This window comes from Nicotiana attenuata, chromosome 11 (assembly GCF_001879085.1).
Source record: "Nicotiana attenuata strain UT chromosome 11, NIATTr2, whole genome shotgun sequence".
NCBI lineage: Eukaryota > Viridiplantae > Streptophyta > Magnoliopsida > Solanales > Solanaceae > Nicotiana > Nicotiana attenuata.
In genome coordinates this window covers 27,870,514-27,942,602 of record NC_031999.1, presented here as the reverse complement: position 1 = coordinate 27,942,602, position 72,089 = coordinate 27,870,514, and the positions used below count along the sequence as shown (strand labels likewise).

General features: G+C 40.3%; 1 protein-coding gene and 1 pseudogene across 1 annotated transcript; both read left to right on the top strand.

The window, feature by feature from the left end:
• On the top strand, positions 27,885-30,068 carry LOC109235017. Its single transcript, XM_019401034.1, has 3 exons — positions 27,885-28,446; positions 28,835-29,170; positions 29,425-30,068. Exons 1-3 carry the CDS (start codon positions 28,147-28,149, stop codon positions 29,914-29,916), a joined length of 1,128 nt encoding a protein of 375 aa, XP_019256579.1. The 5' UTR covers positions 27,885-28,146; the 3' UTR covers positions 29,917-30,068.
• Positions 60,336-64,337, top strand: LOC109234779 (annotated as a pseudogene).

The window sequence follows — 72,089 nt, the reverse complement described above, 5'->3', positions numbered from 1 at the left end:
AATTGGGGGAAGAAATTCTTAACTTTTTGAAGCCCTAACAAGTTCCTTTTGATGAAATTCCAAGGATTGATCAAAGTAGAGTACTGAAATCCTTAGTCCTCCCTTTCCTCTCTCTAGAATAGCTCCCTCCTCTCTCTAAAATGTCAAGTAATCCCCCAAAAATGAACCCTTAGGCTAGATAAACGAAATGGGGGTCGGGTTATAAAATTGGAAAAATAACTATGTTAAATTTTCGAGCGGAGTTGGGAATTGTTATAAATTATTAAATTACGAGCATTTGAGTACATTTTGATTGGTTTGCACGTTGTTTGATTAGTTTAGGATCGTTTGGCATTGGTTTGAGGAGTTAGAGGCGTTGGAGCCGGTTATCGAATTTCGGAGTGAGGTAAGTCTCCTGTATAACATTGTGAAGGAGAATTTACCCCATAGGTGTTATATTTATTATGTGCCACATGTTATGGGATCTACACACGTATGAGGTGATGAGTATCCGTGCGTATGCTAGAATTTCTTATTATGTCCGGGTAGACTTCGACTCATGCCATGCTTTAATTGTACTATTTGAGTTATTCTTGCCTGTTTAAATACTTTAATTTACATTTTGCCTAAGACTAGACTCGCGTAGAGTATCGGACTTGCTATTTTAGATACTTGACGAGCTACTTGATTAGCCGTGGAAATTGTACTTCCCTTTACGGATTTCTTCAGCATTGTGCGTATTCGTCCGATAGTTTTTCATGAATTATATAACTCACACCTATATTCATGAGTGGGGTCAGTNGATGGTTACCTAACAACCTTCCCCACACGTCTCTATTACGCTCATGCATATGAATAATACCTACCTCATCCACCATACGTTAACCAACCCGAAATTGAAGAATTGGGGAAGAAATTCTTAACTTTTTGAAGCCCTAACAAGTTCCTTTTGATGAAATTCCAAGGATTGATCAAAGTAGAGTACTGAAATCCTTAGTCCTCCCTTTCCTCTCTCTAGAATAGCTCCCTCCTCTCTCTAAAATGTCAAGTAATCCCCCAAAAATGAACCCTTAGGCTAGATAAACGAAATGGGGGTCGGGTTATAAAATTGGAAAAATGAAGCCCCGATGCAGGTCTATTACATATGCGACCGCATTATAATTTTGCGATCCGCAAAATGGACCGCATAATGGACCTCCAGAACTAGGCGTTTCTGCTTCACTCTGTGACAGGTCTATGGTCTGTAGACCATGCGGTCGCATAATGTACCGCAGAACCTCCTTCCAAAATTTCTCATGCTAGTTCTGCGATGGGATCTGCGGCCCACAAAAACGGTTCTGCAGACGCATAATGGGCCGCTTAATGGTCCTCAAAATTGGAAAATCTTTTTGCTTCATTCTGCAGCAGATCCGCCCGCAAACTGGTTCGGCGGTCGCATAGTGGACCGCAGAACTGCCATGTTCTGTAAACCTTTTCAAATTTCTACATTCCTCAAACACATTAGCTTACCTCGACAACACAAAACCTCGGGTTCTAGGTGAAATTTAACAGGGCCTTACATATACAGGAGGTCATTCTAAGAACCATTAGCTTGGTGTTTAGGGACATCGGAGGCTGACTACGTGATGAGGGAAGTTCATGAAGGAGTGAACGGGAACCACTTTGGTGCAGACTCATTGGTTCTTAAGTTAGTTAGAGCTGGCTACTATTGGCCCTGAATGGATAAAGACGCAAGGACATTTATACAAAAGTGCGATAAATGTCAACGCCATGCATAATTAGTGCATCAACTGGCGGAACTTTTGCATTTGATAGTGTCATCGTGGCCATTCATGAAATGGGGGATGGACATAGTCGGGTCCTTTACCACAAGGACCCAATAAGGTAAAATTTCTTTTGGTTTTAACTGATTATTTCATTAAATGGGTTGAAGTAGGTGCTTACTAAAAGATCGGAAAAAAGTGATCGATTTCATATGGGATCACATTGTCTGTCGATTCAGAATACCGAAAGAAATTGCTTGTGATAATGGGCCACAATTTATAGGTTCCAAAGTCACAAAATTCTTAGAATGATTAAAGATCAAACAGATTACATCTTCATCATAACACTTGAGTACTAATGGACATGCATACTCGACCAACAAGGTAATTATTCAAAATCTTAAAAGAAGTTAGAAGATGCTAGAGGCAAGTGTCCAGATGAGCTACCTGGTGTGTTATGGGCATACCGAACCACGACGAAGTCGAGCACGGGTGAAACTCCCTTTTCACTTGTATACAGTTCATAGGCTTTGATACCAGTGGAAGTGGAGAAATTGACCTTAAGGTTTTCCCAAGCAAACGAAGAAGCAACAATGAAGCATTGTTGGTTAAACTAGATTTGCTTGAAGATCACCGAATCCGGCATATGTGAGGGTGGTGGCACAAAATCAAAGAATGGAAAGATATTACAACCGTAGTGAAAATCTCTGATATTTCAAAGTTAGGAATTTGGTTCTAAGAAAGGTAACTAAAAATACTCGGGAACTTAAGGTCGGGATGCTGGGACCAATATGGGAAGGACCTTAACAGGTTTCAGCTATAACTGGTAAATGTTTGTATGAATTTGAAGATCAAGATGAAGCTAAATTGCCAAGCAATTGGAACGTGACTCACCTCAAAAGGTATTATTGCTAAAGATCCTTGTTGGTATTGAAAGTATGCACTGTGTTCTTTTTCCTTTTGTCTAGTTTTTGTCCCAATTGGGTTTTTTCTAGAAAGATTTTTAGTGAGGCAGTAATGTAAAGCATACTACGAAGGAAGGATCATTGAAAAGTATGTTTTCACTGGTGAATCAACAACTAAAAGATCTATTGCCTTCACTTTAGCATAAGTATAAACAGTTTTGTGTAGATCAACTCGTGTGGCAATCAGCCTCTGGATGGTTAAATAACATTTGGCTCGATAGCATATCTCATCTCCCAAGACTCTCATTGTTTCCATTGGCCTCTAGGAATAGATTATTTACCCATCCAAAAGTTGTTCCCGTTAATGAGAAAGCAATGCAAAGCATACTACGAAGGAAGGGTCATCGGTGAATGCAAGACTTCTAGTGTTCGAATTCTCATACTTAGGATTTGAACACTGGGGAGGAAATTATACATGACAAGGTAGTAAAAGTGTTACGAAGACTGGTGACTGTTAGAACCCGAATCAATGTCTTTTCAGGACCAGGGACAACATGATCAGCCCTGTAGAAATAAGTTGTACAAGAATGTTTATGTAAATGTAATTTTAAAGATAGAGTGAATAAATCAAAGTCCTTTTATTTTTATCTTATTTCTTGTCTGAATGATAAGTTAATATGTTTTATCGTTTCAAAGTTAACAAAAACTTCAAATGTTTGTGCTGTAATGGGAGACGTCCTCTTCAAGAGCACCATAAGCATAAGGGCCCTCTCTTATGAAACCATCATAGTAAAGGGTAGATTCCGAAAGTATTTATGCCCGGAATCAAAAGCTATCGGATGCAAAATGATTCTCGAAGCTTTATCAATTAAATAAAAAAGAATATTTTTTGCATAATACTTAAGCAAAAGGTTTCTTTTATTAATTAAAATTCCAAACTTAGTAAAAGGTTATGGCATAATTACAAAAAGTAAAGAGAAATATATACCTCAGTTCTTGCTGCCAGAACCCGAAAGGAGAGAAGAGTGTTCGTTTTCTCTATTGGGAGAAAGATTTTTCGCTTCCGGTTCGAGGCCCTCATCTCCTTCAGTTTCTCCTTCGGTTCCCGAATACTCAGAATTAGTATTCAAAGAATCAGAAGCAACGGTCCGAGCAGGGAGGTTCTCATGAGCAGTTGTCTCCAGCTCCCGGGCCTTGGCAATGCATTGGCCAATGTTTGCAATGCCTTCTTTGGCCTCCTCCAAAGTCTTCCTCTTCGTATGGTACATGGCGTAAGTCTTCTCTAAGAGAATAGAATCTTCTTGATCTTGGAGTTTGGCTCTGAGTTTTTCAATCTTCGCTTGAAGTTTTTCATTTTCAGCTTTAACAATGATGATTCTGGAATCAAGATCAACATTTGTTGTGGCGTGAATTTGATTCTGCTCCATGACTCTCTTGAGTCTTTCCTCCATCCTTGCTCTTTGATCCACGAAAGCATTGGCCTCCTCATTTTTGGAACGTAAGTTAGCTTCCAAGTTATTAACTTGATCCATAAAGCAGAATCGCGCTCGACAGCAGCAATCACGATATCATGCAATTCAACCCACTTAGCCTTTGCTTCCTTAAGGTTTTCATGTAGCTGGTCAGCTTCCTAGTTGTGAGGCATTCTATCTTGCTTGGGCTACTACAGCCGAGCCTCGAGGTCATCCATTTGAGTGATTGTTGACTCTAACACCGGGAGACACTCGACAAGCTGATTTTGTTCGGCTAAAAGCTGATCTCGTTCTGAAGTAAGCTATTGCTTGTCCAGAATCAATATTTGCAGGCCCTCATATGCAAGAAGATTGGCCTGAAAAAGGCTAGAACTAAAGTTATTAATTCAAATTGTAAATTGAAAGAAGATGGAAGGAAGTCAGATTGTTACCTACGCCGAGCAATGCATGCTATTATTTATTAGACACTACGCAGAAAGGGAGTCCATTTTTCTCTAGTCTTTTTTTGAGGCCAGCGACTTTAGATAATCGGCAAGCTCCATCGGCTTGGAAAGTATATGGCATTAATTCAAAACCAAAATAATGACACTTCGTTTTCTACAAGGTCCTGAGTGGGTGTCGAGTAAGTACTTCCCAAATTTCCATGGTCAGGTGGAGAAGGAGCACTTTTCATTTGTTCAACCTAGGCCAATGGAGAAGAAGCAGTTGGTGTATATAGAGAGGTAATTATTATCGGCTCAGAAGTTGATTGTGGAGGAAGGTCAGGAATTGAACTCCTTTGACCAGAAGCAACTGTGGGAATTTGAAAATGAGGTGAAGCGTTTTCAGCCATTTCCATTTCCCCTAGAGTTCTTGAACTTCTTCTGGTGGTCGAGTTTGAAGCTCTCTGGATGAGCATTCGGCTGAGCTGATAAAGATCTTTTTCTTCTTTAAAGGGGAGCCTCTTCATCATCAACCCCTTCTTCATCATCAAGGACCACTATGGTCGGTCCGATTGGTGTTTCTTTTATTCTCTTCTCTTGAGTCCCAGCCAAGGAGATACATTTCCTTTTTGGTTTCTTGTTTTTAGGCTGAGGACTCCGGGAGGAGGCACCTTCACGAAGGCACGAGTAGATTCACGAGCCCTCCTCCGGTTAAGGGTATTCTATAGTACTCGTTCAGCTTCCACCGGGTCATCGAGAGCCTCGATGTCGGGGCAAATGACGGATCCCTTCGAAAGTTCTATGTGATACAAGAAGATAGTTAAATTGTTTCCCGGATAAATTGAAAGATTGAAAGAAAGAAGAATTTTTGTTTATGGTTGGATTTCCATCCATATTTGGGAGCTATTTCATTCCACCATCGGGATTCCTAAGTAGTAATATATAAAATTTTCTGTATCCATTGGGCCAAATCTTGAACCCGTGGTGGTTTCCAATGAGTAGCTGGAAAGAGGTAAATATAAAGTTAGTAGAGAAGGAAGGTCTTTTTGAGCAATAAAAGAAAGAGGTATTCGAAGACTTACGAAGAAGATTCCATGACTAAGGGAAAGCAGGTACTGTGGTCGGGATGATGCCCCTGGTAGCGATGATACCTTTCCATTCATCCACGGTCGGATTGTCGTCATCAACGCTGGTAAGAAGGACATGATGACCCTGTTTGCTAAGATTTAGCACCCCCCACAGAAAATCTTTGGGGAGTAAAGATTCATCATATGTGCGAGAGTTAGGGTTTCCCTAATCTCCGAGCAGGATTCGGAGGCAAGCTACAGTATGCCACACGGAAGGCCTAGTTGTGCCAAACATATTTGGTACCGGTGGAAAAATTCTAAGATTATTAGGTCAATTCCGTCACCCGCTCTCAAAATAAAAGGGTATGTATAAACATACATGAATCCTGGTTTGGAGAAGGTGACTCTTTCTACCTTGCTAGGGGTGAGGATTTCAATGTTGTTCCAGTTATAATCCTCCTTCACGACAGGAATGCTAGGAGGATGAACGGAAGATAGATACCTATGAACATGCCAGAATCTGTCACTTTTGGGATTCACAGGTTCTCTTTGTTCTCGAAGGTCAGATTTCGTGCTAAGATGAAGAGGTATGATGGTGTTTATGGTAGGAGGTTCCGACTCAACATCGGTCTCATTTATTTTGCTCTTCTTTGGGCCTCCATCGAAGAGAATGCCAGAATTTCTGAAGCCAGCAGTGTTAGAAGACATGGTGGTAACAAATCTTAAGAAATTTTACTAAGAAAGTTGAAGTCTGCAAATAGGGTTCTAAAGTAAGTTGGAGAAGAAGAGGAAGTTGTAAAAGTAAAGGTAAAAATAGGGAGTAGTAGGGAAGTTATAGACGGCAAAATAGTGGTTATGATTACCTCAAAAACTAACAGAAATATTTGTTGAATTACAGAATAACACATGTTTGGGTCATTAATACGGGAAGACGTGCGACCTTTCAAGTGTTAGAGGCCGTTCAGGAACTTTTTCGCCAAGAAAAGAACTCTTATCTACTTCCGGATAACACTAAGTTGCGTCACCAGAAAGTAAGAAAACTATCTGTATGAGGTAAAATTGGTTAGTGACAGTTGGGCGATTGATGGAGTGATATGTGGAACTAAAGACGGGTGGGACGTGAGTTAGCAAACAGCTGGTACCGGATGTAGGCATGCGACTGGTGCTGAATGAATCCCAAAGATAGAGTAACCGATAACAAAGGTTCAAAATATTGACACCGTATAACATTCAATGAGCAACCATTACAAAGAATATCTGCATTTATAGCCAACCGTTATGGGGCCATCAATGACGATTTTATTCACATTCAAGAGGAGCTTGATTTGGATATCTTGTCTTCCAAAATAAAGCTATAAATAGGGAATTAGCATCATTTGTAGAAAAAAATATATTGTACACAAAAAGGCTATATTCTGCTCTCAATTTATATCATTATTCTCAGTCTTTGTTCTTGAATATTGTTCTCACTTTGCCACCGGAAAGGCTAAGTTCATAGCCAAACTCGTATTTTCTTTATTTCATTTCATAATCCTATTTTTGTTCTTATTATTTGCTATTTTTGGGTCAACTCGATTCATTTGTCTACAAACCATGTTATAAATTCAACTATACCCTTTTATGAGTAAACAAAGAGGATCACAATGAGATACTCCATTATATGGTTCGGAGGCTATTCAGGTGGGTGAGTTAGAGGGTAAATGGTTAGGCGATTTAAAATGGTGCCACGTGTCCTTAAGGATGAATCTGCTAGATATAGGGATAGAAATATTAAAATGGATAGCGATAGGGTAAAAAGCAAAAAAATTGTATAACAGAGGGTACCTATAACTAATTTTCGATAGTACTAGAGGGCATGTAGAGCTTGTTTGGTTAAGCTGGTCGAAAGTAGAGCATTGAGTGTTGAAAAGCACTTTAAAAGTGTTTAAGCTGATTTTGTAAATGAACAGTTACGGGTTTGGATAAAATTGTTGAAACTAATAATAAGAGAAAAGTATTGATATGAAATTTTTTCTGTTAAAAAGACTTAAATGCCCTTATAATTGTTACACAAATAAAGAACTAATTATTGCAACATATTTGATTCTAAATTGCTTCAAATACAAATTATTTCATGTTTCAGTTTATTATTTAGTTCTAAATTATATATATATATATATATATATATATATATATATATATATATATATATATATATATATATATATCATAATACTTATTGTATGATAAACTAACATACAATAACTAAAAGTTTGACTAAAGCTTGTTAGCAAAAACACGTGTACAAATATTCGCGTAGAATAAATAAGTATTCAAGTTCTTTTTGTTTTTAATTAAAAACAAACTTTAAGTACCAATATAAATTCAATAACTGCAACGATTTTGTAATAACAATTTTTTTCTTATTCTTTTCTCCAAAAAACAAAAAGAAACAAAATATAATGTAAAACTTGAAAGAAATATTTTTCTCCATCAAGAAGGAAAGAGAGCGATGAAAGGTTCAAGAATCAACAAAATATACCTGTTTTTGGCTATTAGGATATAATGAATACTTCATTACTTTACTCATGGCAATCACCAACAATGATATTTGTTTCAATAGTTAAAGATTTAGGAACTCACCAATTTCTTTTTTCTCTGGCACACAAAATTTTTCATTATACAACATCGTGCAAAAGAATTGTTAACAAATAAAGTAAATTTCCTGTTAATGGCAAGAAAATCCATATTACTGTTAATGGTCGAGGAGGTGACAAAAGTATTCCTGGGTCTCGAAAAATCGGTGACGGAATAGAATCAAGGTCATGGATATGAAGAGAGGGACGCCGAAGTTTTGTGGTTAGGAATGGTGTTTTAGAGATAAAATAATAAAAATATTGATTAAACCAAAAGTGCTTATAAGCTGAAAAATTATAAGTTAGGGGTGATCAACTTACGACTTTTGACTTATTTTGGCTTATAAGCACTTTTTTTGTTTGCCTAGCCCGTTTGGATTAGCTGAAAAGCTTTAAGTGCTGAAACTGATTTTTTAAATAAGCATTTAAGTGTTTGGATAAATGTGATGAAGCTGATAATAATCATTTGACGTGTTTGGTAGAAAACTACTCATAAGTTGTTCTTTTATTAAAATGACTACAATATCCTTAAAAAATTTACAAAAAATTATAAATTAAAAAGTTTCTTTGTAAAGAAAAGGATGAACAACGAATATGAAATGAAAAGAAAGTTAGAAAATTTATTTAGGAAAAATATTTTGTGAATTAAAAAATATTATTAAGGATAAAATAGTAAAATTCTTGGTCAAACTGAAAGTGTTTATAAGCTAAAGAGCTATAAATTGGGGGTGACCAACTTATGACTTATGACCGATTTTAGCTTCTAAGCACTTGGCTTATAAACACTTTAGGTATTTGCCAAACACGTAGATAAACCAAAAGGTGCTTATAAGCCAGTTTGACCAACTTATAAGTGTTTGACCAAAAAGTATAGTACTCTTTGTTAAACTAATTAAAAGATAACTTAGGTGAAAGGTGAATTCTAGTCAAGCATTATAATTCTTAGATCTAGCTAAGAGTTTAAGTGCTACCGTTTACTTAGTGCTCAAAGTCGTATATTCAATCATTAAATGAGCACTTTGGATAATAAATGAAGAATGAATGATGAGCAATAAATATGGAAAGTGGCAATAAATGTAAATAGGAAGAACAATTCACCCAAATATCAAATAATGTGGAAGATTCTTCCTTCTGACAACGAAATATGACAGTAAACAAGAAAATGAACACTGCTTTCTTGGATCATGTGAGTGGAAGGGAAGAATAATCGATAAAATCAATCATTTTGGAAAGGTGAACTTTGTATTTTCTCTCAAGGGTCAACTTCTTACAATAGTTTTTTTAGAATGAATCTCACGTGCCTCTTTCCTCTCTCTCATTTTCTATTTATATGTGATGTTCTCTAAAAACCCTAAAAAGTACAACAAAGGGAATATTCAAGAGAATATTCCCATCTTTAGTCCCGAGACTATACTAACGTTATTCCTGCTTCTTGCTATTCGAGCTCAGCTTCAACGACTTGCTCAGCGACTGCTCGTTGTTGGGTTTCAGTCGACCTCAGCTTTGCCTCCCAAATCGAAACACAGTCTTCTCACTTAACGACCTTCTCACGCCACGTGGTTTCCTAAGTTTGATTTTGACCCATACAGTTAGTCTCCCCGCTTATCGAGGTCTCCTTCTGGTCGGCCCTGATGAGCGGACTTTATCAGTTGGCAACTTAGGAAAAGTTTTTTGGTGTAGTGATCGAGTAGGGGTGTTCGCAGCCGAAGCGATGATGTGTCGTTCTGAGAGTCGTTGGTCACGAGGCTGGTGCAAGGTGATGTCACGACACATGCATCATCATTGCGCATCTTCCCGATACGTTGCCTCGTTCTTCGAGCTCATGTCGTTTCAATTCTGGGGCCACTGGCGGTTGCTTGCATCGATTCAAACGCCTCTGATGTCTATAAATATAGAGGGGAAAACTTCTCAAATGAACTTTTGCATTCTTCTAATTTCTTCAGCCCCGCACTTGCTTCCCTTTCTCCTTCTTGTGTTCTTGCTCCCTGCAACCGTTGTCGTTGCCACCATTTCTTATTTATCTGTCCCCTCGCATACACATCATCGGAAAATGGCTACTGTGACCCCCAACGCTGAGATAATCTCTGACCCTACTCCATTATCGGTGACCATGCCCTCTGGTGGCGGAGAATCAGCGGTGATAGAGGATGAGAGCTTTCCCATTGTGGAGGAGATCATTCCTCGTAACCCTACCTCTAGGTATGACTTCTCTAAGGAACCTACCCTTGAATCAGAGTCTGTGAAGTTAGAGATGGAGTCGAAACACCTTGCTGCCCTTAGGACCAAATACGACATTCCAGCCCACGTTGACCTGGTTCCGGCCGGAGATGACGTGGTTCAAGTTCACAGGCCTGGGTATTGTGCGTTTTACGCCTACCCGTTCCAGATAGGCTATTCTCTTCCTCTTTCTCCGTTGGCGGAGGAGTTCTGCTGCTACTACCACATCTACCCGTCACAGCTCTCTCTCTACCTTTACAAGATCTTCCTTATGTTGGCGAAGTTTGCGGAGCTCGCCGGCTGCGAAGTCTCTATCCACCATCTACTGCATCTCTTCGGGCCGAGCTTCCATAGGGGCACGATGATTCACTTTCACCATCGCGGAACAAAAGGGTTGGTGGCGGGGATGGATAATAGGATGAACCGCCGGTTTTGGGCCCATTATTTCTTCATTAAAACCGAGCACGTGGTGGCGAACCCTAGCAACTTTCCTGATTGGGTGGCCCGTGTCTTGCCTCACGCCGTAGGGATCTGTGACTGGGCGCCCTTCAACAAGAGATTCAGGCTCAAGCCCTCGACCGGTAAGTCGGGTTTTGCCCTTATAACTATTTTGCTTTTGATGTGGTGCATTTCTTTTTGCCGTTTATGATTTTCCTTTGATACTAGATTGGAGAATTTCTAAGAAGCTGAAGGCCATGTCCCCGTATTTCGCTAGGTGATTGCTTCGGCTAGGATGCAGTTTGTATTGGCCGAGTCTATGCGAAATACTTCTTCTTAGACTCCGATATTGAGCGAGCCTGGTCGTCAGACGGCCACTCCATCAGTGGAGATCCCGGCCTGCTCGGTGGTTCATTTAGTGGATGAATCTTCCACTGGCGAGGAGGAAACGACGCCATTGAAGAGGCGACGAGTAGAGGCCATGGTCGCACCTAAATGGGCCATGATCGTGGATGTGGAGACGACGTGCACTTCAGCTACGGGGACTGCTCCCCCCACCGGAGATTGTCGCGGAAGATAGGACGTTGGAGATGTCGGAGGCTGCTGCGAAAATGAAAACACCAAGGGCAGCCGAGGTTGGCTCATCGTCTGCTGGTGATAGAGGAAAAAAGGTCAATGTGGAGGATGACGGGTCCGGTTCTGATATCGACCCCGAGGAGGTACGTACTTTCGAGGAGATATTTACTCGAGTGGAGGTGAGGACCGAGGGGTCCACTCGAAATATTGTCATCCCCTTGGATTTCAACTTGTTGGTCAACTCGGAGAGCGTGGTTCCAGCTTTGGTCCCTTATGCACGGAGCCCGAGAACAGGACCTTGCAGACGCTGAAGGATGCATGCCTATAGTTAGGCATTTCCAAGATGCCCTTGTGAGTAATTCCTCTCTTAGCGTTTAAAATTTTTCCTTCCTTTTACGTTATTTGTCTTTGCTGACCCTTTTTCCTCTGTTTATCATACTCTCATCTTGGAGATAGAGAGTGCCCGTCGGGAGGAGAAGAGGACGAGGCTCTATAAGAAGATGGAGTCAAAATACAGAGAGTATTGTACCAAGCACAAAGCCCTGGTCCGCATGCTTGGTGAGGATGCTTTGTTCCCAACTCTCCGTGACGATTTGAGATAGAAGAATAAGGAGTTGAGGGCGAAGGATGGCGAGTTGAAGGAGAAGGATGATGAGCTCATGAGGATTATTGGTAGGTGCAGCGAGCTCGAAGAGACGTTAAGGACTAGGAACGATGAGCTCGAGGTGAGTAGGGGGGTTATGGCTGAGTGCGTTGACCTCCAAGATCAGGTGACGTCTTTATGGGACGAGCTTGAGCAGAGCGAAACTATATTTAACGATTTAAGGGATGAGCTGGCTGCCAAAGCTACAGAGTTGGAGCTAGTTGAGAGAGCTAGATCGGCTGTTGTGGCGGCAGCGACGCTAGCGGGCACTCTCCGCGTCCTCAGATCAGAGCGAGCTAGTGAAGCAGAGACTTTTACTCCTAAAGAGGCAAGGCTCGAAGAGTGCATATGCGGGTTGAAAGGGGAAGTCCTGGACTTGAACGAGCAGATAACCATCCTCAAGGCCGAGAAAGCGCAGTAGTAGGCTCAGCCGTCTACCTCTCATGCTTCCACTTATCCCGACGTCCCACTGTGAGCACGTGATTTTTGCCCTATATTAATTACTCCCAAAGATTCAAACAAAATGATTTCTTTCTTTATTCTGCAATTTTGTGAATTTTTGTGTTATTTTTTGTTAATTGTTTGCATTTATTTGTGCATTTTAATTCATACGAAAATATAAAAAATATACATTTGGCATGTGCATTTAGGGTTTAATTTTACATTTTAGGATTAATTAGTAGCCAAATTGCGTTTAAAACAAAATGTAAAGAAAATGACAAAAATGATCCTTTTTGCATTTTTAGTTTTAATTTGTCTTAGTTTGCATTTAAATAGGGAATTTGTGTAATTGAAAATTGGGAAGTATAATTTTAGAGTCAATTTGAGTTTTGGGTTTTTTATTTTAGCATTTAACAAATCAGAAAATACAAAAATACAAAATAATTAAAAGAAAAAAAAAAGAAGAAGAAAAGAAATACAAAAGGGGGCTGCCGAATTGGGCCTCGTTATTACTTATTTTGCCAGCCCAAACCATTTGTCACCCACGCCCAGGCCCAGCCCCCATTTACCCGGTTCATCCTCACCCCCACCAAACGACGCCGTTTTGGCGTCACCCAATCTGAGCCCTTCATTCCTTTTAATCCAACGGCTCACGGCTTTTCTTGATTAATAATAAAAGTGTCCGAATAATTAAGACCTAAACAAAACAATTATCGTCTTCCTCGTACTCTCTCATCTGTAACTCCGCCGGAGCCGCCGCCGGCGGACGCCACCACCACCAATTCGTCCAAAAATAACACCATGAGTCCCCCTTCTCCTCCTCTACTCGAATCCACTGTCCTTCTCTCTCGAATCTTGCCGGAGCTCGTCGAATCTTCGTTAGAAAATTTTCCGGCCACGACGACACCTCGTCCAAATTACATCAAACTAACACCATAGAACCGCCTAAGCCTCCCCTATCCAACCCCCTTAACCGTGTATCTCAAATATGGCCGGAATTGTTCGAAAACATCTTCCGGCCAAAACCCTAACTGCTCCAATTCCTACCAAATCAATGCCATATGGTTCCTGGTGGTCCCTCGTAACGAATTCAAGATCAATGGCGTTCAAATCTCATTGAATGGTGCTTAATTTTGAATCCGAATCAGTGAGCTTCTCTTTTATTATCTTTTGGTTTTTCATTTAATTTTGCTTCTTAATGGTTTGATTCGTGTTTTATTTATTTAATCGAATCGCTGCATGATTGATAATCCAATTCGATAACAATTTGAGTCTGTTTATATTTTTGGTTCAATGTTTGTTTCTTTTATTCAATTGTTTTAGCTTAATGATTCTGTTTAAGAGTTGCTTGATTTTTTTTTTATTTAATGTTTGATTGATTAGTTTTAGTTAGCTTAAGTTGGTCTAGTTTGGTTTAATCAATGTTCTGGGTAATTCATTAGTGCATTTAGTTCTTAGGATTAGTTTAATTGATTGGTTATAGCCGTGTGAATGGTGTTGGTGGTTTGAGGAAGGATCTTCTAGGAGTTCCTAGATGGGGTTGAAAGTGTTAATTCAAAGGAAATAAGTGTGATAACTTGACGCCTAAGTTAATAACTAGGGGGTTAATTGAAAACTCATTAGGGACTGAAATGAAAAGCTTGGAAAAGAAGTCATAACTTCAGGGACTAAAAAGAAAATTGAAATCTGAAAAAATCTAGACCCTTTGCCTATAAAAGGCAGTGAAGTTGCCTTGTGAGGCAGGTTTCTTAATCTCACAATTTCCCTAAAAACTAGGCTATAGTTTTCCAGAATCCAAATTTGAATTCCCAGATTCAAATTCTAGATCTGAAATTTTGAAGTCTCTTGTCTATCCTAAAATCTCAAAAAAAAAAAAAAATACAAAAGCTACAGAAAATTCAGAAAAAAAAATGTACAGTTCCATTCATTTCTTAGGTTGATTTCAAGTTTAGTGGTTGATGTGCATTTCTTAGCTCAAATTCTGATAGCTGAGGTTCAGAATCATTTCTGGTTTGATTTCGATTGAGCTTTGAATTCAAACAAGTCAGTTTTGGGTCAGTTTAGTGGGTTTTTGATTGCTGAAATGTTCCTGGGTGTTTGAGAAGTTATTTTGATCCGAAATTGCTCTTGATGTTGCTGCGTTGATTGGTCCACTACTGGATTTCTGAAATTGTTCCTGAATTGCTGTTGAGTCCTGCTATTGCTGCTGACTTCTCTCATTTCCTATTCCTTTCTAATTCCAGGTACACTTCCTGTGTCCTTGAGGTGTAGAGTTGAGAGAGTGAAATGAAATGGAAGCTGAATTGAGCTTAAGTGTCGTTTGTTATCCGTTCAACTGCATTACTATAAATGGTATAATTTAGACTGATTCTGGATTGTACATTTGAAACGTTGGACTCTTATTTGGACTTGTGTGATTGTGTTGATAATTAGAGATAAATTGAAGCAGTATTAGCTTCGTTCATAAATCACGTCGGAACTCAGCATAATTGAGATTATTACACTTTGTATGTGGATGAAACAGTTTCTTAGCCTACATTCATGCTTATTAGTCAAGTGTTGTAGTTGAATTAGGAATTTGGCAGTTAATTGTCCTTGTGTAGTTTGGCTACTGGAAGTAGAGATATAGCTGAAACAGGAAATAATTGCATCCGTTCACTTTATAAGCATTAACCTGTTAGCAAATAAACTAGGAGTCCTGTTCACGTTAAATCTCTTTGCTAATTGCAGTATTTCAGTTTTAAGCTCTGAGGATGGATTTAGGAATGTAGGCTTGAATTAAATCAGACTAATTAGAATACTTTAGGCATCACGTTTCCAGCCAGTGTTCTATTTGAGAATTCATCAGGGACGAGTAAATGAAACAATTTGGGCATGAAGCTGAAACTCAATTGGATAACACTGCGTTAATTTGACTGGGTGCATATTGAATGCCTCTGTTACAAGTGCAGAGCCCACCCATGAGAAGCTTGAGACAATTCAGTAGGCAAATGTTTAAACTAATGGGTGGATTGCCAACTCCGGATTCGATTAGCCGTTCCCTACGCGTTTGTTTAGCTTATCTGATTTGGGCTGTTTCCGGCCCAATGTCTATGGCATAACTTGGGCTCTCTGGCCCAGGACTGGAGTTTCCCTTTTGTTTGAATTCGGGTTTGAACTCGAGGCCTGAAATTTACAACAATAATTAATTAGGATCTTTTCTTTATTTATATAAACAAAAACAAAAAATAGAACATCATAGTTGCTTTTAGACTTGCCCTTTCAAAATAAAATGAGACGAGCCTCGTCAAACCGAATACAAAATAGCGGGGCCCTCAATAAATGCTATAAAATGCTTAGAATTCGGGTGAACCGTTTAGCAAATTTCACGGTTTTCCCCAAAGATAATAAAAGCGTAGTTGCTTTAGGCGCGTATTTTAATATTACCTTCCTGAATGCGGGTGCACATTTATGTGACCCAAATCTAAATCTCAATGAAGTCGAAATGCACATTTACGGGTGCACTGGTGTGACGCAGTTCGAGATACATTTTCACGATGTTGCAATTCCTATTAAGAAGACATAAAATAAAAGCGGTTAAAATAAAAGGCACATAGGTTAGAATATGTTTTAAAATCAGATAAAAGCAAATACAACAGTTGAGCGACGTTGCAATCCGGAAATGCCTAACACCTTCTCCCGGGTTAACAGAATTCCTTACTCGGAGTTCTGGTTCGCGGACTGTTAACAGAGTCATAATTTCCTCGGATCGGGATTCAACCGGTGACTTGGGACACCATTAATCTCCCAAGTGGCGACTCTGAATAATAATAATAAATCCCGTTCCGACTGTCCTTTAATTGGAAAAACTCCTTTGCACCCTCACAGGCGTAGGAAAAAGGAGGTGTGACACCCACAAGATTTGTATGAGAAGTGGGTCCACGCTGAGTCTTATCTTGACATATACAGGGGTTTGATGGCGGCCGGAAAAGATTCTGAGGCGGAGTTTGAGGACGCACGTGTTAAGGCACGTGCAGCTCGTACCGCTTGTGGCTATGACCCCGGCACGCCCGGGGTGGATGATGATGAAGAGGATTTGGACGGGATTGAGCCAGATTCTTGGTACGATGACGAGTATCCAAATGGTGGGGGCGTCGGTGGTGATGGTGACGGGGATTTGCAGCCGAGTAGTATGCTATTCTCTATACTTTTATTCCCTTTTTTTATGTCTTGTGGGAACTTGTTTGGACCTTGTAAGATGATATTTTGTAATGATAATACTTTGGTTTTCTGCTCTTGAACTTCTCCCTTTTCTTCGCATGTTTTTTCCTTCGTAAGAGTTCCTGACTTAGTTGAATCGAATGAGGTCGAATGCTAATTAATTTGAGCGAGGTCGGACGCTGGTTGATTCGACAAGGTCGAATGTTAATGAATTCGACCGAAGTTGAATGGTAAATAATTCAAACGAAGTCGAATGTTAATGAATTTGAACAAAGTCGAATGTTAAATAATTCGAACGAAGTCGAATGTTAATGAATTCGAAAGAAGTCGAAAATAATTCAAACAAAGTCGAATGTTAATGAACTCGAGCGAAGTCGAACGTAAATAAATTTGAGCGAGGTCAAATGTGAGTTGATTCGAGCGAGGTTGAATATTTGACTCTTAAGTGATTCGAACGAGGTCGAATGTAAATAAATTCGAGCGAAGTCGAATGTGAGTCGATTCGAGCGAGGTCGAATGTTTGACTCTTAAGTGATTCGAGTGAGGTCGAATGTAAATAGATTCGAGCGAAGTCGAATGTGAGTCAATTCGAGCGAGGTCGAATGTTTGACTCTTAAGTGATTCGAGCGAGGTCGAATGTAAATAGGTTCGAGCGAAGTCGAATGTGAGTCGATTCGAGCAAGGTCGAATGTTTGACTCTTAAGTGATTCGAGCGAGGTCTAATGTAAATAGATTCGAGCAAAGTCGAATGTGAGTCGATTCGAGCGAGGTCGAATGTTCGATTCTTAGGTGATTCGAGCGAGGTCGAATGTAAATAAATTCGAGCAAAGTCGAATGTGAGTCGATTCGAGCGAGGTCGAATGTTTGACTCTTAGCGTAATGTATGAACTTGGAGGAGATGAAAAACTCGTGTGTTTGCGCATTTCGCTTTGTTTATACATTCATTGGAGAAGTTTACATGTCTTTGCTATTTTCATGCATACATTGGGGAAGTCCCAGTTTATCTAGTCCCTTCATTGATCGACCTAGAAAAGCAATTTGAGAGGTCGAGCGATGAACTTATACTCAAACTTCGAGACGCTCTCTTCATCGCCTCGTTAAAAACCTCCTCGAGAAAAACCAATTGGGACAAAACTCGGGTGAGGGAAAAAAGAGTACGACTCAGGAGGCGTCTATCCTAGAAGTTGAAGTATTTGAGGTGGGCGGCGTTCCAATTGTTTGGTAGTAATTTTCCTAACATTGTTTCCAGCTGGAATGAACCTTTGCTTACTGCCGTCGTGATTTTGTATGGGCCGTCCCAATTGGTTCCCAGTTTGATTTCTCGTGGGTCTTTGCTCGCTTGTGTTTTGGCTTTGAGCACGTAATCCCCGACTTTGAGTGGCCTGATTTTGGTTTTTTTGTTGTAGTACCGCTCTTCCTGTAGTTTTTGAGCTATCATTCTTATGTAGGCCATGTCTCTCCGCTCTTCGGCTTCGTCGAGGTCTCGCCTTCTGTTCTCGTCGTTGCTCGGCCCGCTTTCATTTGAGTATCTTAGGCTTGGTTCCCCTACCTCAACTAGTATCATTGCATCTGTTCCATAGACTAGTGAGTATGGCGTTTCCCCTGTGCTCGTCTTTGGCGTGGTGCGATATACCCATAACACTTCTGGCAGCACTTCTGGCCACAGTCCCTTGGCGTTTTCGAGTTTCTTTTTCATGATATTCAATATTGTTTTGTTGGAGGATTCTGCCTGACCGTTGCCTGCGGGATGATATGGCATGGAGAGTATTCTTTTGATGTGCCATTTTTTGAAGAACTCGGCGGTCTTTTTTCCAGTGAACTGGGGACCATTATCGCAGCTGATTTCTTTGGGGATGCCGAAGCAACATATGATGTTTCTCTATACGACCGTGATTACTTCTTGCTTGTGTATTTGGGTGAATGCACCTGCTTCTACCCACTTGGAGAAATAGCCAGTTAAAACCAAAAGAAATCGTACATTACCACGTCCCGCCGGAGGGGTCCGATGATGTCCATTCCCCATTTGATGAAAGGCCAGGGCGAGTGACCAAATGAAGGTGTTCGCCCGCTTGGTGAATCATGGGGGCGTATCTTTGGCATTGCTCGCACCTTTTGACGAAGTCGTTGGCTTCTTTTTTTGTCGTGGGCCAATAGTAGCCCGCCCCATATGAGGCATCTGGCGAGAGCTCGATTGTCGGTATGAGCTCTGTAATGGCCCTCGTGTACTTCTTCGAGGACGCGCCATGTTTGATTCGGTCCTAAGTACTTTGCTAGGGGACCACCAAATGTTCTTTTGTACAGGTCGTTATTAACGACGTTGTACCTGGCCGCCTGCATTCGAAGCTTCTTGACTTTTTTTTTGTTGGGCGGGAGCACTCCGTCCTGCAAGTATAAGATAATACGATTGCGCCAGTCCCAAGTTAGGTTTATAGATCGTACCTCGATTTGGTCTAGTGATGAATGGAGGAGAGTGACCACGTCCCCCTCTCTGGTTATGTTTTTGGTGGCTGCTGCTAATTTGACGAGGCCGTTCGCTTCGATGTTCTACGCTCAGTATATTTGATCGAGCTGGCATTCGCCGAACTAAGTAATAGTTTGCAAATTTCGGCCTGATATTTCTGTACCGTTGCTCCTTGATTTGGAAAGTCCCTGTGACCTGATTGACGACGAGTTGCGAGTTGCATCGAAGGATGACTCGCCGTGCTCCGTACTTGAGTGCTAATTTTAACCCTGTAATCACGGCCTCATACTCGGCCTTGTTGTTAGTCCTATCAGGGCATCGTATGATTGGCAAACCATTTTGCCTGTTGGGACCTCGAGTACGAGTCCAGTCCATATCCTGATGCGTTAAAAGCGCCATCGGTGTACAAAAACCATTGGTCGTGTACTTTGGTGGAGGTAATAGAGGTTTCCCTCTCGACCTCGAACATTATCTTCTCACTGAAGTCGGCGACGAAGTCGGCAAGAACTTGAAACTTTATCGCCGTTCGCGGATGATAGGTTATATCGTGCTCACTCAGCTCTATGGCCCACTTGGCCAATCTGCCCGACAATTCGGGTTTGTGCAAGATACTCCTTAAAGGAAAAGTCGTGACTGCCGAGATGGCGTGGCATTGGAAATAAGGTCTAAGCTTTTACGAAGCTACGACCAAGGCGAGAGATAACTTTTCGAGGTGGGGGTACCTCGTTTCAGCGTGGACCAAAGTTTTGCTAATGTAATAGATCGGAGATTGCGTACCTTTATTTTCTCGTACCAGGACGGCACTTATTGTGACGTTAGACACGGCTAGGTAGACGAGGATGCGCTCTCCGTGTTCTGCCTTAGCGAGCAATGGTGGCGAAGACAGGTAGGACTTTAATTCTTTTAAGGCGTTGACGCACTCGGAATTCCATTGGAGTCCTTTATCCTTTTTGAGTACGCCAAAAAATTTATGGCATCTATCGGAGGATCGCGAGATGAATCTTGACAGGGAGGCTATCCGTTGGTCAGCTTTTGCACTTGCTTTTTGCTGGTCAATTTTTTCTGGGATTCCATCTATGGCCTTGATTTGGTCGGGATTAACCTCGATGCCCCGTTGAGATACCAAGAAGCCGAGGAATTTTCCCGGTGTCACGCCGAAAGCACATTTCTCGGGGTTTAAATTCATGTCGTACCTTCTGAGTATGTCGAAGGCTTCCCTCAGGTGGTCGATATGGTCTTCCTTTCTCTTTGACTTGACCAACATGTCATCTATATATACTTCCATGGTCTTGCAGAGTTGATCTTTGAACATTTTGGTCACCAGCCTCTGGTACGTTGCCCCCGCGTTTTTTAACCCGAACGACATCACTCTGTAGCAGTACGTCCCCTGATGGGTGATGAAGGTGGTTTTTTCCTGGTCATCCTCCTCCATGAGGATTTGGTTGTAGCCCGAGTAGGCATCCAAGAAACTCAGCAGTTCATGCCCGACTGTGGCGTCGATGAGTTGGTCGATGTGGGGTAGCGGGAACGAGTCTTTTAGGCAGGCGTTGTTCAGGTCTATAAAGTCTACGCACATTCTCCACTTACCGTTCTTCTTTTTCACCACGACTACATTGGCGACCCACTGAGGGTACTTCGATTCTCTGATAGAGCCCTTCACTAATAATTTCTTGACCTCTTCACGAATTGCGTCGTTTATTGCAGAGTTGAACTTTCGTCTGATTTGCCTTACTGGGGGGTAAAATGGGTCGACGTTCAAATTTGTGAGTTGCTATCTCCTTTGGGATACCTGGCATGTCTGCAATGGAAAAAGCAAATAGGTCTACGCTATTTTTTAAGAACTGATGAAATTTACTTGGATCTTAGAGTTTATGGCTGATGAAAGCTTTCTTGCTGTGGTCGTCGTCATCTAGTTGGATAGGGTCAAGGTCCTTTATGGTTGACCCCGTGGCTTCTATGATTTTAGGGTCGCTGATGACGTCTTTCTTTTCATTGCCATCCGACCCCGACTTCGTTAATTGCTATGCTTCCTCGGCTTTTCCTTTCAACTGTTGGGTGTACGTGCAGTCTTGGGCGATGCAGTAGCATTCTCGGGCCGTGCGTTGCTCTCCCCGGATGTAGAATACTCCCCAGGGGGTGGGAAATTTAATGACTTGGTATAAGATGGAGGGGATGACTTTCATGGCGTGTATCGATAGTCGGCCTATGATGGCGTTGTATGCTGTATCCTGGTCCATGATGTGGAACATGGTTTCCAAGGTGACTCCGTCGGCCAAGACGGGCAGCGTGATTTCTCCAGATGTCCGCTCAACTGCATTGTTAAAACCTATTTGTTTGATGCAACGTGGCACTATCCTGTCCTCGAGCTTCATTTGAATGAGAACTCGAGGATGGATGATGCACGCTCCGCTTCCATCATCGACCATGATATGTCTTACATCAGTATCAAGAACACGTAAAGTAATGACAATGGCGTCATAGTGAGGAAAGATCAAACTGTGGGTATCCGACTTATCGAAGATGATACTTTCTTCGAGTTCGTCATACCGTTCATGGGTGATTGACCTCTTGAGATTGTGAGTGGGTGTGAACTTCACGCTGTTGATGGATGCGTCGTCGCCTCCTCCGATGATCATTTGAATGGTCCGAACCGGGGAAGGTGGTTTGGGTGCCCCTGATGCTATTCTCGCCCTCGGGCGAAGTTGGCCCTCACTCGATCTCTCACAAACTCTTTTAGGTGCCCTTGGTGAAGCATGTTCACGACCTCCTATCTAAGGGCGATGCAGTCCTCGGTCTTGTGACCCCGTTCCTGGTGAAATTCGCAGAGGGCGTTTGACTTTCTGGTGCTTGGGTCGGTTTCATCTATTGTGGTCACTTTACCTTTGGGCCGAGCTTTTCCAATGCGTAGACTATTTCTGAGGGGGAAACACAAAATTGTGAGCTGATAATAAGGGGGCATACCTCTTTCATTTCGGTGGATTCCCGTTCGCTGCCTGGATGGACCTTCGTCGTGACGTGGAGGCGGCATGAGAGTGCCTCTAACGTAAGGCTGATGTCTTTCTTGATTAGGTCGTGACCCTGCTAGATCTCTTCTGCTTTCGTTTCTTCTGTCTTTCCTAGACTCTATTTGGACTGAGGTCAGACGTTGAGTAGGTCCGTTGAGATCATCCTCGCCGGCTCTTACCTCGGCACAGTAGGCATTGTGTATCTCGTCCCAAGTGGTTGGAGGGTATTTCGTGAGTCGGCTTAGCAACTTTTTGGTCGCCCGCAACCCACTTCTGCTCAGCCCTTTCTGGAAAGCGGCCACCGCTATTCCTTTAGATACATTTGGAAGGGTCATTCTTACACGGTTGAACCGGGCGAGGAATTCCCTGAGTCCTTCGCCAGGTGATTGTTTAATGGCGAATATGTCGTTCACCCTTGCCTCCGCTTTCTTAGCCCCGACATGGGCGGTGAAAAACTTGTCGGCTATTTCCTCGAACGTTTCTATGGAGAGAGGTAATTGCGAGTACCAAGTCAGGGCCCCACCGGTTAGGGTCTCTCCAAACTTCTTCAGCAATATGGAAGATACTAGTTCTTTTGCGAGGTCATTTCCTTTCACTGCAGTAACATAGTGGGTTACATGATCTTCCAGGTCCGTCGTACCGTCGTATATTTTCAAGTATGGCAGCATTTTGAAATTTTTTGGTATAGCATGTGATGCGGCTTCATCGCTATACGGTTGTTCCACAGACCGACCGACGTCCCGCTTTGGTAGGAGTTTTGGGGCGCTCGGTAACTTATCTATCTTTTATTGATGGTCTCTCATTTGGTCGTGGAGTGCTTTGTTCTCATTCTCCATCTCCTGCATTTTTTTAAGGATGGCAGCGAGGGCGTCATTACTTAACAGAATGAGTGATACCTGTCGAGTGAGGCTGGGTGTGTTGCTCATTGGTTATTGTGGCGATGTCGACTCGCACACCTTCTTTGCTCGCCATCTGAGCGGGTTTGTCGAGTATACTGTTAAATGTACTCGTTAGCCATGCTTCTAGTAGCTTTTTTACTGCTGGTGGTGCTTCTTCCGTAGTGGACGTAGAGGGTTCCTTTCCTTGGGAAGCGGTAACGCTGCCATGAAAGGGGGGGGGGGGTGAATCACTTCGCCTGGGTGATGCGTTCGGTGCCACGTTCTCCTCATTTTCTCCGTGAGCTTCATTGATGGTATTTAGGAGATTATTAGTAAGGCCTGCCACTGCTTTTAGTCTTTCTTCTCCATTTCCTACCATGTTAGATTATGCAAGTAGGGGAAATAAAATTTTGTACTTTGCTATTGGTGTATTTTTGTAGATCTAGAAAGACTATGATTTTGAATAGAAAGTTCCCACAGACGGTGCCAAATTGTTTGACCAAAAAGTATAGTACTCTTTGTTAAACTAATTAAAAGATAACTTAGGTGAAAGGTGAATCCTAGTCAAGTATAATAATTCTTAGATCTAGCTAAGAGGTTAAGTGACACCGTTTACTTAGTGCTCACAGTCGTATATTTAATCATTAAATGAGCACTTTGGAGAATAAATGAAGAATGAATGATGATCAATAAATATGGAAAGTGGCAATACATATAAATAGGAAGAACAATTCACCCAAATATCAAATGATGTGGAAGATTCTTCCTTCAGACAACGAAATATGACAGTAAACAAGAAAATGAACACTGCTTTCTTAGATCATGTGAGTGGAAGGGAAGAATAATCGATAAAATCAATCATTTTGGAAAGGTGAACTTTGTATTTTCTCTCAAGGGTCAACTTCTTACAATAGTTTTTTTTAGAATGAATCTCACGTGCCTCTTTCCTCTCTCTCTTTTTCTATTTATATGAGATGTTCTCTAAAACCCTAAAAAAGTACAACAAAGGGAATATTCAAGGAAATATTCCCATCTCTAGTCCCGAGACCACACTAACCGTTATTCCTACTCCTCGCTATTCAACCTCAGCTTCAATGGCTTGCTTAGCGACTGCTCGTTGTTGGGCTTCAGTCGACCTCGGCTTTGCCGCCCAAATCGAAACACAGTCTTCTCACTTAACGACCTTCCCACGCCACGCGGTTTTCTAAGTCCGGTTTTAACCCATACAATAAGCTTAGCCAAACACCCTCTAAATTCTTAGGCGAGAAAGGTTAGCGGCTAAATGACATAGTTTATTTACGTAATAAAATAATTTTTCAATTGAAAAGAATCAATTGAACCCTTCATTACGCAGAGCTTTGCCACTAGTTGTTACCACCAAATATAGCGTGTTTAATTGTGTACCACAAACACAACTTATTAAATGGATCGCAAAAATAGACAATGAAACTAGAAAAGAGCAAATGGGTGTTTATACACACGGAATGAGTTTGGTGAATGTCTTTCTCCTTGGGCTCTTGGCATATACTATCACATAAGGAGGAGAGGGTTGGGTTTTGGTGATAAGCTCATCTACTTTCAACCTATGAATCGAATGTTATGTGGTGAAGGAAGAACCAAAGTTAGATGAATTTAGATTAATGAAAAAAAAAGCGGGGGTAGAAAAGGAATCTATTTAAAATTTGATTTTAATTTAAGGAAATTTGATAGATTTCATATTTTTAGAGCGTAAAACAGAAGTCTAAAAAAAAATACCCATATGTATAAAGTGAAACTTGATGAGTTTTATGGCTAAGAGCGGATAGGTGGGTGGGAGTGGGTGTATTGGGTGATAAGGAAGAAAGAGAAAAAAACTAAAAATTTATGGAGCGGTGTAAAATAAATAGGGCGGGTATATTATACCCATATGTATAAAGTGAAACCAGGAGCCACGTTGCCCCATAAAATGTTGCCAATGCATTAAAAGTGCGCTCCTCATCTACTGCGGTTAAACGGGGTAGCTTTATTAAGGAAAAAAGGTCCAAAATTGTCCCTCTACTATGGCATATAGTTTAAATTTGTCCCCCGTTATACTTTTCGTCCAAATCTATCCCTACCATTAACAAAGTTTGCATAATTGCTCTCAACCCTAACGTCCCTCCACTGTGGCACCCAACCCCTCTAATATTTTGTCCATGTCAGCAGGTCCCACTAATTAACCTACCCCTTTTCTTATTAAAATATTCTCATCTTCTTCTCCCTCTCTTATGTCTTAACTCATAGACCTCCACACTCCAAAACCTTCAAGTCGAAGCCGATCGCTATTCAAGATGGTTCCGAACACACTTTGCAAAATTAGAATCATATATCTCCATCCCTATGTTAAGAAACATGTGCCTACAAAAATACATCTCAGAGAAATATATGTATTACCACCATCGATTTTCCGGCGAAATCGGCCTCTAACGACTTCTAGCCAGAATGACCAATGCCAAAAAAATGTGTCAAGTATCACAACCCCGTCTTATCAAAGTTTCTAATAATTTTGAATGCCCCAATTGGCTGAATCAAACTTTGAAGAATAGAGCACTGTTTCGGCGGCACCACCAGCTCCACACAGTGAACCACAAAGAAATTTAACAATAATTTGGTCTGCAACTTTGAATTTTAAACCAACCTATGTAAACTTTCGAACACCCAACATCGTAGGTTCCCAAAATTCACTATAGTGGATGAATCCAAATCTCATTTCAGTCCGAACACAAATCAAATATCAAAAATCAACTTGTAATATAATCATTCAATTTCAGCAACCATAATATAAAGTTCGGAACTGACGAACTAGAGTTGCAGGTGCAACTTTGTCGAACTACTGAATTTTCAGCTCAAAAGTGGTCTAAATCTTCACGAATCAGCCCCAAAATATGGATATGAACTTTGCAAAATGTTTTTCGATTATTTGGAATAATACCCGATCGGAATAACTTCGATTTTCGAAAACCCGATTATTAGATTCAGAGCTTCAAGCTTCGTTAATGGCTGCTATGGAGTTCTCGGATTTCAGGTTCTCCTTCAAGCTTCTCAACTTAGTGTATTGCACAACTCACAAGACAACATTTTGATCCTACAGATGGAACTCAAATAATGATTCGTTTCATCGTCAAGCCGAATTTTTTCTACGCCAAATGCGCAAGCACTTTTGGGATTGCTCTCAATTGTGTTATTATAAGCCGATTGTGCAGTTGTTCTAACTTCAATTTCTGTAATTTTCTTGTTGAATGGGTCAACCAAAGTTATTTGGTTTGAGGTTTCACAAATAGGGTCTCGGATAATTCGAGGTTTCATGAGATTGAGGATGTTTATTAAGAGTTCCATAGCAAAATTTCTTATTTTTACATCTTGTTATACAAAGGTTTTGGGGGTATGTAGGGCTTTAATTTTGTGGGGTCGAGTGACTTGGCAGCAAACATGGAAAAAATTGAGGGGGTTAGCTGCCACAGTGTAGACTCGTTAGGTTAGGGGCAAATTTTAAAAGTTGATTAACGGTAGGGGCTAGATTGGACGAATAGTATAACGGGTGGCAGAATTAAACAATATAGTATGTACAGTGGCAATTTTGGACCTTTTTCCTTTTATTAATAAAAATAATATGGTATACGTTTTGGACCCATAGGTAAGGGAAAATTTCTTATTAGAACAACTGGGCTCCCTACTTTTCAATCTTATAGCCCATATTTCAATTTACAACCAACTAGCCCAAAAATAATAGGCTGAGATTCAACATCCAACTCCAATAGGTTCTCAAAATTACTATTTAATTTTTAAAAAAGATTCCTCAAGCTTTTAAAGTAATTTTTGAATCAGTATCTGCGACTCAAATATTAGTTCAACAAACCAAATTCATTTGGGTGGTGAAAATTAGATTTTTAACAAGTTTAAATATGTGAGTTTAAATTTCGAATTTGATTTTGTGAGAAATTTGGAGTGAGTGTTATTTAGACTTGTTAGAAATAATATAAGGAGGTTTTATATAAAATTTAAAGTCATTTAATGGAGATTTGGATTGGTTTTGAACAAGAATTGCAACTGAAAATCGTGGAAGAAGTTCGTCTACAGACGCTTGTATAAAGGTGTATAAAAGTGTATAAAGTGCGTTTCTACACTCACATACACTATTATACAAGATTATACAAAAAACTGACTTCGTCTTCTTCCTTGCGTCTTTTTTGAAATTTAACTCAAATCTTGCTCAAATCTACTCCAAACCACTTCAAATTTAAATTTTGAACTCCTTTTGATATTTTCAATCAATTGGAACAACACCCACTCCAAACAACTAACAAATTCCAAAAAACCCATTTTCGAAAATAAAGCTTTGAATGGTCTTCAATGGTAAACTTCTACTCTTCAATTTTCTTACATTGTAAGCAGGTGACACAAGAGGAGAAACAAAAAATACACGGCTCCTTGAAGCATATGTAGAAGATGTGAGAAGAAGAGAGAGTGAAAACAATGGTTGTGAGAACACAGATTTAACTCCATAGCTTTTATAAGTAATGGTTGTAAGAACACAATTTTTGAATTTGCTAGTGCTTTCAAAATATATATGATATGGGCTAGGTCGGATAAAACTTAAAAACATAAACCATTTTTTGTTATAGTGTAAAGTCATGTGTATTTTCTTATAATTCTTTCCATAGGTAAATGTAAACGGTTTACCAAAGAATAAGGATAGTTTTGATCATAATATTCCCCGCCAAAATCGTGCCCACACGACTGCTACGACCAAGGAAGACCTATGGCAGAGAAGGTAGAGACCCACCTCTCCTTTCCTTCCTTTTCCTCTTCCCTAGTGATTCTCAACAAAAATCACCTGCTCTTCGTCCAAACACGAAACACCCACGTAGTAGGAAAGAGGAAGACCTTTTTCTAATTCTTGCAGGTTTGATGATTTCCTGCAAACTTCCTCTTTCTTTTATGTACTACTAATAATCTTTCTTCTTCTTCTTCTTTCCTTTCCTGGTTTCCATTAACAAAAATCCCAAAGACAAATCAAGATTAATCCCATAGAGGGTTATTCATCCCATGAGAACCTTGTGTCCAAACTTGGACAAGGCAGATGGGTTGGAGACAGTTTTGGAGGTCCCCATACCAGAAGAGATGTTTAACAATATGGGTAGCAATGCTGCCTTACAATGGCGGAATATGCGCAATCTTATGAGGGCTCAAAGTGCAGACAGATATTCTTCTTCTTCTCATCATGCCGCTGTATCAAGTAATGATCAATTCGTGTTCTTGTTTAAAATCGTTGGCTCTGCTCTTGTCCCTTTTCAAGTTCAATTGGACCATATTGCTGATAACATGCCTGTTAGGAATGGTTCAATGGTAAGCACTCTATTCCTTTTTTCCTTTTCTTACGAACATTCTTGAATGCGATTAAATCTTAAAATTGGATAAAATCTAGCAATATAACTTGTTATTTTTGGTAACCCCTTCTACAAATATTGACAATTACAGGCTTTAAAAATGTAAACTGTATTTGTTGTTTCAAGAGTTTTAGAGAAACAATGTCTAGTTCCTATTTTCAGTGCTGCTATATACCATTTTCTTGTTTTGTACTTACATCTAAAATTTTGCCCTGGGCAGATGCTCTTGTTCAACTCCTTAGATGTGAATAAGGTTCAAGGAAAAAAGACAAGATTTGTTTTAACTGATTTAGATTTCAGTTTGAAAAACTATATATGTTGAACTGGTAACTCGTTATGGTCATCAGGAGACTTCTACTGCTAAATACATAGTACAACAATATTTGGCAGCATGTGGAGGGCAGGCGGCGTTAAATTCGCTGAATAGCATGTGTGCAGTAGGGCAGGTGAAGATGGCTACATGGGACATGCATCAAAGTGATGGTAACGCCAACTCGAAACGCCATTGTGAGGTTGGAGCCTTTGTGCTTTGGCAGAAGAACCCTGACCTGTGGGTTTTAGAATTGGTTGTTTCAGGTTGCAAGATAAGTGCAGGAAGTAATGGGAAGGTTGCTTGGAGTCAATCTTCCTCTACTTCTAGTGCTTCAAAAGGTCCTCCAAGACCCCTTAGAAGATTTTTCCAGGTACCCTTTTGCTGATGAAAGTGTTACATAGACCGCATTTCTGTAATTAAATCATGTCTATAGTCTTTGCTTCAACAGAATGGAGACATAGTTGGTACAACCAAATGCAATGAAATGAGATTTCTTTAATATATTTCGGTTGCTTACCTAGAATGCATGCTTAATTTTGATGGCAAAGTAAATCATGTATCTTCTAATGCATATTCATGACTTTTTGCATGCTCATCCAACTGCTTATGTATTTTGATGAACAGGGCTTGGACCCCAGATCAACGGCCAATTTGTTCTTGAATGCGATTTGCGTTGGAGAAAAGACTATTAAGGATGAAGAATGTTTTATTCTAAAACTAGAATCAAGCATAGACATGCTCAAGGCACAAAGTACGGCAAATACAGAAGTTGTCCATCACACAATATTGGGATACTTCAGCCAAAGGACAGGTCTTCTGATTCAATTTGAAGACACAAAATTAGTAAGATTGAAGTCACCAAAAGGGGATAGCAATGTCTTTTGGGAAACAAGTATGGAATCTATGCTTGAAGATTATAGATATATTGAAGGTATCAACATTGCTCACAGTGGGAAGACTGCAGCAACAATTTACAGATATGGAAAGAACATAGACTATAGAGCAAAGATCGAGGAGACTTGGATGATTGAAGAGATTGATTTCAATATATCTGGTTTGCCAATGGACTGCTTCTTGCCTCCTGCTGAATTTGAAGAGCAAGGAATGGGTTGCTGATGTGAAAATTTTCCTTGTATATATATAGGTTACATCTTTTTCTTTTCTTGTCAAGAAGATTTCAGGTGTATATTTATTTTTAGTTTTTAACTCATGCACTCACTTAAGAGTCTCCCTCTCTCTCATCGCATAATTACTAGATTGTTTAATGACGTACTGTTTTTTTCTTTTCTGATTAAGCTTTTCAAATTTTTGCTTTTCCGAAGGAAGTCTTGGCGTAACTGGTAAAGTTGTTGCCATGTGATTAGGAGGTCACGGGATTCAAGCCGTGGAAATAGCCTCTTGTAGAAATGCAGGGTAAGATCTCCCCCTCCTAATATGCTTCCTGCGTCACATTTTATCCATTTTCTTCAAACCAGAAAGATCTACTTCTACATTGACTTGTATGGGATCGATAAAGTAAATCTTATAGTACTATAGTACTGGACCAAATATAGGAAATCTAATGCTTGTGAAAAAGTGATAAAATATACTAAATGTAATGCGAACATTGTTATATGTATCCTCATTTTAACATAAAATTTTCTAAATCCTCATCTCCCAAAATCAACTGAAAACTAAAGAGTTGATAAAAGATAAATTTGATATTCTATAACTTGGGCCAAGTCCCCTGAACCAAAAAGGCTCGGATTCAGCTCGGCTTTGTGTTATATACTTGTATTAGTGAGGTTGTTTGAGTTCAGCATGGAATGGAGTGACAAATATTTTTGCATCCTCAACCAGAGGTGTCGGGGTTCGAAACCCTGGTTATAAAGTTGTCTTTGTTAGGTAGCGCTTTACCTGCAATGTGCGACTTCCCAACGCGAATTCGAATTTTGTCGGACCCCAATGTGAGTACCGAACACTGGATGAGAAACCCAAAAAAACATGGAAGACTAGCTCAACTTGATTCAATGTGTAAGCCCATAAGATTAACTTGAAATTGAAGCTTAAAAGAGGAAAAAATAAATAAATTTGAAGCTTAAAAATATTCGTGGTAGTGCGTTTTGTTCAAAATCTTGAAAATGCATTTCTGTAAAATTACTTTTAGTTCCTTTGCAAAAAAGCATGGTAGTTTTATATTTTTTTTGAAAATGTATTGGATGCTTTGCGTAAATCATTAAAAATAAACAATAGCTTTGAAAATGTATTTATTTATAGTACTATATACTATGTAAATGTACTTTCGTACTTCCTCCATACACTTTTACTTATTTAGTATTCTAAAAATAGATTTCATTTTTACTTATATTTTTAACATATCAAGAGAAGACAATTCTTTTTTATTATTATATCTACAGTATTAATTACCTATTCAAATTTATTAAAAATATGCATCAATTAATATGGATATTAAATATGTATCAGTTATTTATTATTTTTTAAGGAATATATAAAATTTGATAATGAACAAATAAAAATGAACGTACACATTATTTGCGTTTGCTCACCACGTATCACATAGAGAAAAAATAAAATAAAATCCGGGTCGACCACTATAGCGTTTTTCTCCAAAGAATCAAAACCCTAGCATTCTCAAAACCCTATATAAGCACAACCCTAGCCGTTTTTCCAATATCAGTCCATCAAAGGGTTAAAAGAAAGAAAGAAAAAACCTAGCCGCTATTGATTGAGCTATTCCGATGTCTCTTTGATTCTATTTGTCTATTGCTTCTCAAAATTGCTGTTTAGTCTTTTCGTATTTGCATCGGATTTACCCTCTTCTTGTGCCAGCAGATTTGCTGTATGTATAAGGAGTTATAGCTGATGCATAAACTGAAAAGGTTGGCTTACCAGCCCATTGCACTTTATACTCCATTGCTTTGGGGTCAAATGGACCTTCCGATATTTATATTGTTTTCCCTCTGTTTTATTTGATAATTTTATGGCTCTGTTACATGGCAAATGATGATATTTTTGTTTACACTGAATAATCATGTGGATTATAAACTCCGCTTATTATCTGATGCTATCAATTTCTTTTTGTAGTTGTTCATATACTTAAATTTGTTTGGTATTTGTCAGAGAATTTTTAGTTTTAATGGGTAAATTCTTAATTCTTGCTCTTTGATGAGAGAAAGCAGACGGGCGGTCAGAACCTGATGCCGTGTTGAATGTCTGCATAACTTCCTTTCATGGAATTTCTCTGAGAGCTATAGCTATTCTAATTTAGTTTCTTTTGAGGTTGTAATTTCTGTCTGCTGTGCCTTTTTTCTTCTATGTAAATGTCTTTAGTTACTCATTTCATCAGCTTGCAGTGATGATCTTGCTAAAATTATGTCTGGACTTATGAAAATTGTTCATGATTAATTGATTGCAAATTCTAAGCAGCTTTCTCCCTCTTTTAGTTCATGTTTTCTCTCCCTTTTTGTTTTGGCTATCTATTTGTGGCTACACGTTATTGAATTAAATACGAACTTATTGACATATAAGGTGTTTTTTGACTTAATTGAGCGAACAAATGTGCCGTAAATTATTCCTGTTGGTTTTCATAAGGAAATGGTGTAAGGAAATAAGTGATTCAGCAAATCAATCCACTAAGGAAAGAACATATTTTGCAGTTCATGCTAAAAGATCCTCATCTGGTTAAGCCATCAATTCTGTGACTTACCAATATAGGCTTTTCATTCTTACACTATGTTCACATTATATTCCTTGTATAATGCTACTACTCAGATCCCTTTAAAACTAACCACAACCAACTATTTTTCATGGGATACACAATGGAAATCCTTGCTCAAAGGGTATGGCTTTATGCATTTTGTTGATTATAATTAGAGGTGGCAAAATGGTTAAAAAAAAATAATTATTCATTCGTATTATTTATTAAAAAATGGATTGGATAATGAATTTTTTAAAAATCGGGTCGAATATGGATAATGATCAATATTATCAACTTAGAAAATGGTTAATCAAATGGATAATTAATGTGTTTTAACTTTTATATTTGTAAAGCCACAAATTGGAGGTTCCTCAAGTTTGGAAGACTAAGAATTCTCTCATAAGTAATCATATTTAAGAAGTCATGAATAATATGGATATTTATATTATGAATAATTTGTTTTTCTCAAATGCGAGGCGGGTCGGATAATTTATTTATTTTTTGAATACCAATTTTTGACCCGGTTGCCACCCTAATTAGCCATCTTTGGACAATGACTCTATTCTTAGTAAAAACTCTTCTTATGATGTCCAAATTTGATGGTTCTTTTTGCTATGGCTCTGCAATTACGATATGGATCTAATGCTTCAATCAAAACATAAATTGGAGTTTATTTGCTTAGTGTGGTATCAGTTATGTGTGAAGAAAGACGTTGAAACATAAAAAACGAAAGTTATACAACTCAAACTTATTCGAAACTAGAGCCCCTCGGGACCCTGTCCGAACGTACCAACAAATCTTACTTGCTCTGACAAGATCAACTAATCCGAAGTGTCCTTGTATCTTCAATATCTCCATAAATAATTCCCTTTGTGATATCTGTTTAAACCTCTTATGATCTTTGGCAATACTTATTTAAAACTTATGCTAAGCCATCACGTGCCCACATAATGAGTTTGCGAGAGTCTCTAAAGCCACAAAAGGGACTCAATCAATCACATCCTATCTTCAACATATTAAGCATTTATCAGACCAACTTGCTGATGCTGGCCAACTTGCTGCTATTGGTACTATTATTGATGACGATGAACTTGCTTTATACATCTTTAATGGTCTATTGACTCTCTATGATCCCGCGAATCTACTCTACTGTATCCTTTGATGGGATCCATGCAAAGCTGATAGATTATGAAGTCACACTTCTTCGTAAAACACCAACCCAACTGTAGCCACAAAGCTAGCTTGAGCCCAAGTCTACTAAGGCAATGGCCTTAGGCCCCCAAAATGCTTAGGGTCCTAAAATCTATAAATAATATATATACTATTTAATAATGTGATACTATTTGAAAATTTATTACCCTTAATGTCTATGTTTAGCTAATTACCTGGCATAAACACGTTTTGTTTACAAAATATCAATTCACCTTAAAAGACTCCCAAATCTATTATTTGTGCCTTCAATCAAGGGATTTAGTTATACCCCTTTTCATTTTTTTTCTCTTCTTCTCTTTCCTTTTTCCTCTCTCTCATTACGTCCTCTTACCACCTCCATCCTCTTCTTCTGGAGCTTGGCCCCCTCTTTAATTAGTTTTCCAAAAGTACGGGGTGAAATACGAAAAATTAAAAAAAAAGTTTTGTTTTAAATTACCCGTCGATTCTTTGAGAAAAAATTAACCATAACTTGCTTGATGAATATATTCTGAAAAGAGATTTCTCTGCTCACTTACGTTGATGAGTAAGCAACTGAAACAGAGCTTAGATATTCCAATTTCATACATAATTTGCTGGCCTAGGTTGCTGCCACAGGATGCTAGTTGTGTTTTTTGTATAAAAATCATGCATCAAAGATCATGCTTCAGTGCTTCACAAACAAAGCTTATGGAGGTGGCATATTAAACATCTCACAGGTTCACCATATCTGCAACCCACACGAATTAAAAATAAAAGAGATTAACTAAATATAATTTTAGAAGTATTTGTTTAAACTAGCCTTTATCTCTTTTCTAATTATCTTTTTTTATGATCTGGAGATTTTCCCAACTATTTTCTGTTGGATCACACTCAATACTTACAGTATACACTTATTTACAACTAATCTACAACTTATCTACACTTTTATACATTATTTCTACACAGTTAAATACAACTACAATATCATACAACTTAAATACAGTTTTTATACAATATGTCTTTTGTATATTTTGTATCTGTTTTATACATAGTAAAAACAAATTTCATACAACTAATTATATATTATACAACTTATCTGCAACTTATCTCAATTTTCATACATTATTTCACTCAGTTATATACAACTACAATATCATACAACTTAAATATAATTTTTATACAATATTGTTCAACTTTCATATAATAGTTAAATAAAAGAAAAATATATAAACAACATAATACAATTTTTCTACAATTTCGTAAATATAATGTATATTACGTTTTCTTCTTCTTCTTCTTCGACGAGTTTCAATATGAAATTTAGCCAAAATCAAGTTTAATCTTCACCAAAACACCCTCAATATTGAGATATAAACTCCAAACCATATTCCCAATTGTTTGCAACAACACCCAATCCAAACAAATAATGGTTTTTGAAAACCTAAATTCGAATTCAAAGCTTCAAAGCTTTTTAATGGCTGTCAATGGTGGAATTGATGCTCTCTTTTCATTTGCTTTATATTACTGAAATTAGGGATTGCGAGATAGAGGAGACATAGAGAGAATATCCAATTCTTTGCAACAACACCCAATTCAAACAAATAATATTTTTTGAAAACCCAAATTCGAATTCAAAGCTTCAAAGCTTTTTAATGGTTGTCAATGGTGGAATTGCTGCTCTCTCGTGCAAGATACGTGGGGGAGGGGGTGGAATTTGGAGAGAGAAACGTGGGGGAGTGGAAGATACATTAGAGTGATTTTAGGACACTAATTATTATAATTAATTTCTTTAGAATGTACATAAATGGTAATTGGGTATATAAAATGTAATTATAGTAAAATTTGAGTAGGGAGGGTAATATAGTTTCATATAGTGTATAGGAATGTAAAAATTCCTTTAATAATTATACGCTATTGATAGAATTAGTTATAGCTAAAAGTTTTACAGATCTTAAATTGTAGTTACTAGTTGTTTCTTGTCTTTAATTCGTCCCAACTTAAATTAATCTTATTACAATGTTAGTTTCGAACAAATTCTTTCTAAAATTCTTTGAGTGCTTTTGTAGATAGTTTTCAAGCTACTTTGATAAGTAACTATTAAAATTCGTCATAAATATTGTTTTGACTTATATCTAGAATTAAAAGTGCTAAGAAAAGCTGTATAAGTAGAAACATACTCTAATTGGCAAACTCAATAGGTAAAAAAGTGTTAATTCAATTACTGTTAACAATTTGTATAGAAGTTGTCTCAGTTTGAAAAGTTTTTCAAAACTAATCTAGAAAGTTCAACAGGATAACACAAGAGAGATTAAACAAATTGGTTAGACACTGGCAATAATTAGAACTGATTATTACTTCTTTAGATTTTGATAAATATAAGAGTAAAAAAAAATTTAAGGCCTCGCTTTTTTATTTTCACCTTAAGCCCCATATTATGTCGAGTCGCCTTTGTGTAGCCACCGTTATCACAACACACTACACTACCAAACCACCCTCCACCACTAATCGGCAACAACGATCAAGTAATTTTGGCAATCGTCAAAATAACCCTTAGCCGACTAACACTGTCACGACCCAAACCGATGGGCCGCGACGGGCACCCGGTACCTTACTCAACCGAGTACCAACGTAACGTATCTTTCTTATTATATCATTATATACACGTGACATACATGCCTAGTAGGCCAACATAATCATTTATAAACTCAAACATAGGCCGACAAGGCCGTACAATCTTTCACGTATACGACATATGTCTACAAGCCTCTAAGAATACATAAATGTCATAAAGGTCGGGATAGAGTCCCGCCATACCAAACAATACACGTCTAAATCATACTAACCAAACAAGCAACTCCGAAGCAAATGGAGCGCACCAACACCTTCGCTGAGCTGATAGCCTAATAGGAGGACTGTCAACCTATCAATCGGGACCTGCGGGCATGAAACGCAGCGTCCCCAGGAAAAAGGGACGTTAGTACAAATAAAGTACCGAGTATGTAAGGTAGGAAAGCATAAACAAGAACAGTAATGTAAAGAGAGATAGAGGAGCTACAACCTGTAACATCTGAGTGCCACTGGGGACTACTGACATGAAATGCATAATACATATATATACATAAACGTTAAAAACATTCGCCTCTGTGGCATCATCATCATCATATCGTACCCGCCTCAAAAAGGACTCGGTAAAAACGTACCGGCCATCATAAGGCTCGGTAGAATCATACCGGCCACGTGGACGGTAAACCCAACTGATCAGTGGTTGCACAATAGGTGCCATATCGGCCGTCTATAGCGCGGCTCTGTAGAGTAAAATAGATATACATATATATATATATAATGCAATGCTCGACTCATGGGATCACGTTCTAAAACCTTTCGGAGTGACGTAAGAACATTTGGACCATACATACCTCTAATATGAACTTCACTAGGACTTACGGATCATACATACTTTCTTAGAATAACTTTGTACGGAAAGAACAACATGGACAACCTTAGTTGCTAGGAGTAGATTCATTATGAAATAGCGTATTTCATTTCACATTAGATCATGCCAAAAGAAAGAAGGAAGTGCCTTAACATACCTAGAATAGGGAAAACTCCGTTGGAAAATCTTCATTGACTGAGCTAAACTTGCCCCTGCTTCTTAAGAATTCACGGATGAAATTTGTTTTGGTTCCTAAAATTTGGAATGAATTTGATCTGATTTGGGGTGAGGCTTGGACGTTAGATTTGAGCTTGAAATTGCTTTGCTTTTCACGTTGTTTATAACAGAATGTAGAAATTGTTGTTGGTTTTGAAATGGAACGTTCTGCTGTCTGGAAATGAAACCCTTGCTGTCTTCGAAATGAAAATGCTTCTGCTTTAATCGTTCTTGGCAGATTTGTGTTGGGCTTTAAAGAACTCCCAAGAAGCAATTTCAATTGGAATGAAATGCCTCCACTTACGTTCTTGGTTAGTCAAAGGCAGATTGGTTTTTCCCTTTACAAAAAAAATAATTCTCATCTTATCCAAAGTCTTGTAAGACTTGATTCATGGTATAAAAGCCATCTGGAAAGGTGACTTTGATAGTCATCTTTTGCCTATTGTGGCTTTATGCCACGTGAAATGGTAGGTGAAGATTATAAATCTTTACCCACTTATTAGTTAACTGGGTAATGTCCTGTTACCCGATAATTAATTAATTATCCGTATAATATAAAAATTATCTCAACTTAATTATATACTACTCTCATTTAACATACCTTGTATACCTTACTATCATGGCCATGTAGTACTTTATATGGCACTAGTCCATAAATACTGGGTATTTTAGCTCGGGATGTATTTTATCCCAAAATGCCAAACTTTGACCAAATTCGTTTTCTTATACTTGCTCCCCTTTCACCTTCATGAATTTACTAATCACTTGTGAAATAGGATAATCCTTATTATCCCCAAATAATATTTTCCTTGGATTGATGTCAATTACCTTACGACAAATTCAACGTAAAATATTGCGGGGCGTAATATTGCGGGGTGTAACATCATTTTCCCCTTTGGAACATTCGTCCTCGAATGTTGACTGATGCTCTTATCATTTTAGTAACTTATAGCTCTTGTGAATACATTAATACTCTTCTTGCCATTCAAGTAGTTGCTCTGTGAATAAATCCAAAGTCTAGGGTATTCCCCCCTTTAGTCTTTTTGCTGATATCATGACCTGTGGTCAAAATCATCCTATTCTTGCAACTTTTGTTTCCTCTTGTCATGCGGACTGTATGACCCTGGCTTTGTAGGTGCACTTATGCGATTCATCTTTCCTTTTTCCTCATACCTTTTAGTAAATCTGTAGGCCTTACTTTGTATATACAAGGCTTAATAGGATGCCTCTGTAGGCCTCTATAGGTATATTGAAGTCTTTTGCTCGATACTTTGTTGGATTTACGAATATTGCTAAATCTCATCGCATAGGTCCGTTTAACCATCCGTATGAATTTACTGCCATAGCTCTTACTTTTATTTATCGTTGCTAAGGTCTGCTACCAAGTCCCAGCTTACTCTCGTTGCTCATTCCATATGTATAAATTTAAGTCCTTTAATGCTTCCTTATTTTTGTTCATCGTTAGAATGACAGCCTAATCTTATCTTATACTTTATAGCTTTTGTCCATCCATTGTTGATTCACCTCAATATTGATCTACAATATACCACTGATAACTTAACCTTTTATGTAATATTGCTGCTAGGATTCACGTTTTATCGGGGAACGTCTGAAATGATTAGATTGATCCACCTGGGGCGATACCCCGCTTCCATAACCATACCTCACAACATCCTAATGCGATTCACCTTGCGTGGGTATTTTTAATCTTGTCCAATTCATAAGATCCGTTTCTTTTCTTCGTTGAATCATTACTCAATCGAAGGCCCAAACGTCATCTTTTATCTATCACAATTACACCCTCATTCTATTACCAGGGTGGCATTCTAAATATTATTAGTCTTAGACTCCTTTGAGTTTATTCAGGCTATAGTGAGCTTCGTATAATTTAGAGAAACCATCTGCTCTTCTTGTTTTCATGGGCTTAATCCTGAGGACTTATCCATTAGCGTTACCTTTTTACTCGCCCTTTCTTATCCTTACTCTTGCCTTCTAGAACCTTGTCGCTTCACTATACAATGCCTTGGGACCTACACAACTAGAGATATATTAAGTTAAGCATTTAGGGCGGACTTTACTCCTCATTCGAGGACGAATGATATTAAGGGGGGGAGGATGTAAGGCCCCGAAAAATTTCGCTAAGTAATTTAGGATTTCGTGGTGCCATGTAGGCTAATTATAATATTTTATGTGCTATTAACATGGTGGGTATCAATTGGACTTGGTAAATAAGTGTACGAGTCTTACGGTAAGTAATTTGCGGCCCCAGGAAAGGCCTAAGCCTAAGTCAAATTGGAAAATTTCATTATAGGCTAAGATTCCAAATGAGTTTGCACAAGCCCACACTTTGAACGAGCATATCTAAATATGTATAAGGTTTTATGTGATGAACAACCTATCATACGAAATGTCTTCGAGTCTAGTTTCCAACACTTCAAACCGTTCATCATTTGGACATTCCTACACAAAGTTATGATCAAATTACCAAAGGTTGGAAAAATGTGATCCTGTGTCGAATCTGCGATCGCAAATATGTCGCATTTTTGACTCTGCGATCGCAGATCTGTCGCAAATTGGGCCAGTGTTGCCCATTTTTGGGCACCTATTTTGCAATGCATTCTGTGGCCCACATTCTTGTTTTGCGGTCCATTCTGCGATCGTAGACCCGATTTCGGAGGCTTATTTTTCCTATTTTTATAACCCGACCCCATTTTAATATATAGTCTTTGGGGCTTCATTTGGGGTCATTTTCTACGGATTTTAGAGAGAGTTGAGAGCATATAGAGAGAGAAAGAGAGTGAAGGAGCCTAGCTTCATAATCACCCATCTCTTGCTCAAGTCTTGAAGAATCAAAGAACCCAATCACATGTTCTTCATCTAAGAGGTAAATTTCTATACATTAGACTTTAATTTCGAGTTTGGGGCATAAGATGGGTTATTAAGGTATGATTCTTGGGTATAATAGCATTATGTATACATGCATGTACAAATTGGGTTTGTGGGAAGATTGTTGAATATAAATAAGTAAAGATTGGGTTGGGGAATGAAGGAAACCTTGTAAAAGAGATTTGAAATCAAGATGCTCAACTAGAATTTGATAAAATGCTCAAATGAGCCAAAACCATGAATACCTTCCTAATTTGTGTTCAATTTTGTTATGTCTCAAAGTAGATTAGGATTGCTTGAATTTCCGGAACGTCGTAGTAACTTAAGGAAAGCTTAAACAAGGTATATATGGCTAAAAACCCGTCTTTTAGAAATTGAGCTCCATTGGTGCTTGTGTAAATGCGGTAAGACTAAAGTTTGGGTCCTTGTATTGATTGTTATTTTACATGAATTGGTGTTGTAACCTTATATGCATGAAAGATGTGTCTCAACATGATCAATGTGCTATCTTGATAACTTGAAAGGGGCAAAAGATATGAATTATGTATTGAAATGCTTAGACCTTAAATTTAGATTGAAGTTGCATTGTTGTGCTATCTACGTGAAGCCTTATCTATGATTACAATTTAAATTACTCTTGTGTGCACCTAGTGTCCTAAATGGCAAAGCTAATATTGAAATTGGGAACGATGTAAAATGCAGCCTAGTGCCAAGAATGATGTGATAAGTTGTGGCTCCATGTGCCTATGAAATGATATATGTGAAATGAAATGATTAATGAGAAGGGAACAACGCCTTTGTACGGCGGCCTAGCCGATCGGGCCGAGATCGGACACCGCTCAAGATAGCGGTGGTATTGTGACTGAATTCCGGAAAAAGGGAAAATGAGATTGCGATTGAAGTATATGTCTCAAGTGAGGCAACCTAGCCGATCGGGTCGAGATCGGACTCCGCTCAAGATAGCAGTGGTATTGTGAACAAATGCTGAATGGTGTGAAATGCCCCAAACTAAGGGCTATGGAAACATGATGTGAAAATTGTATGATCCTTTATTATTGATAATGTTGTGATCGTTTAAAACTTTTGAGTTATACTTGTGATTTCCTTATTTTTGTATGAAAGTTCTTTCTAACTAGATGGCGTTTAGTTATACATACTAGTGCAATTCGTTGGCACTAACGTCCCTTTTGCCGGGGGAGCTACATCTTTAAATGGATGTAGGTGTTTTTATAGCAGGCAGTGTTGGTCGCAGCTAGTGCCGCATCATCCTTTCAGCTAACTTGGTGAGCCCCACTTCTTTTCGGGGTCGACCACATCTATAAGTTGGAGGCTATTCGGACATTTAGGAATTTCACCCTTCTTTGATACTCCAATCGTGTGATAGAGCTCAAGTTAGGGAGTTAGTTTTCTCTCCAAGCCTTACTCTCAAAATGAGTAACCATGATACCATAATCCGCGAATTTGAAGCCATGAGGGGGGAGTGATCCCACCATTGAGTCCGAGGGGATTGCCCAAGGACTTGTTCGGAGAATGTATTGAGCTGTGGAGGGATTGGTAGAACCTATTGCTAAGAGGGGAGTGTCCTTGTCCCTATTGATATCACTGCACCACCAAATCCTATAGTATATCGACATTGTACCAACGTACGTTAGGGATGTGGAGTCGAGGGGCATCGATTCAGCTATTGCCCTATCAACCTAAGGTCACCAAGTAAGTCACTACTTAGCACAACCAACGTACTCTTGTTGTATATGTACATCCATATTGAAGAGTCCTCATAAACATGGTCTTAATAAGACGTGAGTCACAAAGGCTTGTGTGTACCTACTCCTTGAAGGAGCCGTATTGTTCGTGAATCCACTCTATCACAAATTCTCTTATTTACTTCCTTAAGTTCTATAAATACGTCCTTGAATAGGGTTATAACTCTAGGATTAATACTTCCCACTTTCTTTCCTAAAATTCTCAACAAGGGACTATATCCGATGAATTTCTTACAGAATATTTTATTTAAATGGACAACATCTGCCAACTTGTGCCTATGCATGCACTGTCGTAAAGTTTACCTATGTAGTGTCAAGTTCCATGTAAGGCATCCCAGTGTTGCGATCCTTCTTGAGTCACTCTTTTACTCACTTGTGTATATGGCTTATATGGTTTGAACAATCACTCTACTCTCTTGCTTGTATCATCATGAAAGCTTCTTAATGTCTAGTAACATAAGAGCATACCTTAACACCTATCACATGAGTGCATGTCAATCGAAATGGTCACCGTGTGCATAAAGTGTCTCTGAAAATTGAGATCCTCCCATCCCGTCATAGGAAGAACTTGTGTCGCCACTTAGTATAACTTTTGTGTCCACTTGGGACATCCCGCAGTAAGTAGCTCACTTTGTTCCTAGTATCGTGGTTGCCCGTGGCATGGTCGTGTATTGCAGTTCGGAGTTAATATAGCAGAAGCATGTCCAGCTCATAACAAATGTTTATTGTCTCTTTACACCTCCACAACATGTGTTAATTGTTCCTTAGTTAGTGAATTCATTGTGCTAGTTTCCCACACTTGTTCGATAACCATGAGAGAACATATCCTTCTATGTGTCATTGTAACACTTTCTTTCTCGACAGGACCCATACTAGGCTCTCCGTCAAGACCAAGCGCACCTTTGGGGGTTATCGTAGCACAACGCCTGATTCTCCTATTTTCTATCTTTCATTTAGCATCTGGGTATTTCTGAAGTCAAAATCCATGGAGAACTCATTATGAATTTCTGCAAACCTTCCATGATTATTTTATACTATCTCGTTCCCACCTCACTTCAAGTTCATCAAGGGTTGATAACATGCCGCAACTGCTGAGATTTAATGATCTCCTTTCGATAATGGATTATCTACACATGTGCTAGACCAACGATCTGCTTATTAGTCTAACTCTCACCTTTTGGTTTTGGTTTGACCAAGGAGCAATACACCTAGTAATGCATTCATATGTCAAAGCCTTTCTCTCAGTCAAGTCTTATAGCATCTCCCAATGTGGCTTGTAATAGCTGGTTGTGTAGAAGTATGTTGTAGTGCTTCCTTGTGCAGTAAAGTTGCTAACCATAATTGGATTTTTGAATTCTGGAGCTATACATCACGTGACTACATACAGAGATCTTCTTTCAAAAATGTAGCTTCTCGTAATCGCTTTATATTACCACCATTCCTAGTGGTTACAATGTAAAGGTTACTTCCATAAGGCTCTCTCACTTTCTTTTCATTTGTCTTACATCATGTGTTGTTTACCCGTAATCTTCAATGCGATATTATCTCAATGTCTCGACTAGTTATCCAACTATATGATCTAATTTAATTAACCTCACTTTTATGTACTCTACAAGCGCCCTGAGAGTGGGCAAATTTCCCCTTTTCTACAGACTTCTAATGTATTCAGCTCTGTTTAAGCTTGTCGATTCCAAGCGGTGCTCTTAGTTCTGCTGCCTTACTATCTATTTTTATCTGGTAACTCTCCTCGTGAATCTAATTTTATGCCTTATGGCGTCAAGGGTCGGGGTATGTCCCATTTGTTAAAATAAAAAGATATTGCTCGCACTCCTTATGAGATGTTCTCCTAAGCAATCATTTGCCTGCTCTACTTGTCCATGTGACTAGATAACCTAGGTTACTTTTCCCCGATAAACGCATTAAGAAGTCTCATTCTTTTAAACTTATCCATGTGGGCACATTGAGGCCTTGTTTTATACCAACTCGTAATGGTTTTAAGTACTTTCTTGCCATTGTTGACGATTTTCTAGGACTACGAGGGCTTGTCTCATGGATTTCAAAAGTAATGATTTTCCTTAAAGTTCAAGCTTAAATTGCCATGATTTCAAACCAAAGTGTGTCCCCTTTTCAAAAGTCTTAAATGGGTCGGATTGGATGGGTTACGTGGCCTTCTCCTCACTCGGCTTCTAGGATCATTGACAACGTCATTGTCATGTGTAGGAAATTTTGCTACCTCTGGCATTCCACCGCCTTAGGAAGGGTTAGATTGTTCGAATTATGATAATCTCATAAGTAGATGACTTCTTTTTCATCCTCATGTACTTGTGGCATAGAGTCCTTGTGTCGCTTATTGTTAGGAGTGAACCCAAATTCCACGTATTTCATTTGCGGCCTCAATCACACCCATGTTGCAAGAGTCTTACCATTTGAGCTCAACTACTTATCTTACGCTCAGGGACACAACTGGTGTATCCTACTTGGTCACTTTTTTAAAAATATCAAGTTCACATACATGGTATCCACCTTATCTAAGAATATTAGTTACCACTATGCTTCATTTATCTGATAGTTTATGTAGTCACTTGGACTAAACCATGTCAGCATCATTAATAGAAATCCTCGTGTCTCTTAGTATGTAACCTTATGAAATATTCTGCTCAGCGCATAAATGGATTCCTGAATAATTCCAGCCCAATCTTGAACTCCGTTGCTCCTTACTGTATTGGATCTATTTGGTATTAAAGGTTCAAACGTGTTAAAGTCACTCTGTGATCACATATATTCGATAGGTAATTATTATGGTCAGTTCAGGATAGCACATCTTAGTGTAATCGTTGAAGGTCATCAAAGGTTTAGTGTGGGTGTTCGCATAGAGATTTAGAATTTAGGAGGGCGAACAGATTATTCCCAATATTTTCCATAAAGATGTTATGTGAGTTGATAATGAAGGTTGCATAAGTGTATATCACATTAGGCCGCACTACAAGTATGAAGTTTCCCCATAGTTGTTCCCCCTATATTTTGTGTTTTCACATGTCTATGTCTAAGAATGTAGTTGAAGATCCTTTGTGTATCATTTCGGTGGAAATTACTGAAGGTGGAGGTAATGGATAGTTGGCCTATGAAGGGTATCTATTAGTCATCCTTGTTAGGTAAGTTTAGGGGTGGAGATTATTTCCGTGAATGTGTTATGGAAAAGCCTATAAGTATAAGAGGCCACATTGAAGGCCGAGAGTATTGTGGAAATAAGGTATTTTCTATTGATTGTATAGCAGTTGGTTTTGATTTGAAAAGTACCTTCTAGGTGTTATGATTTAAAAATGTGCAGTCCATGTCCAGGTATCATCGTGATAATGTAGTGCTTGTAATGCTGAGGTTCATGTTATTGATATATACATTGTGGTGCTTTGTCAAGTTGTGGATGTGTTTTTAGGATGGTTTTGGTGGTTCTCTGGCAGGTGGATAGGCCTAGTTACAAAGGAGACTCTGCCGAAAATTATGAAAAATTTAGGAGATAGTCAAAATTTAGGGACTTGAGGTAGGAGAGAAAAAGAGATATATTAAGTTAAGCGTTTAGGGCGGACTCTACTCCTCATTCGAGGACGAATAATCCTAAGGGGGGGGGGGAGGATGTACGGCCCCAAAAAATTTCACTAAGTATTTTAGGATTTCGTGGTGCCACGTAGGCTAATTATAATATTTTATGTTCTATTAACATGGTGGGCATCAATTGGAATTGGCAAATAAGTGTACAAGTCTTATGGTAAGTAATTTGGGGCCCAAGGAAAGGCCTAAGCCTAAGTCAAATTGGAAAATTTCGTAATAGGCTAAGATTCCAAATGAGTTTGCACAAGCCTACACTTTGAACGAGCATATCTAAATATGTATAAGGTTTTATGTGATGAACAACCTATCATACGAAATGTCTTCGAGTCTAGTTTCCAACACTTCAAACCGTTCATCATTTGGACATTCCTACACAAAGTTTTATGTGGTATTGTGAACAAATGATCAATAGTGTGAAATGCCCCAAACTAAAGGCTATGGAAACATGATGTGAAAATTGTATGATTCTTTATTATTGATAATGTTGTGATCGTTTAAAGCTTTTGAGTTATACTTGTGATTTCCTTATTTTTGTATCAAAGTTCTTTCTAACTAGATGATGTTTAGTTATACATACTAGTGCTATTCGATGGCACTAATGTCCCTTTTGCCGGGGGCGCTACGTCTTTAAATGGATGTAGGTGTTTCTATAGTAGGCAGTGTTGGTCGCAGCTAGTGCCGCATCATCCTTTCAGCTGACTTGGTGAGCCCCACTGCGTTTCGGGGTCCTGTTTCATCTGTTCATCATGTACTTTGTATTTGAGGTATAGCCGGAGCCTTGTTACTGGAATTTCCATATTACATTACTCGTCAGTTGTGTTTAGAGGCTCCGCAGACAGGTTGTGGGTAGTGTCGGGTATTGGAATTAAAGTAGAAATATTGATGCTTGGCAAAGATTTATAAAACTTGTAATATTTTGATAATTATGTTTTAAGCTGCTAATGGAAATGAAATGGAAGTTGTTAATGAAATAATTACTAAGTATGATTAATGGAGTCCATCTCCTATTTATTCATGAAGTAGTTTGGGTAGTATGAAACCTAACAGGCTTGCTCATTCGGGTTTACCCCGGTTGAGCGCCAGTGGTGCTCCTCGATTTTTGGGGCATAACAAATAAGTCCCTCAATAAACCGGCGAACCTTCTCGCGAACCGTAGAGACCAAAGCTGGTGCATGTCTAGCCAAATCAGTGTAACGGACAACATACTCCGAGACGGTCATAGTACCCTGGTGCAAATGCTCAAACTTCGCGCGTCAGGCGTCCCTAAGACTCTGGGGGACATACTCCCTTGTGAACGTATCTGAAAACTGAGCCCAAGTCAGGGAAGCTGCCTCATCCGGACTGTCTAACTCATAAGCACGCCACCACTGATACGCGACTCCTCGAAGCTGGAAAGTAGTGAAGGAAACCCCGCTCGATCCTGATATGCCCATGGTACGGAGGATACAGTAGCACTCCTCAAGAAAACCAAGGGCATCCTCTTAGGCTAGTCCGTTAAAAGTCGGAGGCTGATACTTCTTGAACCCCTCAAGCCTCTTCTGCTCCTCCTCCGAATCTACTGCCCTCTCCTCGGGCTGAGCTGGGGCTACCGACTGTATAGGAATAGCCTCTGGGACCTGATCAATATGCACTCGCTGCTCAGGAGTGCGGGCGGTTGGAGTCTGTGCTCCTCCCCCGGCCTGGGATATAGATGCAGCAAGGGGAAGCAACCCTGCCTGAGCTAGAGTGGTGTGCATAGTCATAAACTGTGCTAAGGTCTCCTGGAGTGCTGGAGTAGTAGTGGCAGACGCATCAGGTGTCTGGACTCTGGCTGGTACTGCTGGTGGTACCTCGGCGGCAGCTCGCGCGAGTGCTCTGGCTGCACCACGAGCGCATCCTCGGCCTCTACCCCGGCCTCGGCCTCTGGCGGCTCCAGTAGGGGGTACGGGTGCCTGATCATCTCGAGTAGCACATGTCCTCACCATCTGTGAGAGAATAGAAGACAGAAGTTTAGAATTGTGTTATCAAAAATCTCGCACGACAAGGAAATCAAACGTAGTGGAATTTTCCTCACAGTTACATAGCCTCTCGTAGATAAGTACAAACGTCTCCGTACCGATCAGCGAGACTCTAATAAATCGACTTGTGATTCATGACTCCTATGAACCTAGAGCTCTGATACCAACTTTTCACGACCCTGGTTCGCCATCCGTGAACCATCGTGACGGCACCTAGTCTCTACGACTAGGTAAGCCTAAAATACGGAAAATAAACCAAATTTGCAGAAGAAAAAAAACAAGTTAAAACAGAGGTAGAGTAAAAAAACAACGTTTAAGAGTGCCACCTGGCATACACAACGTTAAATCTCTCAAAAGCTAATACATGTTCCCAAAACCCGGAAACCCATGAATCAAAAGCTACGAATATAGTAAAAATTCTCTAACTACGAGAAGTATACATCAACAGTAAAGATAGAAGGACTAGTTACTATAAGAGAGAATGGAGAGAGCCTCATCGGTCTGCGGACGCGGCAGATATACCTCGAAGTCTCCGTAGAATCGCCTCGCCTCAAGGATGGTAAGTCTGAGTAGAGGTACCTGGATCTGAACATGAAAAACATGTGCAGGAAGGGCATGAGTACACCACAGCGGTACTCAGTAAGTGCCAAGCCTAACGTCGGTCGGGTAGTGACGAGGAAGGTCAGGACCCTACTGAGGTTAAATAATAATATAAAGTTTGACAGTACAGATAGAGCAGCATAAATAAGTGCAACAGTAAAAATATCACAGTATATAAGATAACTACAACTGATACAGAGGCAAAACAAGCACAAGGATAATAACCGGGAATCTCTCAGTATGCCGAGGATCTCTTAGTATCCTCAATATATACCAGAGATCTCTTGGTATCCCGAGGATCTCTTGGTATCCTCAATATATGCCAGGGATCTCTTGGTATCCCGAGGATCTCTTAGTATCCTCAATATATGTGCTAGGGATCTCTCGGTATCCCGCACCTCAGCTCTATCATGAATACGTATGGGGGTCTCCAAGGATGCCTTCCCGTAGCCCCAAAATAAACGCACAACTATAGCAAAAAGGAATTAATCAATTTAAGCTCAACTTCATACCATGGCAAAACAGATAATTCTAACCTAGCATGCTTCACGTAATACAAATAAGGCAGTTAAGGCAAATAGAGCAATTTAGTCAATTAGACATGCTTCTCTAGACTAACAGCAGGCTAAATTTTCAAATAGTGTAAGCAAGAAAAAGGAGGAACGCAATTTAAGGCTATTTTTAGTGAAAAACCAGATTTCCAACAATTAGCACAAGTACGCACTCGTCACCTCACGTACAAGGCATTTCAATTATCACAATATCAATCCTAAGGGGAAATGTCCCCCACACAAGGTTAGACAAGCCACTTACCTCGAACCGGCTTAATAATCAACCCGAGACCACGTTCTTGCCACGAGTACTCGACTCCAAATGGCCCAAATCTATTCAATTCAATTGCATAATGTAAATAACACTTCAAGTGACTGATTCTACAATGAAATTCTAAGCTAATACGCGAAATTAGGTAAAATGACCAAAATGCCCCTCGGGCCCACATCTCTGAATTAGGTGAAATTTATATTTTCAAAATTCGCACACTCTCACGAGTTCATACATACCAAGAACACTGAAATCAGAGTCCAAATGACCCCTCAAATTCTCATTTAAAGTCTCTTAAATCCCAAGCCCTAATTCTTCAATTTTAGGCCTAGATTCCATGATTTACTAGGTAGATTTCACATTAGAAACGAGTTTTAAGACCAAGAATCTTACCTCCAAGTGATTCCCCTCGAATCCCTCTTCAATCCCCTTCAAAGAGCTCCAAAAACGATTAAAACGGTGGAAATAAACCCCAAAGTCGCGGAACCTCTTTTAACACATTTCTGCCCAGTTGTTTCCGCATCTGCGGCCTTGGGACCGCTTCTGCGGTCACGCATTTGCGGAACAAAGGTCGCATCTGCGAATTATCACTTAAGGACCAATTTCCGCACCTGCGATTTCCCATCCGCATATGCGGTACCACTTCTGCGGTAAACTACCCGCATCTGCGGAACCTGCTGATTCTCCCCAAATCCGCTTCTGCGGTCACTGTGTCACACCTGCATCGCCGCACCTGCGGAACCCAAACCACAGGTGCGGTTATGACAGAACTAGCAGCTGAAGCTGCAACTTTAACTCCAAAATTTCCTCCGTCAACCACCCGAAATCATCCCGAGGCCCCCGGGACCTTAACCAAAGGCACCAACAAGTCTAATACCACTGTCCAAACTTGTACCAATCTCTAAAAAACCTAAAAAACATCGAAACCTCAAATTAACCATGGATTCAAGCCTAAGAACTCCAAATTTCTCAAAATACGCTTTCGATCAAAAAGTCTATCAAACCTCGTCCGAATGGCCTGAAATTTTGCACACACGTCACATTCAACACTACGGAGCTACTCCAACTTACGAAATTCCATTCCGACCCTCGGATCAAAATCTCACTATCGAACCGGAAACTTCAAAAGTTCATCTTTCGGCATTTCAAGCCTAAATTAGCTACAGACCTCCAAAACACAATCCAAACATGCCCCTAAGCCCGAAATCACCCAACGGAGCTAATGGAACCATCAGATTTCCATTCCGAGGTCATCTTCACACTGTTCCAACAATGGTCAAATTTCCAAGACTTAAGCTTTCATTTAGAGGACTAAGTGTCCCAAAACTCTCCGAAATTCAAAATTGAACATCCCGGCAATTCAAAATCGCAGAAATAAACACGGGGAAAGCAGTAAATAGGGGATCGAGGCATAAATTCTAAAAACGACCGGCCGGGTCGTTACTGTGGTCGGCCACTAGCGCCCCGAACCGTCGCCATGAATTTATAAATGCAGGTTCTTTATTTGAATCAAAACTTTACTTCCACCTTCACCAAGCTTTCTAAGTCTTTTCCTCTCTCCATCTCTTCTCTTTCACCACCCGTAGAGTCAATTTCGTTATACCAAAATACCAAATTTCACCTCTTCCCGCTTCCTTCTATCTGGATCAATGGCAAAAACCTCCAAGACCGTCCCACAAAAGGAGAAAGCTTCTTCATCTTCGTCCCGGTCGACCGGTGAAAAAACACCGGTGGAACCGCTCCCTCACGAGTACGTTCCCGGTCCTTGTGTCTTAAAAACCGACTTCAAAGTCGAGAATCCTTCATCGGTCCCTAGCCGATGTGAACATGTGTCGGGATACATCTGCTCGATAAAGGCGGTAAATCTCGAGGCTGTGAAGAGAGATTGTAACTGGGGGGCCGAGGTCGTGGTACATATACCTGCTCCCGAAGAGAGTATTACCACTCACGTGGAGGGGTTTCTAAGTGTCTATACTTACCCCTTCACATTGGGTCCTCTTGACCCAATTATTGTTGACTTTTGCAAGAGGTACCAGGTTACTCTCGGCCAGGTTCATCCCTCATTCTGGCCTATAGTGATCATGCTCCGCTTCTTTTCTAGCAAGGCCAAGGGGTTGGAATTCACTCTCAACCACCTCATACGGTTGTATCGACCTCGACTTTTTCGAGGATTAATCAAGCTCCAACGCCGATCAACGAAGTCCTTTTTTGCGAGCATCGATGAGAACAAGGATTAGGATTTGATGAGCCGGTTAGTGCAGGTAAGACCTGCGACCTCATCCCAGAGGAGAAACTACCATTCCCCGAGAAGTGGAACCCCCATCGTAAGTAACGTATTACCCATTAGTCTTCGAACTTTGTTTTTTGCTTTAAGTAATGCTTTCATATGTTATGCAGCGTTGCCTGGATGCCTCACACGGTCCCCGACCTTGAAGATTGGGTTCGAAAGTTGGCCTCAACTTCCTCCCATACCGAGCATTGCTGGCGTGACTTGGCAAGGGGCAGATGGGAGGCCAAGAATCACAGTAAGATTATCATGTACGCTTTCGATGCCTTTTTCTGAAACGTTTGTTTTTACTTATACTTGACTCCTTTTTATGCAGGCCTCGGGGATATTTCTTAAATCAAGTCGGCCCCGCCTGGGGAAGAGGTGGCTCCCAAATCGGCTAAGGACAAGAAAAGGAGAAGGGCCTTACCTCCTGATACCCTGAAGCCTAAGAAGAGTAAGGCTCGTAAGTCGAAGGACGACTCTGCCGCTCTATCCGCCGACGTAGTCCAAAAGCTACAAGATGAAGAGGAGGAGGGGGAAGATGCTGGTTGTGAGCTGGTCCCTCGAAAGAGGGGAAGCGTCAATGCTTCAAAAGTAGTTGGGCCCGTGATGGTCGAGGAGACTCACCCTCGGACCAAGGAGATCTCGGAAGGTGCTCCGAGCAAAATCCCCGAGTCATCCGGGGACGAAGATATTTCCTGCCGTGATGAACAACCGGCGGAGGTCGGGAAGACGAAGATCATGGCTGAAAAGTCCATAGTCGTGTGACCTGGCCGATGCTGAGGCTGCTCAAACGCAGCTAAGGGAGGCTTCTAACTGAGAGCGATGGATTAATGACTTGGAAAAGTGCCAATACCGAAGGGAGACCCTCGAGGAAATCCATGCTAGAGGTTTTCACCTATCCAAAGAGATAGCTCAAGCTAAGGCGCTTGAAGTCGATGCCAGGTTGCTTGTCTCCTCCGATGATGACGAAGATGATGAAGGCAGCCAATGGGGGTCTAATAATGATGAGGGGCCCGAAGGAGAAGCTACCACTGAGGGAGAAACCAGCCCCGGGCATAGTTAGGATTTTATTTTTCCTTATATTTCTTGTGAGACCCCCGTCGGTCTTTTTGTACATATTTTTGCCCATATATATAATTAAATTTTCCCTTTTGAATACGTTTTTTTCCTTGTAAAACTTTAGCACAATCTTATGCTTTGAACAGTGCGCTCGAGATTTTAGTTTTGGGTGGCTTCCTCAAAGTCACCACAGTCGAGTTAGAATAAAGTTCGAACTTCAAGCATAGGCCCTTTAGGGTTTGTGTCGAATAATGATGAGTCCTTGAGCCACAGTCAAGTCAGTTCTTATTTGGGCTCGGAATAGTCGAACCCTTAGGTTCGGATGGAACAAGAACAAGATCTCGAACTCTAAGTGTATTGGCCCTTAGGCTCTTTAGATTGGGCCAATATGGCTTCTAAAAGATGGCTATTATTCCCCTCTTTCGGCTTAAAATACTTAGTAAAAATATCTTTATGCCTTAGCATGTATTTTTTACCCATTGAGTTTTTTGAGGGTTCGATGTCGATTGAAACCCCTCTACTTTTTGTGCCTTAGCATGTGTGTGTTAAGATAATTTGATACCTCTTAAGGTTTCTCGAGGGATGATTTTACCGAAGCCCTTTTGATTATTTGCCGAGGGTAGCCTTTTTTAACCGATTTTTCAAAGAATTTGAAGGCCTAATTTTATTGCGGGATTCGGACGTCTCCGAGCCGCATTAATTTGGCCGTAGCCTTTGGGCATGCCTTTTGGGCTTATTCCCCAATAACACTTCAAACTTGTTCGAAGTGTTAGTCCCCGAGAATGATGGCTTTAGCCTATAGATCTAGGGGTGCTTCTTTGAGGTCTTATGAATTCAAGTTTAGATAACTCGAATATGTCGATCGTCGATGACAGTCCCCGAGTGTTCGAGGCATATTTGCGCTTGGCCCTTAAGCCATTTCTCACAAAATAATAAGTATGGAGCTCGTATCGTAGAAAATTTTCTTTGAGACACAAGATGTTTGATAAAGAGAGAATTCTTCTTGGAATAATTTATACATGAGTAAATGTTTTGCCATCGGGGCTCGACTAATCTATATGGACATGGTTCATTCGACCGTTTGGCCCATTACAAAGTTTCCCTATCGAGACCCTTTGACAGGAAGTACTTTCCTCGAAAATATAACATTCGAGGGCGATGCCCCCCGGTATTCGAGGTTGATTGCAAAGAAGCCTTGGATACTGTTGGATTTTCCTCATGTAGCACATAATTTTTGCCTCGTTAAAAACCTCGCCGGAAAAACCCATTGGAGATAAAAGCTGATTTAAGGGAAAAAGAGTGCAAACGTGCTTTAAAACCTAAGGTCCCCGTGTTGAAGAGTTTCTCGATGTCTTCGATCGAACACCTGCAATAAGTTAGTACCAAATACAAATGAAAAGGGGGAAAGTCATACATTAGCAATAATACCGTTTGAGGAGTGATATATTCCAATTTTTTGGCAATTGTTCGCCCTCCATTGTGCCATGTTTGTAAGATCCCTTTCCGATGACACCGAGGACCCGATATGGTCCTTCCCAATTTGGGCCTAGTTTCTTTCGTTCGGGTCTTGAGTATTGAGGGTGACTTTCCTCAGAACTTAGTCCCCGATTCTGAAATGGAAAAGGTTGGTTCTTCTATTATAATATCTCTCGATTCTTTGCTTTTGTGCAGCCATCCGAACGAGTGTAGCTTCTCATTTTTCATCCAATAGTTTGAGGCTAGTATTCATACCCTCGTAATTTGATTCTTCAATTGCATGTCAAAATCTGGCGTTAGGTTCCCCGACTTCGATCACAATCAAGGCCTCAGAGCCATACACTAAGGAGAACGGGGTTTCCCCCGTACTGAACTTTGATGTTGTTCGATATGCCCAAAGGACTTCGGGTAAAATTTCTCTCCACTTCCCCTTAGCGTCATTCAATCTTTTCTTTAGGTTTTGAATGATTGTCTTGTTCGTCGATTCCGCCTGCCTGTTCCCACTAGGATGATACGGCGTTGATAATATCCATTTTATTTTGTGGTCTTAGAGGAATTTTGTTACTTTGCTGCCGATAAATTATTTTTCATTGTCACACACTATTTCGACAGGTATCCCAAATCAACATACGATGTGATCTCAGATGAAGTCTATAACCTCTTTCTCTCTCACTTTCTCGAACGCCTGTGCTTCAACCCATTTAGAGAAATAGTCACTCATAAATTAAATGAACTTTGCTTTACTTGGTGCCGATGGCACAGGGCCAACGATATCCACCCCCCATTTCATGAATGGCCATGGCATAGGACTGAATGAAGTTGTTCTCCGGGCTGATAGATCATCGCTGCAATCCTTTGACATTTATCACATTTTCTAACAAACTCCTTAGTGTCTTTTTCCATGCTATCCCAGTAGTATCCTGCTCTAACGATTTTGTGAATCAGTGATTTGGCGCCGGAATGGTTCCCATAAGTGCCTTCATGGACCTCTCGTAAAACATAATCAGTGTCTCCTTGTCCTAAATATACTGCCAATGGTTCATCGAATGTCCTTCTGTATAGTGTTCCATCTTCATCCAATGTGAATCAAGCAGCTTTAGTTCATAGGGCCCTCGACTCTTTAGGGTCTGATGGGAGCTTTCTGTTCTTCAAGTATTCAATATATTTATTCCTCCAATCCCAGGTTAAGCTTGTAGAGTTTATCTCGGCATGACCTTCCTCGGTCACAGATCTCGAGAGTTGAGCGACAATCCCCGAGCTAATCTCATCTTCCTCGACCGATGACCCCATATTTGCAAGTGCATCGGCCTTACTGTTTTGTTCTCGAGGTACATGCTGTAAAGTCCATTCCTTGAAATGGTGCAAAGTTACTTGCAGCTTGTCCAAATACCTTTGCATTCTATCCTCTCAAATTTCGAAGGTTTTGTTTACTTGGTTCACCACCAGTAAAGAGTCACACTTGGCTTCAATGACTTTTGCTCCCAAACTTTTAGCTAGCTCGAGACCTGCAATAATGGCCTCGTACTCGGCCTCATTGTTAGTCAACCTAGAAGTTTTGATAGACTGCCTAATAGTGCTACCCGTGGGCGGCTTCAAAATGATTCCTAGCTCGGACCCCTTCACATTCGAAGCACCGTCTGTAAAAAGGGTCCATACCCCGGATGATGTGCCCGATTTTAACAAGAGTTCCTTTTCAAATTCGGGTACGAGGGTCGGCCTGAAATAGTTCTTCTTTTTTAGTAAAGAGAAAAATTTGTGGCTTTGATCCGACGACCTCGAGATGAATCGGCCTAAAGCAACTATCCGCCCAGTCAGCTTCTGCATGGCTTTTACACTGTCCACAACGGTGATGTCTTCGATGGCCTTGATTTTATCAAGGTTGATCTCGATCCCCCGATTCAACACCATGAAGCCCAGGAATTTGCCCGAACCAACCCCGAAAGCACATTTCTCGGGGTTGAGCTTCATGTTATATTTCCTCAAAATCTCGAACGTTTCCTGCAAATGAGCCAAATGGTCCTCTACGCAGGGACTTAACTAGCATGTGATCGATATAAACTTCCATTGACTTGCCTATTTGTCCTTCAAACATTTTATTTTCTAGGTGTTGGTAGGTAGCTCCTGCATTTTTTAGCCCAAAGGGCATTACATTATAACAATATGTTCCATACTTGGTGATAAATGAAGCCTTTTCCTGGTCTTCCGGGTTCATTTGAATTTGGTTGTACCCGGAATATGCATCGAGAAAGGTAAGGATCTCGTGGCCAGCTGTGGCGTCGATCATGCGATCGATTTTAGGTAGTGGAAAAGAATCTTTGGGGAATGCCTTGTTTAAATCTTAATAATCTACACACATCCTAAGTTTGTTCCCTTTTTTAGGGACTACGACTACATTGGCTAACCATTCGAGATATTTCACCTCCCGAATGGACCCTATTTTGAGAAGTTTAGTTACCTCGTCCTTTATGAATTCGTGCTTTACCTCGGACCGGGGTCTTCACTTTAGCTTCATCGATTTGAACCTAGGGTCAAGGCTTAGCCGATGCATCGTCATCTCCGGTGGGATACCTATTATATCTAAATGGGACCAAGCAAAACAATCTATGTTATCAATAAGAAATTGAATAAGCTTTTTCCTGAGTTCGGGGGTTAATCTCGTTCCCAGGTATACCTTTCGCTCGAGTAGGTACTCGATCAATATAACCTGTTCCAGCTCCTCGACCATTGATTTGGTGGCGTCAGAATCTTCGGGAATAATAAAAGTTCGAGGGGTTAGAAAACCCTCCTCTTCTTTTTCTATCTCATGTTTCCCCGATTCGATCGAGGCTGCTGGCTGTGATTGCTATTTGGCTTCCTGTTTGCCTTTGATGCTCGACTTTTTTGAGGTTGATAGCATCGATATCGGTGTTACCTCATCAACCGCAAACATTTCCTTTGCAGTATGTGTCTCCCCGTATATTGTCTTTACACCGTTTGACGTCGGGAATTTCATCATTTGGTGGAGAGTCGAAGGGACTGCCCTCATCTTGTGGATCTAAGCCTTCCGAGTAGGGCATTTCACCTCATGTCGCCCTCGATCATGTGGAAATTGGTATCCTGAATGGTTCCAGCCATGTTCACCGGTAGAATAATCTCCCCTTTATTTGTTTCACTGGCCATATTGATGCCGTTTAAGACCCGAGCTGTGGGCACGATTTGATCTTGTACGCCAAGCTGCTCCACGACCCTGCAATTGGATGATATTCGCCGAGCTACCTGGATCAACTAAAACACGCTTAACTTGAACTTTATTTAATAAGATAGAAATTACCAAAGCATCGTTGTGAGGCTGAGAAATGCCTTGTGCTTCTTCGTCGTTGAATGATAAGGAGCCTTCAGGAACATAATCTCGGGTTCGTTTTTCCCTAGTGATTGACACTTTAGAGCGTTTAAATATGGGTCCCTGTGAAATTTCTACCCCACCGATGATCATATGAATGACATGTTGGAGTTCCTCTTGTTCATTTTTCCTGTTGGCGTCCCTTTCTCTGAAATGATTCTTAGGTCGATCGCTGAGGAACTCTCGAAGGTGGCCCTCATTGGATATACGGGCTACCTCCTCCCTTAGTTGCCTGCAATCCTCGGTCCTATGACCATGCGTTCCATGATACTTGCACATCAAATTTGGGTTTTTTTGGGAAGGATCGGTCTGTATGGGTCTGGGCCACCTAGTATCTTTGATCCTTCCGATTGCCAATACAATGCCCGGTGCGTCGATGCTAAAGTTATATTTCGATAACCGAGGTGCCTCTGTGGGATCGGGTGCTTATCAAAACCATTTTTTCTCATAAGTCCTCGTGAATTCTGTCCTCGATCACTTCTTCAATCATTCCGGGCAGAATCGCGTCCTGAACCATCGTTCCTTCGATCTGCGGTATATGGTTGATATCGTTCTCTGTTCGACCTTGGCTCCCTGTCGACGTCCCTCTAGGTTTTAACTGCCCACCTGTTTGGATGTACTGAACCGGAAGGGGCTCCTAATTGGTCGTCCTCGACCCTGATCTTCGATTGATATCAATTGTGCACATCTGCCCAAGTTACAGCTGGATACTCGATCAAATTTTGTTTCAACTGACGTGATGCTATCGAACTCCGCTCGTTCAACCCTTGGGTGAAAGCTTGAACAGATCTTGAACGGCCCAATCATCTATGGCCGGTGGTAACTCCATGTATTCCATTTGAAATTGGGATACAAACTCCCTCAACATTTCGTTATCCCTTTGTCTTATCATGAAAAGGTTTGGTTTTCTTGTTGCGACCTTTATGGCCCCGGCGTGTGCCTTTACGAAAGAATCTGCTAACATGGCAAATGAGTCGATGGAATTTGGTGGCAGGTTGTGATACCAAATCATTGCTCCCTTCGAAAGGGTTTCTCCAATCTTTTTCAACAGCACATATTCGATTTCATCATCTTCTATGTCATTTCCCTTTATTCCGCACGTGTACGAAGTGATGTGTTCATTAGGATCGGTGGTCCCGTTGTACTTAGGTATGTAAGGCATACGGAACTTCTTAGGAATGGGCTTCGGAGCCGCACTTTGAGGAAAAGGCTTCCGCACGAACTTTTTCGAATCCAAACCCTTTAGGATCGGGGGTGCCTCGGTATCTAATCAACTCGGGAGTTGTATGTTTGCACTTTTTTTATCATTAGCTTCGATTTTCTTCTCTCCTGACTCAATTCTTTTGGCGAGCTCCTCGAGCATTTTCATTACTGCAGGATAGGTCCCCGATCCGTTACCATTCGACCTCTCTGGCATTGGCTCGGTACGGCGAGTGATTTCCGGCTCAACCCCACTCGGAGTTCTATGTTGATTGTGAAGCTGAGCGACTGCGGCTTGCTGAGCCTGTAGCATCTCGAATATCACCTGGAGACTAACTCCTCCATCTTCTCTGCCCTGTATACCTTGGCCGCCAGATCGGCCTTCCCTACGTACACTCCCTTCGAGGTCCGCGCGCAGGTCAGTATTTAAAGCAAAATGCGAACTGACGTCGACTGAATCGACAGCTGGTGCTTCCCTGAGATAAACCGGTGGCATCTCGGCTCCTAGAGCAATTATATTGTCGTTCTCCCCATGAAACCCGAGACCATTATCATAATGTGCGGGTGCATTTTGTGAGTTTGACATGTTTTATCCTGAAAGCAAAAATACTTGACAAGAACAAGCGTGAAATAATATGTGTTATCAGAATCAGCACCGAACAATCATTATTATCCTTAGCCCCACGGTGGGCACCAAACTCTTTACCCTAAAATTTGAGTAACAATTAAACTTATATTGTGGTTTTAAGGATATGTGATTCAATCCAATACCAATTGATAAACAAGGAATTAAATAGATAAATTAGAGAATAAAATAAATCAAACCAGTATGCTAGCCAAATTTCGACCTCGACTTGTGGTAGTCTCGAGGTGTGATAATAAGAATAGCAAATGATAAAGCAACTCTGATGAATAGTAAATCGAAATAGCAAGAAAGTAATAAGTGTATATATTCTTATCAGTGAACAATGATGTTTACAAATGAATGGGATCCCTCTTTAAATAATAGAGGAGTACTAAACAAGGTACATTTCTATTTATAGTAGAAAATCATATTTGATAACTGATTAACCGCCGAAGATCAATCCATTCCGAAATTCACGCCACGTTCTTCGATCCGTTGCAGATATCTCTCGCCCTTTCCGTTACTGAACTATACCGGCATCATTTCGAAGTATGCCCTCTTCTGACCTCGGTTAGTGATGTCGACCTTGATCTTGGAAAGAAACTCCGATCCCGGACTCGACGTCCTGGCCTTTTGACGTGGTATCTTTTTTTTGATCAAAGGATGAAATCGGGTAGCCCCGATTTCCACCGTATACGATTAGGTTTTTTAATTTCCTGTATCATGGAACTATTTATAATATTTTCCTCAAAATACTTGGTTTTACTCAACACTTTTTTATAAAATACTGCTGCAGCTTGTTATCAATTTCAGCACTTGTATCCAAACACGTAACTGCTTATTTATTAAATCAGTTTCAGTATTTAGAAGTGCTTTTCAGCACCTAATGTTTATCAGCTACTTCAAATTAGCTAATCCAAACTGGCTCAAATTTATACCAACAACCAAAGACATTATCAATGTTATCTCACACCTTATCTCTCGTTATTCCACCTTATCTCACGTCCCAAACGACCCCTTAACGATATATATTTAGAGCAATATAAGGAATGTTCAACCATAACACCGAAGATAATATTTTCAAAATTTTAATAATAAAGAAATATCAGGGAGGTTAAAAAATTATCTTGTATTTTGGGTAGCCAAAAGTTACCATATATACTTGGGAATTCTTGTAACCAAAGTATACAAGTTATTATCAAACAATTAATTTTTAAGTCCAATCCAAAAATATAATTAATTAACAAATAGCAAAGAAAAAAAAAATAGGGTTTCAAGATCCAATTCTGTATATAATACAGCTACTAATAACTAAGACGTGCAGAAACAAAAACATGGAAAAGATGGAGAAACAGAAAGAAGAAAAGAAGGATTTCTGTGCACAAGTTACTGCTAAGCTTCTGCTGAAGGAGATCCAAAAGGGTAGCGATGCTCAGAATATTGTGCTGTCTCCATTCTCTTACACCACTGTACTGAATATGACGGCGGCTGGAGCAAAGGGACCTACTTTAAAACAAATGCTTGAATATCTTGCAGTTGAGAATATCGACGATCTGAATACCAAATTCTTAGGAATGGCGGCTATAGCGACGAGCAATAAGAAGAAGAGGGATGGGGGTCCTGATCTGTGCTTCCTTAGTGCACTTTGGGTTGATGAAAAGCTTCGTCTCAAAAAGTCTTATCAAGAACTAGTCAAGAATGTCTACAAGACAACCGCAAAAAATGTCGATTTAAACGAAAGATACTCCTTTTTCATGTTTTGTAAATTAACAGTATTTTCTTGTTTCAGAAAGATTTATGCCTTTGTCAAGATTTACGTCATAGCGTGATTAGGGTCAATCAGTTTACAATTAATTATATCTCGGAAGTAGAGATTGAGCAAATACGGCCGGCATGTTAATTGGAGTATGTAATATGCATATCATGGTTACTTACGTTAAGAATTCGCCTTCGGTCTTCCTGTATTTCTCAAAATTAATTGTTAGATTCAGTCTTTCTTAGGTTTTTCATTCAATTTTTGTTTTTATATGACGATAGAAATTGAGATATTTTTAATATTTTTCTATTACAATTTTGAGATGAGATCAAATAAAGCACCATGGTATGTGCGTGTAAGCGAGAGAATAAATAAGGTGACTTGGTACTTCTTTTTTATCATGAAATCTATTTATCTTTTCTCTTTTTTTTTTTTTTTTTTTGGAGATGGCCAAATATACTCATGCACTATTAGAAAAGGTCTAAGTTACCTTTCGTTATACTTTGAATTCAAATATACCCATGTTGTTATACTATTTATTCAAATATACCATTTTTCCATTATGTTTGAGTGACACTGAAATTTGATGAGGTGGATGTCACATGGCTTGCTACCTCAACGTCCCTAACCCATTTTACCCATACCTTTTATTTCTTTTCGCCACAAAAATTTCCTTCCCCTCCACCACTATTGCCACCATTACCGCTATCATGTATTGTATTTCAAATTATAGTCTTTTATTTATGGATTAGGGGCGCTGAGGTGGCATGCCATGTGGCATACACCTCATCAAATGCCAGTGTGGGATGTTCACCTTAGACAAACTTAACAGAGAGTATATTTGAACCAATAGTATTATTACGACAGGGGTATATTTAGACCTAACATATAACGAAATGTATATTTAAATTTTTTTCTCATAGTACAAGGATACATTTGGCCCTTGACCAATGCATAAAGACCCCATTCAACTTGTCCTGGAAAGTCATTTACACACCTAAACTTTACGGGTATCCTAACACCCCACTATTGTTTGAAGAACTGTATTTATTTACTCCCTCCTAAAGCCTGGCCCAGCTATATTAATTTGAGTGGGAAACACGGGCTTCATAAACAGCCCAAAGAACTCCAGTACTAACATAAATGGCATATCTCCTCATATTATCCCAAAATTCCTCCATTAATGGACCTTCTGGACCCAAAGCCAATGCCTTATTTTGATCATCAAAACCCATTAAAAACAACATTACCCCAACAGATACAGCTCCCAATACCAAAAGTTTTGAATTTTTCTCATTTAAACTAGCTTCAGACTAAGAAATTTCAGTTCTTGAAAATTTCTTGGATTTGTGCAAAATTTGTTGAGCTATTGGTTTAATTACGTTTCTTTTTTCTGCAGCTAGTTGGTGAATTTCTTTCTTCCCATATGGCGAATTTTGAGGTTTATTAAGGGGTGAATTGTGCTTGAGTTGGATGAGTAATGGCAGATTAGAGCGTTGGAAATGGAGTTGAAGTCTCATTTTTTCTTTTTGTGAGATAGAGCAATGAATGGTTGAAGAAGAAATTAGGGCTCTTCAATTGGGTTTGATAAAAAATTGGGGAAGAATGGATTTTACTGATGGTTGGGGGTTATATTGAAGTTAAAAAATTAATTTTTTCTTTTTTTGGGTGTTTTTAACGATTAAAATAGAGCAAAGACGCGCTCAATTGCGTTGTCAAACACGCGCTACTGGCCAGGCCTTAGGAGGAAGTAAATAAATATAGTTCTTCAAACAATAGTGGGGTGTTAGGAGACCCGTAAAGTTTAGGTGTGTAAATGACTTTTCAGGACAACTTGAATGGGGTCTTTATGCATTTTCTCTTTTTTTTTTTCTCTTATTTTTTCCCTCTTCAGTTATCCATGCTTCTCATTCTTTAAAAGACATGTCCACTACAATTAGTAGTTAAAAGGCACGTGCATTGCAACTTATTTTTTTCATTCCCATTCTTATTTGATACTCATTCAATTATAATTTGTCACTAGACGTTACTCTTTATATTCCTATTAGCCAATGTAAGTTATAATTGTAGCAGAATAGTTACTATAAAGATGCCTTATTTTGGATTTTAGGAATGATTGTACTAAATTGACATTGGATTTTGATTATTTTTTTTCCCTTGTTTGCAAAAAAATAAAAATAAAATGAATGATTACATACATGCTCAAAATAAATGACAGCCTGAAAAAATTAATTATTTTCCTCATCTCAAAACAATTAATATGATTTGAGTGCACATATGCAAACAGTCGGAAGAGAAAAGGAACCTTATATAAAAAAGTTCTCAAGCCCGAGCATATCAAAGAAGATGCAACGCTCTTACTTGGAAACGCCTTATATTTTAAAGGTACGTGAAAGACAATTTTATTCAAAGTCTCACTCAAGACAAAGATTTTTACCTACTCAATGGCGACAAGGTTTTAGTTCCCTTCATGACTGGTTGTGACAATTATTATATGGATCATTTGAAAGTTATCAAGCAGTGAAAATTCCTTATGAAAAAGGGAAGAATGACAAAAAAATGTTCTCAATGTACTTCTTCCTTCCTAATGCAAAGGATGGATTGCCAAGTTTATTGAAGAAAGTGAACTCTGTTCCAAACTTCTTTAAACAAGATTTTCATCTATGGAACGAAAACCTTGCTGCATTTTACATTCCAAAGTTCAAATTCTCATTCACCACAGAAGAAGGGTTAAACACAATGCAGGAAATGGGATTGACACTACCTTTCGAGAAGAATTGCAGGGACCTAACAGAGATTGTGGAAAATGGAGGGCCTTTATATGTGTCCATGATAATACAGAAAGCATTTGTAGAAATTGATGAGGAAGGTACTGAGGCAGCGCTGTTACTTTTGAGTCAGAAGATGAGTTTGGATGTTGTTTGTGTCAAAGTCCTCCAAAAAAATTCGTAGCTGATCATCCGTTCTTGTTCATGATTAGAGAAGAGACTACAAGGTCGGTACTTTTCACTGGAGCTGTGGTAAATCCCCTGTTAAGTGGACCTGATGAATAGTACAACCATGCACTGATTTTACCAAAAGGATTTCACTTTTATTACCCTGTCAAATGTTTAGGAGTTAAACTATATATAATAATCTTGAGAGGTTTGTTTTACTTTATTTTTGTCAAATCTTTTTTGGCTGAATGCCTAAACACTGTCATAGGTGGCTTTCCAGCCATGCCTCATGACCCCTTGGACGCGCCCCATGGCGTCCTGGCAAGCCTCCCAACGCCTAGCGCCATGGACGGCCTTGTGGTCTTAACCGCGCCAAGTGACAAGGTGCACGTGCCTATGTCGTCCCACCGATAGCCCTCACCAGCGCCAAGCCGCACGCGCAGACAACACCGCGCGCGCAGACTCTGATGCTAATGACAAGGTTGCTGCCAACGGACCTGCTTCTGCTTTGTAGGAATCTAAGTCATTTCTATTGAAAACATAGAATAGTTTTACCTCATGTATTTCCATTATGTCTCTCTAGCTTAGTTATGTCAAGTCCTGTAACTTTGTTTTTTTTTTTTTTAAAGTACTATTAGGGAGGATCTAGCAATAAAACTTTCTAGCAACCAAACAATTCTCTGTACTGGTGTGTCTCTCCCCCTCGACATTGTGTTGCTTTTCTATAATAACTTTAATTAATGCAATCAAGCTTTCTTTCATTCTCAATTCTCTTTTCTGTTCTCTCAATTGCTCTTGGCATTGATTTTCCCGTACGGCACTGACAATTTCGTCTAGCGTATGGAGGGGACCCTAGTTGGCGGATAGTAACTATACGGACATCGGTTGCTTAGCCTTATGTCGCTCTTCCAAGGAATCTCAGGAATGCGCCGCGTAACAGTTGGCATCAGAGCCTAGGCTCGACATCGAACCAGGGAACACATTTCCATTACCACTATTTCTGACCATGGTGAATCATGGGGACCGCATTGCGTCCCTTGAAAAGACGGTTGACGTATTACGACCCATTGTAAATGCAGTGCATGATCTAAGAACTAACCTAGTACAAAGGTTGGATGACCTAGACCGTAGGATGCAGTAGGCCGAAGATGACATTGTGAACATCAGTCGCGACTCTGAGGCTAAAAAATGACAGCCACAGAGGCAGTCGAAATTTTTGGCAAACTCGAGGGCCTCCAACAGGAGCATACTGAGGATTTAGCTTATAGGGCACAAGAGGCAGATAGGGTGACTGCCATGCAGCAAACCATAGACAGCTTCACAGGCCAGCTCAATGTTATCAATGTTCCACTATAAGGCGTACTTTGGGAAGGCGGAAACCAGATCGGGGATGCTCATGTGAACCTCGCCCCTATGCCATAAAAGCTAAAGATTCCTGAGCCAAAACCATACAATGGGGCTCGGAATGCCAAAGAAGTGGAGAGCTTCATCTTCGATATCGAACAGTACTTCGATGTCGAGGGGGAGTTAGAAGAAGAAAAAAAGGTAGCAACTATTGCCATGTATCTTTAGGGTGATGCTAAACTCTGGTGGCGGGTAAAATACGAAGCCATCAGGGCCGGTGCTCCCGAGACATGGGCAGAACTGAAGGCAGCCATACGGCTACAGTTCCTCCCCGAAAATGTTAAGTACAATGCACGGAGAAAGCTACGGGAGCTCCGCCAGACCAAATTAGCTTGGGATTACGTGCGATAATTCTCTGCGCTCAAGCCAAACATACGGGATATAGGGGATAAAGACAAACTCTTCACATTACCGGAAGGTTTGAAACCTTATGCCCGTATGGAGCTGCAAAGACAGAGGGTAGACACTTTACCCAAGGCGATCCAAGCAATAGAATGCCTTGGGGACTATCAACTGGGAGCTCGGAAGGATAGGCCTTAGCCGCCTATCCGAGGGGGATGCAAAGGGATCAATCCTGGAGATGGTAGCCCTAGCAGAAGTGGAGGAGATCAGAATGCAACCAAATCTCAGGCTCCTTCCTCAAACAGCAATAGTGTTGCATCTAACAACAACGATTGGGGGAGGAAGCCCCTTTCATAATGTCGTCATTGCGGCAGGACACGTTGGAATAATGAATGCTCACATGCATAAATGAAGCCCATAAATCTTTTGATAATGGGACGGATGACGACACATATGATGCTGACCAGAAAGAACCAATAGGTTCATTCAACGTAACTGTTTGTTCTATTTCTGTGACCATAGCGGGAACCAGTGGTGGTATCCGTAAGAAGAAGGACCCCTACCCGACCACAAAGAAAGGGAAAAAGAAGGCGGATAAGGGGCCTCCTCTTAACCAAGAGAAGACCTAGATGTTCGTGGAGATGAAAGTTAATGGCAAGCCTATTCGGGCGATGATAGACATGGGCGCTACTCATAACTACTTAGCCTCAACTCAAGTAGAGCACCTTGGTCTAGTTGTGGGAAAGGCCAGAGGTCGTGTCAAGGCTATCAACTCACCGGCTCAGCCAATGGATGGAATAGCCAAAGGAGTGCCACTGAAGCTTGGTCCTTATGAAGGAAAATTCAACTTGCACGTGGTGATCATAGATGAATTCGAGATTATAGTTGGGTTGGAATTCATGCGTCAAATAGACACCATTCATGTTCTTTATGTCGATATGCTACTCATGATGGGAGCAAACAGGATCAAGCCCTGCATTATCCCATGCACAACCATAAAGATGGCTGTTGAGAACATCTCGGCCTGCAGTTGAAGAAGGGAGCCAAAAGACATGCCAAGGCAAAACAAGTTTCTTTGATATAGTGAACGAAATCCCATTTAGCAACATACTGTAGTTTCCTTTCACTCACCAGACTCTTCTTTTTTCTAGAAAAAAATACAAAGACCACACTTCTCTGCCATTATATAGAGATTAAGGTGTTTTCTAGAGAAAAAGGATGCCCAACGTTCTTGATGCTTCATGATGTGACAACATTCCCTTATGTTGTCCTAGCATTCTTGATATTGAAAGAGAATGGAGTCTCGTTCTGTTGAAATCATGGGAACATATGTTGGGCAACAGTGGAGGCAGTGGTGGCATGTAAAGAGAAAGGAACGTTGTAGTGGCAATGATGGGGATGGTGGTGAGAATGGTGGCCATGAGAGAGGAGAGAGAAGGGGAAGAAGCGAGGGAAGAAAAAATATCAAGAAAATATACCTGTCAGGCCCCTGAAGTAAGTGTAATACAAACAGGAGTATTAATATAATTATGTGTCATAATTACTAGCATAAATGATATTATTTGTTGCGTCCCACGTCCGCCACTATGGGAAGGCCTCTGTATCTTGTCTTAGGCAATATTAACCTCATGAGCTAATTTTTTGAGTTGATTTAAGCTCAAGGTCTATGCATCATTGTATCAAATCCCAGCCCATTCCAATTCATTTACCTCATGTTCGTATTGTAGACATCCCTAATAGTTCTAATAGAAAGAGTTCCTATTTTGTCTGCAACTATGACATGCAAACAAGGGAAGAACTAGTCGACATTCAAATGACTAAAAAATTGCAGACTTGTGCTCAGTGATAATAATAATAATAATTTGTTTTGAGTAAACAGATAGTTGTAACAGGAAAATATTATGTTGAACATCATTCGAAGTCCATACACTAGAGCTGCACGGTTTGCTAATGTAATGGTAGCATGAGGTATGCTGTTGTATAGGGAAAAATTGATTCATATTAAATACTCGAGTAATAAAGCGACACATGGAATCGGAAACATATGGAAAACGAGGCAAGTGTAAACCAAGACCGGGGACAACACCTTCGCTTGGAACCTAGCATACCCCAAAAGGAATATTGAGAATGAGGAAAAACGAATATTTGCCACCCGATGACACTCAATGAAGAATATTCCTCAGTATTAAATCACAATCCATTACAGAGAATTTTGGCATTCATAACCTGCCGTTACATTCATCAATGACCCTCATAATTGTCATTTAAGATTGGCTTAATCCTAGGACCTTGTTCCCTAAGAGTAGCTATAAATAGTGATTTCAACAACCATTGTAAGACACGAAAATGCTGACAAACTTATGCTACACATTATTCTAAGCTCAATAATACTTTATTTTCAGTCTGTTGATATTCTTATTGCTGTCTTCGGAAGCCTTGCTCCCCAAACCAAGTTGTTGCTCTCTTATCTCGGTTTCAATGCTACGTCTTACTTTTTATTTAATTTATTTATTATTTTAAGATCAAATTGATTCGCTTGTCTATAAACCATGTTATAAATTCAACTGTACCGTTTTACGGGTAAATACTTTGCCCCCCTCCCCACCGTGAGGCTTAGAGAGTTGTGTAACTGAGTTGATCCTTCCATCTATTACTAATCTGTTTGATTCTTTGTTTCTTAGTAAAAAATCGTAAAAGATGGCAGATAACGATGTCAACATCACACATAATGTTGAGGCTTAAGGAAATCCGCCTCAACACGAGGATTCGTTAGTGACACCCGCAACGAGGAGAACGTAGCCACGCCGGCCCATAGCGGGCAATATCCACGACATGAACATGAGATGACTCATGATGATGTCGAAGACCAGCACATTGCAAAATCAGTAAAGATATTAAGAGAACAACAAAAGGCTATTATGTTCCATCTTTCGCAACAAGACCAGGCCATGATAGAGTTGAGGCAAGCATTGTCGGGTGCTTCCAACAATGCGAATGGAAGAGGTACACTTCCTCCGGGTGCTCCCGCAAATCAAACAACGCTAAGGGTTGACAATAACACCCCGAGGGGTGAGGTCAGCTTCGATGGGGCTGAGGACAACGACAGCGGATCTAGTAATAACAACGGGAATGATCCCTTTAAAACCGAGCTCATGCGGTTTATGAGGGAAATAAACGCCCGAATGGACCAAATTTCGGGTGTGCCGCCAGTATTGAAAGGATCAAACTCAAAGAAATACACCCAGTTGCCGTTCAAACCGAGTGCGGCACCGAAGTTAATCCCAAGACAGTTCAAAACGCCAGATGACCACAATATGATGGGACTTCGGATCCTCAGAAGCACATCACCACCTACACAACGGCGGTGAAAGGAAATGTCCTAGCTCCGCACGAGATTGAGTTAGTCCTGTTGAAGAAGTTTGGGGAAACCCTCGCGAAGAGGACTCTGGCATGGTATTCAATTTTACCCGAGCACTCAATATAATCCTTTGGGATGCTCACGGTTCTTTCATCAAGGCCCATGCCAGGGCCAGGAAGGTACTGGCCCAAAAGGCCGACATATTCAAAATCGCGCAAGGAGAGTCCGAATTGCTGCCAGAGTTAGTTACCAGGTTTCAGAAGGAAAGGATGTTGCTACCACCCATGCCAGATGAATGGGTGGCCAAGGAATTTACTAAGGGTCTGAACTCGAGGAGCTCCGATGCTTCCTGGAAACTGAAAAAAAGCTTGCTTGAGTTCTAGGAAACTACATGGGCAAATGTCCACAACCGCTATGAATCAAAGATAAGAATAGAAAATGACCATCTCGGTTTCTCGGCATCAACCAAGGGTCGGTATGAGAAAAGAACAAGGATAAGTTGAAGGATGATTTTGATGCAGATCGATGATCTTCTAAGGGTCGGGTTTTGCCCTACGAAAAGGCCGAAGGACGTGACAGAGGTTTTCGATCAACGGACAGGTTCGCTATTGATAGGAGAACTGACCGTGGCCAGAATAACAGATTATTGCAGGATAAAGAAATATCAGGCTCCTGGGATTCCACCTACCCCAGACTATCTGAGTATAATTTCAATGTCAGCATGGTGGAGCTGGTATCAGCGATGAGGAACATTAAGGAAGCACGGTTCCTAAGTTCGATGAGATTCGATCCCAGTCAGAGGGATCCTAATCTATGGTGTGAGTACCATGGGACTAACGGCCACCGAACTAGGGACTGCCGACATCTACACGAGGAGGTGGTGACATTGCTGAAAAACAGCCATCTCAAATAATTCTTAAGCGACCGGGCAAAACATAATTACAGCCGCAACCGGGATAACGCAGAACCTCAAAGATAGGAGAAGATCCTCCTCGACTAACAATCAACATGATTTTTGGGGGTAATGAGATTAATGGTGTAACCTTTTCAGGAACAAAAAGACAAAGATATCGATGACTCATAGCAAAAGACCATGGGAAGTCGCCGAGGACGATATCCCCTTCACGGAGGAGGACGCCGATGGACTCCTACTACCGCACAACAATGCCCTGGCAATTTCTCTTAATGTTTTAGATTTTAAAATTAAACGTGTTTTTGTGGACCCAGAACGTTCAGCCAATATCATTTAATGGAGAGTGCTGGAACAAGCCAAGCTAACCGGAAGCATCATTCTGGCCACAAAGCTCCTCGCTAGGTTCAACTTAGCAAGTGTGACAACCCGAGGGGAGATCCTGCTACCCATAAATGCCGAAGAGGTCATGAAGACTACCTTGTTTGAAGTAGTAGATGGCGACATGGGCTACAACATTATTCTTGGCAGACCATGGCTACACGAGATGAAGGTTGTGCCATCAACTTCTGAAATTCCCAACTCTAGAGGAAATTAAACAAATAAGAGGAGATCAACCGGCGACAAGGAAGATAAACGCTATCTCGATTTCTAGCAGTAAAGGTAAGGAACATGCGGCATAATAATTACATGAACCGACGCCCACTCCCAAACCAAACGAAGTTGAAAAAGGGGAGGAGCCATCGGAATCCTATTAGGTACCAAGATATTTTCAGGTACCGACCGAAACGAACGCAACCAAATCCACGGTGGAAGAACTAGAACAAGTTGCATTGTTCGAGAAGCTCGTAGAGAGGAAGTTCCACTTGGGGACAGGATTAAATCTCAAGCTCAGGTCAGGATTAATAGAATTTCTTAAAATTAATGTTGACTGTTTTGCATAGTCGCATACAGATATGATAGGTATTCCGCTAGAGGAGGTCGTGCACAAGCTAAGACTGGACCCCAACATCCCTCTCATAAGGCAGAAGAAGCGCCGGATTGCCGAGGTCAGAAACAGGTTTATCAAAGAAGAGGTAACTCGATTGCTTAATATCGGTTCAATACGGAAGGTATGGTATCGTGACTGGCTGGCTAACATAGTAGCAGTTCCAAAAAAGAATAATAAGTTTCGCACGTGCGTCGATTATAAAAATCTGAATAAGGCGTGCCCAAAAGACTCGTTCCTATTGCCAAACATTGATCAGATGATTGATGCAACGGCCGGGCATGAGTTGATGAGTTTCCTCGATGCCTATTCTGGGTACAACCAAATCAAAATGAACCTAGAGGATCAGGAAAAAACTTCGTTCATGTCGAACTTTGGCACATATTGCTACAATATGATGCCTTTTGGACTTAAAAATGCCAGAGCCACTTATCAGAGGCTCGTGAAATAAATGTTCAAAAAAAAATAGGGAAAAGAATGGAAGTTTACATAAATGATATGTTGGTTAAGTCTTTGAATGGAGGTGACAATTTGAAACACCTTCAAGAAACTTTTGACATCCTAAGGAAGCATAAAATGAAGCTTAACCCCGAAAAGTGTGCATTCAGAATCAGCTCTGGTAAATGTTTTGGTTTCTTGGTGTCACAAAGGGCGATAGAAGTAAATTTTGATAAAATTAAATCCATCGAGGACATTCCCGACCAGCTGATAAATATGAAAGAAGTCCAAAGATTAACTTAAAGATTGGCTGCTCTAAGCAGGTTTATTTCCTAGTCTCTGAAAAAAGGCCTTCACTTCTTCCCACTTTCGAAGAAGAAGAATAACTTCGAATGGACTCCGAAATTCCATAAGGCCCTAAACGACTTGAAAAGGTATGTATCGAGCCCTATGTTACTATCAAAATGGGAGGAAGGCGAATAGTTGCTAATTTACCTAGCAGTCTCGGAGGTAGCGATAAGTGTCGTTCTAGTCCGGGAAGACGAAGGACTTGAACTGGTCCAGGGACTAGACTCCGAGGTCATTAATCAAATGTGATTCCCAACTGGTAGTAAATCGGGTATACGGGATCTTCGACACCAAAGAGGAACTCATGCAACAATATATGGTGAACGTCCAGACTCTGCTCGCACGGTTCAGGGAATGGTCAATCACCCATATCCCGACAGAAGAAAATGCAGAAGTAGATGCACTAGCCAATCTGGGCTAGTACACAAAATGAAGGGATCGAGTTCTGGTACGGTCGTACAACTTATACATTCGGTACTGGATGTAGATGGTTATTATGAAGTAAGTGCTACCAACTTAGTCTGGGACTAGAGAAATGAAATCATCGACTACCTTGATCACAACAAATTGCCTAAAGACCCAAAGACATCCCGTGCATTCTTCACCAA

Excerpts from the sequence above, each read along its gene's own strand:
- LOC109235017 (XM_019401034.1), top strand. The coding sequence starts at position 28,147 with ATGAGAACCTTGTGTCCAAACTTGGACAAGGCAGATGGGTTGGAGACA. Across the intron at positions 28,447-28,834 it reads CTGTTAGGAATGGTTCAATG|GAGACTTCTACTGCTAAATA; the intron begins GTAAGCACTCTA and ends TATGGTCATCAG. Across the intron at positions 29,171-29,424 it reads CCCTTAGAAGATTTTTCCAG|GGCTTGGACCCCAGATCAAC; the intron begins GTACCCTTTTGC and ends TTTGATGAACAG.